The following is a 72,089-nucleotide window of genomic DNA, read 5'->3' on the forward strand; positions in this document are numbered from 1 at the left end:
TGGTTGGTTTCTGTCACTGTGAAGCATACTTTAAGGCTGTAAGGGGAAAGACTTAATTTTCTTGTACTAAAAGACCTGTGTTTTATATACCTGCTGTCTCATAGTTAATGGAGCTAGGCAGACTTCAAATTTATCTCAATACTCCAAAGAAGATTTGACTAATGAGCTTGAAGGTCTTTCAAATACCTTCCCTGTTTGGAGGCAGTCAGTCAATGCTGTTCTCCAGAACCCTGATGGGCACTGATGTGTTGAGAAACACCATGCTGAAAAACAATCAGTGCCCCTCAAAACCAGAGCTGACCTCCATGGACAACCTGGAAGCAAAAAAACCCCTTTTATAGTCTTAGTCTTATTAGTTTCACTAGTCTTTTTGGTCTCATTATTCTTTTAAAGAGCTACAATCCAATATCCACTATTAGAGTTAGGGACTTTAAACAGAGAGCCATTGCTCTTTTAACATAGAAAAGGGACAGTCTTATGAGCGAGACTCAGTAGGCAACCTTATTCATGCTCAGGTAGGTGAATCCAGCTCATTCTTTTACATGTGTATTGGTTTGGGAAAATGAGTTTCATTTTTGGCAGTACCGATGAACACTTTTGTCAGCACACAGAATTAAATCTGGCAGAAATCCTTTATGTCGTCAAGAGCCATAGAGAGAATATTTTACAGTGGCATCTTTCACACCACCAGTGGGAAAAAATAACTTGGTTCTAGCACACAGTGCGTCATACAGAGTGCATCTACATTTCGCAGACAAGGGCTGATAAACACCCACATGAGCTAACTTTAAACCAACTGTTCGAGCGCAATAGCCAAGGCAGCATAAAGCTTTGTGGGGGTTAACACCAAAGTATATTTTTTAATTTCCTACGCCAGCAGGTAGGCTTCCCAGCCGAGCTCACCGTTACCATGGCTACGTTGCCAGCCATCCCCAAATCAGCTAGTTTAAAGCTAATTTGGATAAGCCTGCATTAGCTGCAGACATTTTAGTGACTGCAGTGTAGACATAGCAGTGAGGGTTTTCAGAAAGATTTCAAAATAGCCATGTAATTTTTGTAAAATGTCTGCTGACTCTATTACCACTGATGGAATGAGGACAGGTGCTGGGAGGTAGAGGGGCGGGCGCCTTTCCTAAGTAAGTCAAAATGCAAGGGAGTGCTGGAAGCAGCCCAGGTAGTTTTTGATTTATTTGATACAATGGTATAGAAAAAAAGCACATCAATGCAAAATTTATGTCTTTAAACTGCATTTTGTTTTCTTTACGTTCCGCTGTTCATTCAAGTGTAGAGCTTCCTATGAAAATAACTAGTTTCTGTATCTTTCTGGCACCACAGATGAGCTTAAGTTTTCTTTTTTTTTAGTAATTCTATATATTTATATAAAAAGAAGGTAACTGTTATAGCATGTTATGACTATACAGAGCAATTAAACTTAGACACAATTAAATTGAATTGTAGACACAAACAAGACTATTATTCAATCTCTCTGTATTTGAGTTTCTTTTTCTTTTCACACTATCTTCCCTAATCCCAGAATCAGTATACCAAAGCATCAGGTACAGTGTCCTATCATTCCCCCATCTGCTATACACTGCACTTCTACTCATTTCTGCACTAAGCTATCTCTATAGCCTGAGAAATCACTTGACGTTGCATATATTCAGGTTTCACTGCCTTGGAAATAAATAATTTATTGTTACCTATTCTATAAATATCCTCAGCACAAGCCATCCAATAACCACAACTGCAGTAAGCTGCTTTAACTGAAGAAGAAACCAATGGTCTCAGCTGTATTATAACGCCTCTTGATAGATTACCATAACAGCTATGACAGACTGCTTAAGTAAGCTATTGTCTCTCTTCAGAGTGAAATATTTTCAAATAAAGATTACTTGTCAGTGCTTTTCCTTCAAAATGATTATATGGCCAGATGAATCTCTGTGGGTCATGCTCACTGAAACTACCCCAAAAGGCAGTGTTACTGCTTTCTCTTTAATGGGCAATAGAGCACTGAAGACGCTCTCTCTTTACCCACACATTTCCTGTTACCAAGTCCAAATTAATTTGAAGACTTTGAAGAACGAAAGCTGCTCGGCAATGTTTCCAAGTGGTCAATCTTCTGTACGCTGCACTTACTTAGAGAAATAAACTCCCTTCCTCCTTCAAAAGACAGACTAATCACATACACCATCTCAGCTAGAATTAAGGTGAGACTGAAAAAAAGAAGTGTCAAAACCCACTACAGAGCCGCTCCTGAAACTGGGTGTCAAACATGAGTACAACCTGCAAGGGAAAGTAAGGTGTGGATTACTCCACATAGCACATTTCACTCATCCTAACAGGGAATAGCAGCTCATATACTTTTCAAGTCACATCCTTACTTATTGTATAGCTTAAATTTGTGGCTGCAGCTAAGCAGTGAATTAATTCATCTCCATGGAAATTCCTGAGGCAGTGTCTGAATGTGTTCTAAAATCCTGAAACAGAAAGATTATCTAAAGGGCCGTATCACTTTGAAAGAAAGGAATGAACTATTTGGATACTACCCTTTGATGCTTAAGAGCTGAGAAAATACTGAGGTTTATGTTAAGGGCAGAACAAAAATTTGTTACTCTCCTACAAGTAAGCTGGAGAACTTGAAATAAATGTCAGCTCAAACACAGATGGTCTCTCCCTCAGAACAGATTTTGCTCTCATGCAGTTTGTTCAGACATCATGACCAGTTAATCTAGTTACTAATGTGTACTTTGTGAGCCTCACCTTTGCTACTACTTGAGTGTCTTAATTTCTACATTTTTAAATTCATACTGAATGGAAAGTTTCTACAGCTGTCCGTTTTTTTACGTCCATTTATTTTTGATTTATTTTTTTACTTTCATATATGACTATTAAGCAACATCCTATAGTCCCCATAGAGCTTTATATTTGCACCTCACTTGGGAAATAAGTTAACAGGCAGAATTTTACAACTAGAGGGTGCTGGAGGACTATAATGTGATACGGTATGCAAAACTCTCAATGACCTTTAGTGGAAAGAAGAAAAATAAAATAAATCAATTATTACTGCTCAGTAGGACAAGTTAATATATTCCGAGGTAATACAAATACTGCAATATTATCTAGTGCAAGTAAAAAGAAAATTAATACTTCATAGCTGATACTTTTTTATTTTAAATTTTGGTTCAAATTTCCTGTTAAACTTTGCTTCTGTCCTTAGTTTTTGTGCTGTAATGAACAAAAACCCTTTATCTTAACAATACACATTCCTTTTGCTTCCTTTTGTGTGAGTTGGAAAGCAATTACAATGTATTATTGATTAAATGTTTTATGATAAAACACAAAAGCCATCAAGTAAGCAGGAAAGCAAGAAAGAACAAAGATTAATTTAACAATAAAATCTATAATTGAGATTATACAGATAGAATGTGGACATTAATTACAGATAAATCATTTAATAAGAGTTCTAACAAGAAAATTATCTTCCAAAATTCATATAATTTCCAACACAGGGTAATTATTTTCTTGCCTTCCAGTAATGTAAGAAAAAATACAAATATGAGAATAAATAATGTCTATAAATATAGCACTCTGATTGTATGTAGAAAAATTACCCCTCCCTTCCTTCCTCTCTTTGAAATATCCTTATTGCTTCTCAGTCTCTGACAATTCTGTAAATACCTTCAACAGACAAAAATATTGAAACTTTGAACTGGACCTTAAAGATATCATTATTTTTTTTTCCTCTGGTTCAACACGGTTCAGTAACATTTGGGATTTCCCTTCCATTTCCTCTGATTGGAAAGAGATCCAAAGGACAAACTGTGGCCGCCTGGTAAAGTGGCTCCCTGAAATCTCCACGAGAAAGCGGCCAGGAAGCTGGTGGAAAGCGCAGGAGCATATTCTGAAGAGCAGAACTCCTCAACCCAAATACCAACCATTGAAACTGGGCTGTTGATCACAAAGTGGCAGTGGTCAGAAAAACCCCTGGGCACCTGCAGATCTGCCAGAGGCCCGGTGAAGCCAGCATGGCGTGCTCTGCTCTTTCTATACTCCCATTTTTGACCTTCTGGTTGTGCAGGCTTGCCGCATGTAGACAACATTCACGTGGTGGGCAATACCCAAGCGATCCAACAGTCCACTTGTGGCCTGCACTGGCTCAGCACCTCCTGGGTGAGCTGGAAATGTAGCAACAACAAGTGTAATTGTGTCTGTTTCCTCACTATAGAAGGTTTCAGGTCTTTAATTCAGTTCCTTCCCCACCTATGAGGAGCCAATAGTCCGTATTTCCTTTTATGAATTGCCAGGTTAGTGAGAACTGTCTTATTTTAATATTTCAACTGACTGTGGTGCCCCAGCTTTCCAAGAGGAGACATGTTTCCCTATGGCTCACTCACAAGGGCTGAGGCACAGTCCCTGTTCCGGGGACACACGCTACTCAGATGCCTACATACAAGCAGCTTTCTTTCGGCTGCATTTCACCTCATGCCTTGCTTTTATGAAGGAGTGAGCCCTGGCACCCTCGGGAGACCACAGGTCCTGCCCTACGCACCATGGGGAGACCATGTTTCTGTAGTCTCTCACCGGGTTTCCTTTGGAAAATGGAGACCAATCTCCTATCACGGCAGATTCACACATAGGGCCTTATTCTCCAAAAAGTAACAGCCAAATCAATGAGTTGGCGAGGGCAGCTGCTAATTAACACATAGGCACAAAGCCACATGATATATTTAAGAGTCTCAGCCCCTCAGACATTTTGACACTTCTTCACTTCTACTGGCGGCTAGGCGTTAGCTTTGGTCACCTGTGCTACAACAGGCAAACAAAAAAAAAGTATAACTAGTGGTGAAAATGGGATTTCATCTTGACAACAACTGGTTTGTTTAAATGGAAAGCTTTCAAGGGGATAAACAAAACAAATCAACTAAGATTTATCTGATGCAACAACAAAAAAATTGTGACTTATATACTGCAGGCTTGCCAGACGCTACAGAAGATGAGCCAGAGGACAGAGTAATGTAAAACAAGTATAATATAACCTGATACTGAACTGCATGATGTTTCTACAAAACTCCTGATACCTTTAGTCTAGGAAGTGGCCTGTTTGTTTATGACATATTGTATCTAGTTTATGCCTAAGGAAACAGCAGGCAAAATTTGGCCCAATGTTTTATTGTCAGCATATTCTCACACACTTATGTGTGCCTGCTTGATGGTTACAATTGTTGGGTTTCTGTCTAAATGAGCTGATTTTACAAAATTAGTAATTCTCTGATCTTTATTTTTCCACATAGACAAGATCAGCTTATTCAATGCTGCCTTTGCTTACAAAGTCTAAATAATATGGATTACAGCTTAGCTTTTTCTTCAACAGTTCCATCTAAAATTATACAAGAACAAGATATTTGGGTTTGTTTTTTTTTTTTCCTCTGGAAGTCAGCAGAAAAGCTGTTAAATACTACATATACTCGAATACTGATTTTAATAATACTCAACGTGCACATCAGTTTCATTATCAGAAACACTTTAAATCTCTGTATGTTACTAATAACTGAAGAGAGTTATTTCAGCTTTATAATGTAGTACACATTGTCCTTCATATATATTCCTAAAGCAGGATGTATGCTGTACATGTATATACAACGTTGGTCGGAGCACAGACATTGCGGTGTCATGCTTTCATTCAAATTTCAGATGCCATATGTTCAGTACAATCGCATGGCATCAAAATGCAACATATTGCTTTGCAAATGCAAATAATTTCACACAGTGGCCTTCATGACTGGGAAGGGGTAATGAAATGGCATATATTTTACACATATGAAAAAAATAAATAAAAGATTTATCATAAATATATGGACCAGTATATGACGTTGAAGAACAAGAAGCAAAAAGGGAACAGTGCTCTTGCATAAAGATCGATTCTCTTTGCGGCTGATGGAATGACAGGCTTGGGAGGAGGAGGCTTCTTGTTGTTCTTGGCTTGAGATTTCCCAAGCCCATTGTTGACTTCAATGGGCTTCCCATAACAGTCATAATTCGATAATTCAAAATCCCTTGGCAAGCTTCCAACGATGCTGAAATCATTGGATCTCAGATCAGATTTCGAAGTGCAAACTTTTTTGCATCTGGTCTCACCAACCTATGAAATAAAGAGTGAGGGGAATCACGATCTACTCACCACATCTCATTAACAAACTTAAAGCAGCTGCTAGAGAACACCGCAAACAAACATATAGGAAATTACTTGTTGATAGGGATACATTACATCAGCCTAATTTGCGGAATGGTTGCATTATAAAGTACTTAAGGATGATCAGTCAATCATATAAACTAATCTAAACATTCATAATTGTGTAATTTTTCATGCACAAGGTGCCTCATGCTGTGCAATCTGCTATAGTTAGACTCCTTCATTTTAAGATGATAGAAGGGGAGAGAATATTTCTGTAGAGAGTATTTTTGGAAATCAGTTCTGTGCTGATGAACCTGCAGGACAGATTCTATTCAATACTTATATTTTTCCGAGGCCTGGAAGACACAGTCAGAATTAACCCTAAAATTCAGTGTTTGATGCAACAATTAAACTCTATTCTCGTTCTACGTAGTAGCCAGCTCAAGATCCTATATCCCATCCTAGGGCGACCACCTTGAATGGCTAGAAAGCACCTTCTTTGTACCTGCAGTCCTTGGTGCCTCACTAAAGAGAGGTAACAAAGATGCGACACCGTTCTCAGCGCTTCCCATCGGTACACTGGAGAACTGTGTAACTGGGAAATCTAAATCCAGCAACCAAATACCTGTCTTTCCTACAGCTCCGTCAGCATTCTTGGGTATCAAGCGCTACTGTGCTATGGGGAAACCCCAGGTGAACGATTCTCTTTTACAGACCAAACAATCGTACTGGAACATACAATGAATGTTTAAAAGAAAAAAACGTATTTGGTGCCCTTCAAAGTGATGTGGTTTTTTTGAAAAAAAAAAAAAAAAAAAGAAAAAAAAGAAAAAAGCATTCCTACATTTGCTTCCTTGGATTTTGTAAAGTTTATACTTCAGGTACAACAAATCTCTAAGAGGACCCACACACACAGTTCAGGGAGCTTGAGGAGACTACTTGCAAGGTACTGTGCTTTGTGACTTGGGCAAAGCTCTCCCAAAGTTTCATTTCAATTGGACTACACAGTAAAGCAAGGGGAAAAAAGCTAAAAAAAAATACAGGTTATGAAACTTAACTGCATTATTAATAATGCCATTTATTCACATATGGGAGTTAGTTGGAAAAAATGCTGCTTCACAAATGAGGTTATACACATGGGCAACTGACATTAACATAAGTTTCACTAGGGCTTCCTGGAGCCACAGATACACTAAAACCTGGTTCTTCCAAAAGCGACTTGTCCCTCCTTCCCAGCAGCCTGTCTCTCCTCCACAAAGCCTTCAGGCATTTTACTCTCAGCTCCCTCCACCTCTGAGTTTTCTGCAATCTTAGGCTGATGGTTCAGGATATTTGCATCACCACATTTTGTACCTAATAACAGTGAAATACAGTATCAGATGTACAGATGAATAAAAAACATTCTGAAGAACATTATTAGCTTCTCTATGACAACTGTCAAGGTATCCTGGATGAAAAGAGCTGTGGCAGTCAGGAAGAGACCTAAACGTCATCTGGGGCTTTTAGTCCCCACTACTGACAAGGCTGATTCTGGTGCAAGGTGGATGAGAAGAATGGCACAATGTCCTCAGCAAAGAAAGGATACGCCTCCCCAGATTTGCCAGTTTCATATTTCTCGGGAAAACAGTTAAATTTTGAAACCAATGCACTAAAACTGATGTGCAGATTACCCAAAAAATCAAGATTAAGGGTTATAAAAGAGAAAAACAAGATAGGTGTTCCATGATGGTTAGGCAAAACTATACATACAACTTTCCTGCAACTGTTTCCCAGTCATGAAAGAGCTGACAGCCTGGGATGGTGTTCAGTATTGGAGTAGTAGGGGCAAACTGTCTAGTAAGTGGTGACTGAGACTTGTATGAACACAATTATATGACCCTGGGTGACATGGGGGCTGTCAGTGATCCGAGAGGTTCCTTCCAGTCAGATCATACCCAATGATATGGGTTATAAAGACATAAAGCAGACCCTTGTGCAATAAAAGGGTAACTTGCAGGATTAGGGTGCATGTTAACCGAAGAGTCACAGGAACATTACATTTTTTCCACGGCCAAAGCTACTAAGATTTAGTAAGGCCACTGCAAGAAATAGAATCACGTATGAAATTATAAGCCTCCTTTTGAATTTGCAAACTTGTAGTCCATTCCTCATACTACCAGCGACATATTGTAAAACTCGGTGACACTAATTGTAGCCTAAGCGCTCTCATTTACAATACAGAATATTCCTGTTCCAACTGTGGTATCTAGAGAGTGCTCCTCTAAAGGCTGTTACAAGTCAGTTCTCGTTCACTCGTGGGACAGAGAACTGGGGGAATGGCTTCTAGGTCACCTCTGCCTTACGAGCAGAGGACTGTTCGCAGCATGTTCACACAGAGCTCTGCTTAGTTTAGAGACAGCTGGAGTGCTGATTTATCAGGGTGACACAATTTCCCTTGTAAGAGCAACCTGGCCCAAATTTTTCTTTAGTAAGTGTATGTTACTTTTAAAAATAATTTCTTTCATTTCCCTGGCTTTACGAATCTAATGTCCTTCTACATTCAGTTGTTGCCTAGATATATTTTTAAATTTCTTCTCATACGTCTCTTCAACTCTCAGATATTTCTGTTGTTTTAATCTAAATTCGCTTCAGTTGACCTACAGCTTTCCCTAAGCAAAGTGAGATAATATATATCTAAGTGAAGTGAGATAATACATATTAAAAGTAGTTTATCTGCTTTTAATTCATCCTGGCTTGGCTTGTGCTAGAAGCATAACAATATTCCTGACACTTACCAGAGGCTATAGGAACCATTTCTGTGGAAAAATGATACCATGGGACTTGATTTTAGAGTACTACACTGAAGACTCGTGAAGTAAAGCATTGTTAAATGTTACATCCTTTCGACTTCATCCTGGCACAGAACTTGGCCCTGGAAAATATTTGATATCACTTGCCTTATCCTGACACGGCCTCATGACCCATGGGCCAGACCCCAGCCCGCAGGGGATGGGGAGCAGCTGGTGGGGAAGGGAAGGGAATAGTTCAGGGCCTCCCTATGTCCCTGACGGAGCCAGGCAGCTGCTCCTTGTCCCTCCAGCAGGGAGACAGGAGGGCTGAGGAGAGCACGGGAAGGTGACATGGCTCTGGGGGCTTGGCCCAAAACACAGACCTAGTTCCTGTTTCTCCCAGGACTGGGCCACCTTGTCTAGGTTTGGTGTGTTGGGCAGGACACCTGCCTTTTGATGAACAGTTCAGAAATACCTAAAAATGGCTCCTAGAAGTCAGAAGGCCCCTTTTGATGATCCTTTCTCACCTTTTACAAAATTCATGCTGGCCAGTGCTTGCTGCCGTCTCAGCATTGGCTGCTGCTGCTGCTCCAGAGCTGCGGCGTGCGTGCCACCGCAGTGGGGCCGTGCCCGGTGCAGAAAGCCTTTGTTTGCAGAGTTAGGGCAATAATGTGATAAGAAAGTGTGGAAAGAGAAGAAGAAACAAGTGCTGCCTGGGCATACAGACTGACAGGGAGGGGGAACTAACTCCCCATCACTGCCTCTGCTGCGTCTGGTGCTCCTCATCACCCTCCACGTTTACTGCCCAAACTAGTTACACCAGATTTTCCTTTAAAAACATCCAGGATGGAGAATTTTTTCCATGACCTTGTTCCCCCAAACATATGTACCTTATTTGTAACCTGATTTGGCTTCAATTTTCAATCACGAGGCATGACTATAGTTAGTCTGATTAACTGCTGGTACTTACAGATGGTAACAAATCTAACCTTGATTTTGCATAATTCAGATGATGTAACCAAGCCACATATGAAGCCAAGTCAAATGTTCTTCAGAGTTTCTTACCTCCGCATCATTACCTCTGTCAACGTAATTGATAATCTTTAAAAAAATTATATTCAGTTTGATTAAATCAATAAACACACAGATCAGCTTTAATTTCACTGACCCATTTAAATTTATTAGCTAACATGGGGCTGAATTATGAATAATATTAATGACAATTAATACTTATGAATAATAATTATCAGTCAGCCCCCTGTTAGCTATGCAATATTTTCCACTGATTGATGTCAGGCTTATAATTATTCATGTATGCCACTTAGCCTTTAAAAGTACTGGCACAAAGTCAGCTTCTTGCTGTCTTTTGGAACCCTCCCAGTTTTAAAGGATTTATTAAAAAATCAACATTCATGTTCCACAGCACTCATGGACCAGCTCTTTAAAAAATCCTAGATGCAACTTAAGCTGAAATCTCAACTGAAAAATGTCTAACTTTAATAGCTACTGTTTAACATCCTCATTAGCTCCTGTCAATGAAAGCTATTTCATCATCTGATTGAATATATCTGGCTTTTCCCCAAACAGAGTGCAGATTATTTGTTCAACACTTTTGCCTTTTCTGCTAATTCTTAATACATACAGCATCTCTATCTAGTATTGGACCAACACTCTTGTTACTGTTTTTTGTATTCTTGCTACGCATGCAAAGTGACTTCCTACTGCCCTCAATTATACTAACCATATATCCTTTTTGTTACTTGTATCTGTTATCTACACCTGTTTTACAGATTTCAAGTTATATTAATTGCTATCAAATTTTCCACTGGCCAATGAGAAGAAAAATGAAACGCTTGAAGCTGAGTTAGTTTTCAGTCTTTGGGGAGTTTGTTTTCAATTGTGCTGTTCATTGGTTTTTGGTTTTGGGTTTTTTTTTTAATTAGTATAGCTTCCCTTCTGGTCTGTTAGCTGTTTTGAACATTGTTAGAGAGCTCACCAGCATCATTCATATTTTTTGTTTAAATTCTTCCTTCCAGATGAATAAAAAGTTTTTAAATTTGTGAAATCTGTCCTTTCACAGAATCAAACATACCAGGACTTGACTAAATTTGTTTTGTGCAAATAGAATAAAGATCCTTTTCAATTGCCTGTTCATCCTGTGATCAAGTCCTCTTTATCCATCAGGATGAAGTGTAATATAAAATGCCATCATTTTGGATTCAAGAATTTCTGAGAGCAGAAATGTATTGTTCATAATTTCCAGCAAAGCCTTCAAACACGCTACAGCACAGGCAGCCTCTCAAGCTCAGCACGCTTCCCTCAGGCTGAAGTGCCTCCCGACTGTAACGCAGCCCTCTCTGCCCTACACAGCACCTCTTCTCTACCACAAAACCACCTCTTCTGTTGCACCCGACCTCTTTTTGGCATACAGATCTGTCACTAGTACTGCCAGATGTGTAAGAGTCTTCCTTACAAGATGAAGGAGGGGTTTTCTAACAGACTCTGTCATTAATCTTTCTTGCACTTGTTTTGTGCTCTTCTCTTGCTCTTGCCATGATGATAGATGTAGATCATCAATAAAGTAAGGATTCTTTAGCATTAGAGTGTATTCAGACTGAGTATATTTTTCTGGTGCGGCTCAGCAGGATTTTGCTATCACATTCCAAATATTCCTTGCAAAGTATGGCACAAAAAATATTTATACATAAAATATCACAGAATCACAGCATAGCTGAGGTTGGCACGGACCTCTGGAGATCACCTAGTCCAACCCCCTGCTCAAAGCAGATTGCTCGGGGCCTTTTTACAGTCATGTTCTGAATTATCTCCAAGGATGGATACACGAGTCACTAGAGCAGAAAGTACCTACTCTGTACCTGAAATGCTGTCAGGAATCATTAAACTACACTGCAGCCTGTGGTTTTGTGCACAAGGTAAAATGTAAACTGGGTTTCTGGTGGTTCTGCAAGAAAAATCTGAGTCTGGAGTGCCACTTGCACTCCAGACAATATGGGAAGATCGTGTCACCACAGGTCACCACCAGTAGTCAGGTATATTATAAATCAGTAGAGATGAACATAACCTATATCAGGTTTCAGAGCCTAGATGTGGCTCTGACAAGATAAGGCAAGCAACAGCACTACTGCTTTTTAAAAATAACTGGGTTTAGAGCTATTACCACCACTTGCACAGCACTATTCATCATCCGCCAGAGCCATTCATTTAGCAAATGTTCTCTCTAGTCATCAGCACATTATCTGTGGGGGACAGCTTCTATAAATGGGATTGATGAAAATGTGACTTTTCAAATTGAGGAGTGTTGTTACAGTTAACAGTGCAATCTCTCCCTCTAATCGCACCACCAGCGAAAGCAAAAAGAAACTGATTCATCTTCAAAACATTTCCCTTTTTGCTTGTTTTTCTCACTGTATGATGTTGCATTGCTAGGAAACACACGCAAACTCCTACTGAGGATCCCCAATAAAAAGCCAGTGCCAGCAGTTACCACCAGGTTGCATAATTTTCTCCTCTGCTTAGAACAGCATCTACTTGCAGCCATTATGAGCTAAGGGAGCCAAAGTGTATTTTCTCATGGCTTCTTTCCTGTAAATGCATAGCCATTGCCGCTCCTAGAAAAACAGATCACCAGTCCTTACATTGAATTGTCTCTTTTTTTCTACAGATTCAGGGTGATCTTGCCAGATGGACCACTTGACTTTAATCAGACAGTCATATCGATAAACCTCTGGGCTTAAAATGGCACTGACATTTCAGGGTTTTTGTTGGAGGGGGTATGAGTCATAAAGTGTGTACTCGGGGGTTTGGCGTATGCTGGCAACACACAGCTTTTACGTCAGCCAGTACCCAGGATTTGGTGGAGAGAAGAAGTAGTTATGCATCCATGGAAGCCTTTCTCCATCTTTGGGTGACTGCCAAATTGCAAGCATTGTTTTCGTCCTGCCATCTTCACTGTCACTGTTGGTGACTGTTGGTCATGATCACTGACTCTACTGACACAGTACCAGAAGTGCTTTCTGCTGAAAACTTCATGAAGTTCAACCAGGCCAAGTGGAAGGTCCTGCACCTGGGTCACAGCAATCCCAAACACCAACACAGGCTGGGTGGAGAATGGTTTGAGAACAGCCCTGTTGGTGGATTAGAAGCTCAACATGAGCCAGCAATGCGCACTTGCAGCCCAGAAAGCCAACTGCATCCTGGGCTGCATCAAAAGAAACATGGCCAGCAGGTCAAGAGAGATGATTCTGCGCCTCTACTCCGTTCTTGTGAGACCCCACCTGGAGTACTGCATCCAACTTTGGAGTCATCAGCACAAGAAGGACATGGACCTGTTGGAGCAGGTCCAGAGGAGGGCCACAGAGATGACCAGAGGGCTGAAGCACCTCCCCTATGAGGTGGAAGGTAGACATAGCTGAGAGAGTTGGGGTTGTTTAGCCAAAGAAGGGAAGGCTCCAGGGAGACCTTATAGCCCCTTCCAGTACCTAAAGGGGGCCTACAGGAAAGACGGGGAGGAACTCAGGGATTGCAGTGATAGGACAAGGGGTAACGGTTTTAAGCTGAAGGAGGGTAGATTTAGATTAGATATTAGGAAGAAATTTTTCACTGTGAGAGTGGTGAGGCACTGGAACGCGTTTCCTAGGGAAGTTGTAGATGCCTCATCCCTGGAAGTGTTCAAGACCAGGCTTTGAGCAACCTGGTGTAGTGAGAGGTGTCCCTGCCCATGGCAGGGGGGTTAGAACTAGATGATCTTTTAAGGTGCCTTCCAACCTAAACCATTCTATGATTCTATGATTCTAGGTGGACCCTTACAGGTTCTGTTACAGGAGATCCCTTCTCCTCACTTCAATTATGAACGGCACAAAGCTTTTAATGTTTAGGATATACACAAAAGTTTATCCCTTTACCCAATTTCCTGTCATAAAGAAGAAACAATAGCTGCTTGTACTTTTAAGTATGATCAGGTGTTTTTGTTATGGCTTGTTTTTTAATAATATCAAACATGCCAAGTCTCCAGACCAGATGCCACTTTTCTCTTTCACAAATGGAGCAAGCACATGAAAACAAGTTGTTCTACAAAGGCTGGAACCAGGGACGCCTGACCGCCCCACTTCCCTCCCTGCACTCCCTCTGATCCTTCCTACACCTGGGATTTTCCCACACCAGCAACCCCCCTGTACCTTACACACCAGCCCCTTCCCCAAATCTCCTGCAGAGACATCACTGCTGCCACACTGCATGGCTGCAAGAGGCATCAAGAATGCAACTTGTGGCTTGGGGAACACTGCCAAACCAGCCTGGCATTGGGATCAGGGGCATTTTAAAGTAAAATAAAGTAATTTCTCTTTTTAAACATGATTCGCCTCTAATAACTTACAGATATTTATCAGCACCATTCAGTCAATGTCTCAAAATAAATAAGTGCTTCATTTAAGCTGGAGAAACACTTATGAATGCAATTATCCATGCCCCCTTGGATTTTTCTGCTTCCAGCTCTTTCCTGTTGGCTTTACCTTTGAGTCCTGTTTGGTCTATCCACTGTTTCAAGCCTAGCTATGGTGAGATTTCCAGCTACAGCCACTTCTGCCTTAGTATCACCTCCTATGTGGAAAGAGAACATCCTCGACCATTTCTGCTGGATGCAGTTCTAAGTTGTCCTTTTCTCCTAAAGCTACATCTTTGCAGATGTTTAGCACAGTATTTTCTCTCTCCTCACACACAATCCTACATGACCCTGATGAGAAACAGCTCCTGAAGTTCTGGGACAACACTCTGGCCTCTTTTTGTTTCATATTCTTTATGCCTTTCAACATACCGTTTTTTTCCATTACCTGTTTCTTTAATGTTTCCCTCTCTCGCATATTTGCCATATGACAAATGCAATCTCTACTCAATCATTACTAGGTCTGTATGGGAGCAATCCAAATTTTGTGAGGCAGGCCTAGTTTTGGATTAGGAGTCAGTGCTACTGAAAGATTTAGATCTGTTCTGTTTCAGGAGTTCAGTACAGGCTTCTCCAGGGCTGAGAACTTTCAAAGTACTCCTACGCAGTAGCTGGTTCTGAGAGGGAGTTTTCAGCTAGCCAGATTTATAGCATTTGAATATATAAAATCTAGCATCACTGTCCTGCCACGTCCTGACATCAAATGATTCATCAGTCTGGGACCTTCTTCTGTCTCAGCCTGGTGATCTTCACAGAAATTACCAGCCCAGGACACCCTTCATGAGGTAGGCTATATTTCAAAGCAGGTGGCTGGATACAAGCTGGATCACCAGCCATCAGGGGAGGAGATCACTCAGCCACATGACCAGCTTTTACAGCAATGAATATGTATTTTCAATATGTCTCAGTAAACAAATGTTTCATAACTCTCTGTACAAAGATCATCAGAAGCTACGCATGTCCAGGACTCCATATAAATCCAACACAGATTATTATTGCAGACATTATAGATATTGGAATGTTTAAGGCCTCTGCTAACAAATTGGGAAGACCCTGAAAAGTGCAGGTCAAACATGAGATACTGGAGCTGACATTGCAAGATCATGGAGGGCAGACACTGCAAGACCTTGGAGGGCAGACTGAGGTCTGAATCCTAAAAACTTTCAGACTACTGCTAGGAACTATACATGGGAATGTTGCTTAATTTTTGTGGACAATGACTCCCCTTCCTCTAAGCCTTAAAATGTGCTGTAGACCCAAACTTGCCTTCTTGTAAAAAATTATGAAAAGATAGCATAGGTGATGAAAGTTATCATTTTATTCTCCGTATGGCTATGACAATGGCAAGCACCTTAAAGGGTGTACACACTGACAAGAGCCAGTAATTTAGCAATTTGGTTTTGTTCACGCTACTGAAAAACTGTAGTTTTTTGTTAACTGTGTCATTGATCAAGTTGAACACTTACACTTGTTAAATACTTGAAATAGAAATAAATAGGTTTTATGCTCCTCCTCTGGACTGTTGCAACTATTTTGTCACAACAAAAAGCTGAATTTGGGACCTGCAAATTGCTGAACACAAAAAAACCACATTCAGTTCAGGGGAAGCAAAACTGTAGCAGAGACATCTTTCTTTCTACTCATTTCCCACGTTGCCTGGACTTGGGGAACTATTTGTGACATAAGTCAACGCAGACATTGGGTTGCTCTAAGCTGAGCCTGGTTGCCTGCCAAAACAGGTCCCAGGAGACTCTTGTACCAGATGAGAATTATGGTAGCCAAGTGCACTAGTCTGCGATATCTGCAGCTCCTCTGGACTGGGGGTAATTAGTTATGGGGCAATGCCAGCTTGATACTAGGACGGCGTTTCCATCTTTCTCGCATAAACCACTCCCTCCTTAAAGAAATGTTAAAGCCACATTTTACTTGACACTACCAATATTATCACTTGGATCTGGCCTCATAGCTTTTTTTAATACATCAAAATTGCCAAGTCATTGAAAACGATAAGATAAATTCATATTCCACATATCGTATCATAATGTATTATCTTCTGTAGAATAAATGTCAATTCAGTATCACTTAGGACTGAGGACAGCTGGCCTGGAATGTCTGATAACTCTTGGAACACAAACGGGGAGTTTTGCAACACCAGGAACTTAGCAACATGCAAAGATGTACATCCCATCTTTACCCATATTATGAGATCTGATCGATTTACCCATAAACTCTATCCGGCAACACAAAAAATGCAGGAACTGTTTGACAGACAAACAGACCTGTCTTTTGTTTACAAATGCCAAGACTTCTGGATCCCTGGCTTCAGAGATGCTTGACATGCAATGCGGTGCAGCTGTGGCCGTCCCCGGGAAAGCAATGAGACGGGTGCTATTTGAGTACGCTCTCAGCAAATACTGACTGAGAGTCCTGTCCCCTGAATAGTTACAGCTTGACAGCTGCTATTTATTATGAGAAAAATAGCAACTGTAAAGCTGCTTGCTATTTTATTTACCTGAAGCTCAGCAGCAACCATGGCGCTAGGATATTAAAAGACAAATTTTTCACTTAGTACATTTGACCCGAAATCACTAGGGACCAATTTGTCAGATGGCTAGCCATTAATTACCAGCATGTTTTTAATGTCTTGGCCACTTCTAAGATTAAGCACTATCCAAAACTATTACGACAGTATATTCCTGGACTTGTGTTATCAGAGGATAATGCTGATTTTGCGTACGCAGCTTCGCAGCTCCTACCTGTAAAGTGCTGATGTGGACGGGAGTCCCTGTGCCATTCACAGTGTTCTTCTTGGCAGCGTTTCCACCCTTCCCTTCCGCTTGTTCCGCCTTGGCAATCTTTGCTTTTTCGGCTTCAATTCTCTTTGGATTGTTTAGCATTACCTGAACCACTGCATACTCCACCAGGGATGCAAACCCAAAGAGAAGGCAAACAATCAGCCAGACATCTAAGGCCTTCACGTAAGACACTTTGGGAAGTTCAGCGGCAAGAGTGGTACATTCAGACGCCAAGCTGAGCACTGAGAAAATGCCTACAAAAAGAAAAACAATGTATTGATTAAAGAAAACTTACCCTTATTGACACTGGCTGTGCTTTTCCTCTGAAACAGACAACACTGAATGATGTCTTGTAACAGTGAATGGGACTTCACAATGCGGTCGGTGCAGCAGGTATACAAAGTGCGCGTGCTTTCAGCTAATGAACAAGTTAAACTGAATACTTAGGTAGGATACTGCAGTTAATGAACTATTGATAATGAGTACGTTCGTTTTATAAACAGAGAAACAAATAAACAAACCACAGCAAAACTGGTTGCTGTGGTTTTCCTGCCCCATCACACATCACACAGTTGGGATATGGGCTTTCCAAAGACTTATCTTATAATGTGCATCTAAGTCTGGGAAGATTGAAGAGAAAGATGTGGTACTTAAACCAAAAGACTCCAAGTCCTTTAAATTAGACTACTATTGTCCCAGAAATCTGAACTGTGCTACAGCAAGAGCAATTCTCTGACTGACCTGTCCACAAGTGTGATGCGCAAACCTTAGGTGAAAGGGAAGTTTTTGCTGAAGGGCAAAGCTGTACCAGCACATTAAAAAGTCTGTGTTCCTGACTCATTGTGAAGATGAAAACACTGAAGTGACTGAGGGTCTACGATCATTGCCCATTTGAGCTTCCAGGATCTAGAGGAAGCTTGCTAGATAAAGGGCATTTCAGGAAGCCCTTACCATGAAAAAAAACCCCACATCTGCAAAGGCTGTTGAAAGGTCACACGCATCGCCAAACTGGGTTTCAACAAGCATTTCTCCTAACAAGGCTTCCAAATGTCACCATCAACACAGGGCTCACATCACAAGAGACAAAATACAAGCCCAGTCTCAAAGAAAGACTTCCCGCCGGCTCCTACAAAATGGAAATAGTAGCATGAACAGTCACATTTGGAAAAAGCTAACTTTAGAAATGGCTGTTACATGGGGAAAACTCGGTCCAACCTCCCAGTTCGGAATGTCTCATTTGTTTTTGTGAACACTAATGATAAAAACCTTTAGTTACGAGTGGACGGCTTCATGAAATGTAATAGATGTCTATAGGAAATGTTTGCCAAAAGGAGACACTCAGCTAGTCTCAACTACGCTTCTTAGATTGGTCACATGTGGTATCCAAAGCATGAAAAATTTTGTAATTCACAGAGATAATTTTCTTGTGCGGATGTGAAACTGTTAATAAAACTGAAAGTGTCTGTATTGGCCTATGAAAGTATTCAATTCTAGTTGATCATAAATAACACATCATTCCTTTGTTACTGCTCCCATTTGGATTTTAACAGGATTGATATGATCTTTTATTTGGTATTAATCTCAAATGGGCAATTTACTAGCTGCTAAAACACTGAAGAGAAAGTATAAAGAAATTATTATAGTCATGCGATTTTAAAATACAAAATTTTCTGATGTTTTATTTAGAAATGTGTAATACCAACATATCATCGCAAAGCTGGATTTTTTTGTCCATTGGGATAATACAGAATGGCAAGATGTGCTATCTCAGATCAGAACGATACGGCAAATACTGAACAAACAGCCCTCGGTGTCCACTCTGGCTTCTTTTCCATCTACTGTATCTGAAGCACTCAAGTACAAACATTCCCATAAGGATGGCAAGTGAGCATAGAAAAGCATAAAAAAAATTATTTCCACTGACTAACGCCAACTGTCTGGGGATGAACACTAATTATGGATCGTAAGGAACTGCAATAACAAGTACAAATAAGGCTGTAGCGCCTCTTAATATATATAGGAGACCTCTGCCTATGCCCAGCTTGCTGTTCGCTCTCTAACAGTCTACTGTACCAAGAACCATGCACGCCTATGCTAGACTTCTGAAAGGCAGCCTCTATCCTCACGCTGAATAACGAAATTAGCCAATGATATGGACTGGCTCAACATCTTGCATATTGCATTTTTTTCCTACTAACTTTAAAAGTGTTTACTATCTTAATATGCGAGTATTGTTATCATGCTTAGTGCTGGAAACATTTGTACGTTTCCAAACTTTGTAGAGCTTAGAATACTAGATCTTACAATCTCGGATTTAATTATACAAAACTAACTTACAAATTGTACCAGATGAAAAACTTTTAGTGGAGCTTTCATCAATTTGTTCAGTACAGCAGTTGAGGTCATGGTGGCCAGCTGCTAATTTCCATTTTTCTGGTTTCCTAGGATGAAAAGTTCATTCTCAAAGTCTGAGAAACTTCTAGGGTTTCAAGGTAACAATCAAGTGAGAACAGAAATATTCTATTAAGCAATCATTTTCTGCCAGATCAGAGTTGGCATGGCTTCAGAGAGCTTAGTACCAGAGCTGTAAGTCACACCTCTGGCACCAGCTGCAGTAGGTACCTACCTAATACAGTGCAAAGCTCAAACGTGAGTGCAGAGAATGGACAAATAAATGGCAAAATTACTTATTAAAAAAAAAAAGGAAAAAAAATAATTCCCCTTTTCTTCTCAAGGAGCACTAAAGAGAAGGGACAGAGCTCCTTCCTCCACACTTGCAAAGTAAAGGGAAAGTTCACCTTTCCAGGAAATACCTCCACATTTTTGCCCCTAGTGTGGCATCCCTCTTGATGGCAAAGTTTAGCTTATCAGTAAGGTTAGTTAGCTCCCAGCCTAAAGCATGATTGTATAGAGCTACTATTTTAAAAATACTACCTAAGGTTACATGTGGATAATATCTGAAAGTGCCAGTCCAGCAAAGCACTTCAGCGCATGCTGCCAGATAAATAAATCTCCCTTTTTTGAATCCATCAAACTTTCTGGCCTCAGCACTATCTCTTGGCACTAAATTCCACAGGTTATTTATGTGCTGCCTAAAATAGTATTTTCTGGTTTATATTACTGCTTTAAAAATGTCTGGCTTCATCTCACTAATGTTATTAAAAAGGTAATATTCTGTCTTGCCTTCCTTATAATTTGATATCTTTAATACATTCTCTTTTCTCATTAAAATTTCCAAACTAAAAGACATAATCGTGCCAATCCTTCTTCATACTAAAGTTTTATCATATATCTTTATGTGTCTCCTTTGAGACCCTGCATTTGTTACAATTTTGTAAAATGAAATGACTAGAACTAAGACAGATCTGAGGACAGGAGTGAGAGGGAGGGCACACCTGGCTGCAGACCTAGCTGTCCTTTGGACATGGGGAATATATCACTGATCACTATGCCAAGCTTTCAGTTGCCCTGTTGTACTCCGCACTCTGGACTAATGCTCCACGCCATCAGGCTGCTGTGGGTGGACAGAATCTGACATCCCTCAGATCCCTATAGCTCCAGGGAAGATCTTACTCCCTTCGGGGATCACACAACGGTGAAGGAAAGAAAGGAATTTTTTAAACAGATGCTGGCATGCTTCCTGCTTGTAAAGAACAGAGTCCTCTATCGGGCTCATTAAAAAGTGAAACACCAGCATCTAATTAGACAGAAGCTTTCAGTGATATCAGCCTTTACATTGCTTAGCCACAGCTGTCCAGACACCAGTCCTTTGTGGATTTCCCTACCACCAGATGACCTAGTTGGGTGAAATGACACAGGTTTAAACAGGGCTTGCAACTTACTTGGTTCCTACATGGACACAGGATTTTTCTTCAAATAAACATACATCCTTTTCCCAGAACATTGATCAGTCTACAAAAACATATTCTGCTTACTGGCTTGCAAAGTGTCTTGTATTCCTAAATCACCTGGAAACTTCTGAGCTGCCTTGCCATGGGGAACAGTAGCCCACTGTACTTAATGCTAGGGGTGACTGTTTTAAGGTATTCATAAGTAAATCCGAAGTAGTTTCTCATCTGATGAGATCTGTATCTAGCCATTGGGAGTGTAGCAGGCATTGGTAACACCTTCTTGGGATTAGGTATCATTCACTCAACACATTAATGTTAATCTTGTTAGATTTCAAGCTCTGCTATCTTCAAGCTAGAAGAGTTAGTTTGTTGCCCTCCTACAAACTGAAGAAACATAAGTTTTACCCCAGTAACAGTGTTAACAACTTCCATTACTGAATACTGACTCATGACTACGGGATGGTCAGATTTAGAGGTTTTTTTGCTTCTCCGGGGATTCAGGAAAAGTCACATAACCAGGGCAATTGTTAGTATCTTTGAAAATGCATTATTTCAGAAATGCGAATACATAAAAGAAGCCAATAAACACTTAAAATAAATGAAACAAATAAATAATAAATAAGCATGCATGTTTAGTCACAAAGACATCCATGCTACATAAATCAGCACTATGCCTCTAATAAATCTAATATGTAATTAATAAGCCTATCTGGTTGGCTATTTGAAGTGCAGGATTATAAAAGCGGAAATACAGCTCAGGTTTTGATCGCATTGGAGCTCAGTATGTGAAAAATATTTCCAGATCTTGTCCCTATCTTTTAAATTTAATGCCTGTGACATTTTCCCCACATTTTTTTTTCTTAAAATGTCTTATGTTTCGCATTATGAAATGCATCTTTGCTACTTTTCAAGGTAAGAGATTATACTTGTTACTTGCTATCAAACTAATACAGATTGTGAGTCCTCCAGAAGTAACTATTAATATTTTTAAAGGTCAAAAGAATAAAAGCTGATTTGTATTCTGAAATAGACCTCTAAAAAAAAAAAGATACAATAAATGTAATGAAATAGCAGTTTTGTTACATTTAATTAGAGCAATGTAGCCAACTGTGGCTCACAAGCCAAAAGTAGCACTCCAGTCACGGTTCTCCAGATTTTAGAACAGAATAAGCTATTTTTAGTTGGAAGTGACCTACAACGATCATTTAGTCCAACTGCCTCATCAATTCAGGGTTGACCAAAAGTTAAAGCATGCTGTTAAGGGCATTGTCCAAATGCCTCTTAAACACTGACAGGCTTGGGGCATTGACCACCTCTCTAGGAAGCCTGTTCCAGTGTTTGACCACGCTCTCGGTAAAGAAATGTTTACTAATGTCCAATCTAAACCTCCCCTAGCCCAGCTTTGAATCATGAAGAGCTCAGCACCTCCCTCTGCACTTCACCTCCTCAGAAAACTGTAGAGAGCAATGAGGTCTCCCCTCAGCCTCCTTTTCTCCAAACTAGCCAAGCCCAAAGTCCTTAGCTGTTCCTCACAGTTCATTTCTTCCAGCCTTCTCACCAACTTTGTTGCCTTTCTCTGGATGCATTCAAGGACCTGAACACCCTTCTTAAATTGTGGGGGTTTTGTGGGTCTTAATGTCACACCACTGGAGAAGAAAGAGGAATGGTAGATGACCAGAGATGGGAGCAATGGGGCTCAGGCCAGGAGGTAAGTGGACGTTCTTCCACCTAACAAAACTCAGCACCGCTCCTGCTCCAGCTGACTCAACACAGGGATTTCAGGTACCCACTGCTGTAAGACTCTGCAGATTATCTACACAGGCTGGTAAAGTGATGTGGCAGGTCCTGACTCCAAGCGTCTCCAGTGCTTATCAACACATGTTCATGCACGTGGGGGTGTGGAGGTTCAAGAGTGGCTGAGAGGTTTCTGAGGAAGGCAAGCAGATGGAGGGATTCCGCAACTGCACCTCTGGGGTCTTGATAACAGGTGCACTGAATCTCCTGGGATGTGGAAAAAAATTGGAAAGTATGGACTTGGGGAGGTGGGAGTGCCGGGGAAAAGGGGAGCATGGGGATGCCAGATCACGGGGAAGGAAAAGTCATGGCATGGGGAAGGGAATCCAAATAGGCAGAGTGTCAGGATGCAAAAGCCTGGCTCTGCAGTTTATTGAGCTCTTGGGGTCAGCAGGTTTGGCCAGCCCAGAGCTGCAGTCACATATACAATCCAATTAGTCAAGATAATATTGTTTTGATTAACTCCGTGTCCTACTACTTCATAATAAATGACGGGCCTGCCTACTACGTTGTGCTGAGCAGCATGAATGCACCAGCCTGAAGTACTCTCATGAACTGAATCTCTAATGAAATAAAGCCAATCAGGTAACAAGGGTGCTAATTCTCTTCCAGACCTCATTCTGTTTTTATTAATCTTCAGAAAAACTGCTCCAAGAGGTAGCTTTTTAGAGCCTTACTCATCATCCTGCTTTCTTACTGATTATTCAAAAGTTCAAATTCCTAGAAACTGCATATTCCCACAGTGTCTGCAGCATCACCCATACATGGATAAGATCAGATTTGTCCAGGTTGAGACGAGCACAGACAGCGTGGTTATCACACAAACACCGGAACCTTTATCAAGCGAAGTCTTAATGTGGACGTGGATTTTACAGGACTAGGAATGAGGAGGTTTCAGTGAAAATGATGAGTGGACAATGGAGGTGAAGTTGCTTTCCGTGTCCAGTGTCGTGTTGTCAAAGCAACTGAGAATGGCTCAATGGCGTTAAAGTGGATTGTGACGGTATGTGTAAACGCAGGTTACCCAGTGGGACTCTTGCAGCACTTGCATCAGGATTGATCCAAAATGACAGCCAGGACAGAACAACAATTAGCAGTGTAGGAGCATAAACACCCATCATGTAAAATCCAACTTGTCTTCTTAAAGTGAAGATTACTTCTACACAAGTGTAATAACCTTTAAAGAAATAAATGCATTAACGTTTAATGTGCTTTGCAGGTCAACCTCTTCAGATCTGTGTCTTCCAGGCCTTTTTCTATTTAAGTTAAGAGCAAAAGTTCAATCATTTGATTTTCTTTATAAAGGCAAAGAGTTCAATTTGGAAAAAAAAATGTTTGAAAACCAGTTCTATATAACCACCAAGTGTGGTCAGGCATGCGGTACTCCCTGTGCTCTATAAGGTACCCTCCCTCTTTTCGCAGCACATCAGTAACAGGCAGATAAAGCGACTCTCATCTTGATGCTGGCTTCAAGATGCAGTCCAGATAAAACCAATGGGGTCTAGCAGTCATACTAGCTTAAGTTCATCTGAAAATCCTACTTAGCATTAATTCGTGCAAAAGATAGAATTAAGAAATATTGCTGTAGAAAGTTTAGAATGGAAAAGGGGTGATCTAAACGTGACTCTAAGCAGAGATTCCCCCAGTACTGAAAGCTGGTACAGTTGACTTCTAAAGTTGGTGCAGACTTTTTAAAAAAGGCTCTAAAACACTGTAAGTTTTGAATTTGAACACGGAATACTGCCTCAAATCTTTTAAAATGAGGATCTAAAGCACATAAACATTTCAGAGGATATCCATTAAGATGAATTCAATAAAAAAGCCAAAGCTGTAGATACTAGAGGTTTTGCTGGAGATAACAGATGGATCAGGAAGTCTGACAACCAGAAAAAAAAATCTGTTTGTATTTTCACTCAATTAGCAGAACTGGCATTTTTATGTTAATATTAGCACAATAGTGTTGTAAAAACAACTTCATGAACTATTCTTTCACAAGGAAAAGGCATTCTTATGTTATATTACAACAATTTCACAATTCAGATCAGTCTATACCTATAAAGTTGGTGCAAAGCCGATTTAGAAGATAGAATCTGTCAAAAATACATCCATTTATCTTCTATATTTTATCAATTAAGTGCTGTAGAATGATAAATCATCTTAAAGGTGCTGCTCGTGCATACAATAACTAAAGCAACAAAACAATAAAACATTAAGGAAACATTGCCTTGTGTAGAAGACACTATATGGTATTTTATAGTTCATTTTATCCTCGTCAATGATCTGTTGTCTGACAAGTTTCCCCTTTATAATGTCTGAATAGTTTCCAGTCACTTTTAGATTTTGTTTTCAAATGAGGGATGACCTTCAAGGTCATTATTTGTTGTCTTTATGCCAGAAATGCATTCTGTATGGCTTTGTATCATCTTTCATCAGGCAGAGAATAGTATCCATTGCTCTCACCATTCAGCTCATGAGGACCTACTTGGATCTACCATACATTTGCAATTTGCCAATTTAAATATTCAATTTATTGCCACAAAAAGTCACCCCAAATTTGTTGACTGTCTTTCTACTCAGGTGGGTATGATAAAATGTCAGTTGATGTAAATAGGCAGTAAAGATTAAATTCTTTGCAATTGGCAAGAATCTCCTACATAAGCCATAATTTTGAAAATTTGCTTGTACATGCAACACTGCCTCTTGATTACCTGACAAAATCCTTCACTGAATTAATTTTAACTATGTTTGCAAAATCTGCTTTTTGAAAGACCTTCAATATAAGAATTTAATGTAAATCAAACAACTACTGATTACTGATTACACCCTCTAAAAATATTTCAGAGTACTAAAATGTTCCATTCACATTGGTGAAGTATTAATTCCAGTCAATTATGAGATTAACATGGATGTTCTTAATTTCTAAACAAAAAAGGATTTGCAAAACAAGAATTATGAAAACTTTTTAAAATATCATGTTGTCACTCTACCCACTCTGACAGTTCACTAATGCTCTTTCTTTAACGTTCAAATCTCACACGCACATGAAAGTTCTTCAAGGAGTTAGTCAATTGGACTCCCTGGGAAACTGCCCTCAGGGACAAGGGAGCAGAACAGAGCTGGCAGATCTTTAAGGATGCTTTCCATAGAGCGCAAAAGCTCTCAATCCTCAGGTGTAAGAAATCAGGAAAGGAAGGCAAGAGGCCGGCATGGATGAGTCAAGACCTGCTGGTCAAACTAAAGGGCAAGAAGGAAATGCCCAAGGCAGTGGAAGCCAGGGCAGGTATCCTGGGAAGAGTACAGGGATGCTTCCCAGTTGTGTAGGGGTGGGGTCAGGAAGACCAAAGCACAGATGGAGCTGAACTTGGCAAAGGACACAAAGCATAAAAAGAGGCTTCTACAGGTATGGCAGCCAGAAAAGGAAGGCCAAAGAAAGCATATGCCCCTGATGAGCAAGACAGGCAAACTGGTAACAACGGATGAGGAGAAGGCTGATGTGCTCAACAACTTTTTTGCCTCAGTCTTTACTGGCAACCTCTCTCCCCACGCCTCTTGAGCAAGACGGGGACTGGAGCAAAGTCCCTTCCACTGTAAGTGAAGATCAGGTTCATCACCACCAGAGGAACCTGAACATACAGAGGTCTACTGGACCTAATGAGATGCATCCCTCAGTCCTGAGGGAATTGGCTGGTGTAGTTGCCAAGCCACTCTCCATGATATTTGAAAAGTCATAACAGTCAGGTGAAGTCCCCAGTGACTGGAAAAAGGGAAACATTGCGCCCATTTTTTAAAGGGTAGAAAAGAGGATCCTAGGAACTACTGACCTGTCAGCGTCATGTCTTGTGCCTGGGAAGATCATGGAACAGATCCTCCTAGAAGCTACACTAAAGCACATCGAGGACAGATCACAGGAGGTGATTCAAGACAGCCCGCATGGCTTCATCAAGGGGAAGTCCTGCCTGACTAACATAATCACTTTCTATGATGGAGTGACTACATCAGAGGACAAAGGGAGAGCTACAGATGTCATCTACGTGGACTTCTGTAAGGCCTTTGACACAGTCCCCCACAACATCCTGCTCTCTGAATTGGAGAAAAATGGATTTGATGGGTGGACTGTTCAGTGGATGAGGAATTGGTTGGATGGTGGCATCCAGAGGGTAGTCATCAATGTCCAGATGGAGATTGGTGACAAGTGGTGTCCCTCAGGGGTCCATATTGGGACCGAAATTGTTTAATATCTTCATCAATGACATAGACAGTGGGATCAAGTGCACCCTCAGAAAGCTTGCAGAGGACACCAAGCTGAATGGTGTGGTCAACATACCTGAGGGATGGCATGCCATCCAGAGAGACCTGGACAAGCTCAAGAAGTGGGCCCGTGTGAACCTCATGAGGTTCAACAAGGCCAAGTGCAAGATCCTGTAGCTGGGTCAGGGCAACCCCTGGTACCAATACAGGTTGGGGGATGAAGGGATTGACAGTAGCCATGCTGAGAAGGACTTGGGAGTACTGGTGGATGAAAAGCTGGACATGAGCCAGCAATGTGTGCTCACAGCTGAGAAAGCCAACCACATCCTGGGCTGCATCAAAAGAAACATGGCCAGTAGGGCGAGAGAGGGGATTCTCCTGCTCTGTTCTGCTCTGGTGAGACCCCACTTGGTGGTCATCTCTGGAACCCTCAGCACAAGAAGGACACAGACCTGTCGGAGTGGGTCCAGAGGAGGGCCACGAAGATGATCAGAGGGCTGGAACACCTCTCCTATGAGGACAGGCTGAGAGAGTTGGGGTTGTTCAGCCTGAAGAAGAGAAGGCTCTGGGGAGACCTTATTGCAGCCTTTCAGTACTTAAAGGGGGCTTATAAGAAAGATGAGGACAAACTTTTTAGCACGGTCTGTTGCAATATGACAAGGGGTAATGGTTTTAAACTAAAAGAGGGTAAGCTAAGACTAGATATCAGGAAGAAATTTTTTACAATGAGGGTGGTGAAACACTGGCACAGGTTGCCCAGAGAGGTTGTAGACACCCCATCCCTGGAAACATTCAAGATCAGGTTGGATGGGGCTCTGAGAGACCCGATCTAGTTGAAGATGTCCCTGATCATTGCAGAGGGGTTGGACTAGATGACCTTTAAAGGTCCCGTCCAACCCAAACTGTTCTACAATTCTACGAAAATGTGACCATTTCACTGAGCACTTTGCACAGCATCATTTTAATTTGTGGTCACAAGGTGCTGAAACTTGAAGGAACACTACTGATTTTTTTTTCCTGTATAATGGTAAAGTGTACAACACTTAGATTTTTCTTTAAGGTTCCTAAAAATGCCTAAAATATCTAATGATTTTTTAGATGTTTAATTTTAGATATAGGGCAAAACCCAATATGATCATGATAAGTTCAATAACAAGATAGCAATCTTGAGTAAGTATTTCCTTTTTCCCTGAAATAGAATGTAAGTTTTCCAATATTTCCATTTGTATAAATTTCATTTTGGAATTGCAAGATCCATCCCTTTAATTTTTCACTAATTTATATCCTATTTTTTTCAGTAAATTCATTGTTTATTTAAGAATAAAATATTTTTCTCACTGCTAAGTAAGCTTCTACCATACCCCAACTTAGATTTGAATGCAGTCACTACCATTTGTTGGCTGTGCTTTCCCAAATGCAGAATTTTCCTGAGGAGAGCTAATTTCATAATATTTACAAATGGTAAACCATCTGAGATGCTGAGTTATGTAGTTAGGCTAAGAACACACTCATTTTTCAGTTAAAAAACAAACCCCATTTCAATTTTCATTATCTTTTTCAAGTTAAATTCCTGAACTCTAAGACCTCGTAAGGTTACTTGAGATCTCGTCAGACTTCAGTTCTAGCTCAGGAGCAACTGCAAGTAACAGACCCTCGACTTCAGCTGAATAGTCAATAAGAATCTTGCAGAGGATCCTCAGAAGCTACAGAGCCACAGCCATCCTCGGTGAGTTTTAATGGGAGATTTACTCATATGATGCAAGAGCACTCACTAAAATATACCCTGCTGACTTCTGCTGTTGCAGAAAGTCTTGCGGTTGCACAGCAGTTTGGATATAATTATAGGCAGGAATCAATCAAGGTAGAAAAGATAAATCATTAGAAGCCAGAGTACAGAAAGCATTGAATAAATTTGTGCCCACACTCAGAAAATAATCATAGGATTGAATAAATACAGGACTGAGGACTGTAAGCAGCTTTCTATAATGACAGACTTTCCAGAACACTCAGAGAAAGGAAGAACCTACAGGGAGAAGCATTTGAAATTACACTTTAATACGATCCACAGAAGTCAAACCAGAAAACCAAAATTATCCTACTTTGCTGCAACGGGCATAATTCTACGTGAACAACCTATCGGAAAAGTTAGGCATTTACAAGTATAAAAAGCTATTAGGACTATAGAAAAGAAAATGGTGATGGTAAGATTGGAAAACATGTGAGCAAACCCATTTAATCTCATCTTCAACCTAGATGTTTCTGTATCTGAATAAGTTTGCAGTAAGCATATGGGGTAGTTACTACTATATAAACTAGTGGTTTGTTAAAAGTAATATATTTTTTCCCATAGAATGTAAGACATGAACCTTAAACAGTAACTGAAGGAAGTTTAAATTTTTTACCAAGAAAATCACTTATATTACCTACCTGTGCCTTTATAATACTTCGTACAGTTACCATATTCGATATCCTCCTTTTTAATATCAAACTGAGGCAGAGCGATTTTCTCCAGCTGTACAGGATCTCCGGACTGCCAGATAAACCGTAAGTCATCAGTTGTGTAACCAACTACAAGAACAAAATAATAATAATCACTTAAAGAACCATGTCAATCAGAGTGAATTCTGCAAGAAAATCTAGTATATATGTATCATATTGCTTTCATTTTTTTGTTTCTTTCATTATTTATCTTTCTATTTCCTGTTCAAAGAATTAACTTAAAAAATGAAATAATCCACAACTGAATTTTTATGTAGGCCTGAATTAGGACCAGGTGGGTAGAACATTACATTATCAGTGATAATGCTACAGTACTTACTGTTTAAACAAAGAAAGCAAAACCTCATATTCATTCATACTCCAGCAAAGTATGAAAAATATACTGAACTTTAACAGCGCTCACAAGTCCTACTAACTTCAAAAGAATTTAGCAACTCAATTACTGTGATGAATCTTAGCTTTTGTGTAAAACAGCCTTTATGCTTAGTGGTTCAGATTAAAGGCCCTGATTCGTGAAAGTGTTAGTATTCAGGAAATTCTTGTCCAGGAATTTAAGTAGACGTGTAGTCCTACTGCAATCGATTCAGTGCCTCCATGATCTCCTGAGTATGGACAGATTCCAGAATACATCTGAGTGTCTAAGTCATGGTATATACACCACCACCAAGGGAGAGGCAGGGAAAGTTAGGCTCACAATATTCAAGCATAAAGCAGTATTGATTAAATATGCATAATCTTAATCATGATTTTACATGCCATTTTCCTGCTACCTTCTGTTTATTAAGGATTAACTTAATTCAAACAGAGATAATGTATGTTAAATGAAAACAGAGATGGGGAAACATAAAAAAGACGGAGTTGAAATGCAGCGTTTTGCAATTCAAAGCCTCTGAAAAATGTTTAAAGAACCATTCTTTTTCTGGAGGCATTAGGCAGATTATTTTTTTATCTTTGAAAAATAGCTGTGATTATAGAAGGTAAACTTTTTCATAAACTAAGTTCTTTAGGATTCAGAACAACTTAATAAAAATCACAATGTCTCAGAGCTCCATGATGGAAAATAATACAAAAAAAATTTAGTTGTTTTAATGCTTCGTTCATAAAATCAGTCTCATCCCCTTACAACATACAGCAAATCACAAAACTGCCAAGATCCTTTATGATAACAATTACTGGATATTGAACATTTTGTCTATAGGGAATGTGTAGAACTAGGGATCATAACTGTAGAAACAAGAACAACTTAGTAAAAACTGGTGGCCTTTTTTGTTTTGGAAATCTAGCAACTAGAAAAAAAATATTGTTTTGAAACTAACTTAAGTACAAAAAACCTGCCAATGGCTAACAGGGAAAGCAAGCCCACTGTTGGAACTGGAGGTACAGACAGGAGGTCATGGGTACCAGTCTAACTTTTGACAACTGAATTAACAGGTAGAAGAAAGTTTAGTGCACACTGTCTTTCCAAAGGAGCAAACCCCTCCTGAATTTGAATATATCAATTTAGGATGGAGAAAGAAAATAAGATTAAATAAAGTTATTGATAATTTTTTTATGAATAGTTCTTCCTTGAATAATCATACCTTGCAATGCTTGTAAAGCAACCCAGACTGAGAAAGCTTGAGAAAAATTCCATTAATGTTACTGTCTAACTCCAGTTTAACCCCAAACTGATTTGGGTTTACCGTAAGAGTTTACTTCAGCCAGTGCATATACATATTAGTGATGGGCGAAACTACTATGGACATACTACAATTCTAAAGAGAAATGCTGGAAATCAAAAACTAAATTGTAAAACTCTGATAGTGTTATTATTACCCTTGTCCCCACTGGGATGCCCTGCTCAGCTTTGAATAACCTTGCTCTCTCTTTGCTTTTGTTTTCCCTTCCCTAACGTCACCTTCCCCACCAGACCTGGTGGAGTAACAACGGAAGAAATTTTCTGTATAATAGCAGGAATGGGCTGGAGCAAGCCACCTTCCTTCTCTCTGCTTCACACTTGTCCTTACTCAGGAAAACTAAGTTACCATGAAAGAGGGATCACCAGGGATCGGAGTCTTGGCAAAAGGCTGTACTTGAGTAGGCACCCTTGTACTTGGGGAGCAGGGAAGAAGGTGGGTTTCAGAAACATTTTGTCTGCAACTTCCAGCATGGCATGAAGACCTTCAGAGATGAGACCTGTCTGTCCCTTCATAAGATCAAATCACCTACACACCAGGGAAGGATTGGTAAGGGACAGATGCCTGACTACATCCACAGCACATCTGGAAACTACTTTCAAAAGGTTTCATACTAAACGCTCTCAATGTATTGGCATCAAACACTTTCCCTTTGGAACTGTATCAAAAGAGTTTCAAACAATACCATGCCTCATCAATGCAAGGGGATAAACTGGACCCCAACAACCTACAAGGCAGCACAGGTTGTCAAAGTTAAAACTACCTGGGGAAATCGTGGATTCTTTTTTTCCAATTAATATGTGTTTCCATTTTAGTAAGTTCATTGCAAATGCTTTTATAAAACTCCTCAGTTGTCATTTTGTTAGATATCAAAAGCTATAAACAGAGTGCATGGTGCCATAACCATAAGATACATTTTTGATAGGGAAATGTACGTTGGTAGAAACCAGTGAATATTCCTTTCAAGATTCATTAAAAATGTTGACACGAACAATACAGAACTGATCATTTTTTGGTTGATTCTCAGGCATGCCTAGAAGGCAACTGTTTTTATGCCCAGACTGTTTTACATACAGCTTTCCAATTGCATCTTGCAGCGCTGTGTATCCATAGGAAACAAGGTCAAGTCCAAAGGGCACGACAGAGTAATAGACAATCTGCAAATACAGAAATGGAATTTAAAACCAATGTGAGCTGCCATGTAAACAGTAGACAGCAATAAGAAAAAAAAAAATCACAGGTATTTGATTTTCAGCTTCTAAAAAATCAGAAAAACTCAATTAAAGTTATAGTAAGTAACAGTTTGAAACTGAGCCATCTCTGCTAGTCCAAGAATAAATTTTATAGAGAGTTTTAAACATACAGTAGTTCACAAATTAGAGACCTACTACTACATGAAAAAATGCATCTAAGTCATAAGAATAACCAAATCAAAGGTCCACACAGAACAGCGTTCTGTCTTCCAGCAGTGGCCAATGGCAGATTCCTTAACAAGAATATGAGGCTACAACAATCAGGAAACGATATTTCGGCAGATACCCATCAGTGTCCCAAAAGCTGCACCTCAAGGACCTCCTAAACCAGAAGGGATGCTTCAGCATTTAAGGGACCTCGACAGATTTTTTTACCTTCAAGAAGCTGCTTTGCTTCCAGTTGCTTTCTGGAATCCATGTAAACTCTAATCATGCACAGCATCCTGCAGCACAAAATGCCATTGCTAAGCTGCACACACTCTAATCATCTCTTTTTATCTATCTTGATCTTGTCTCATAGTCCTTTTACAGGAAAAGAAGGTGAAAAATCAATGCCCATCCATTGTCGCTGTGTCATTCATGATTTAGAGACCTCTATGCCACCACCTCAATTATCTTGTGGGTTTTTTTCAGTGTGAAAAGTTCTGCCTTGCTTAGCTGTTCTTTATGAAGGATGCTGTTCTGTACAGTTGACCATCCTTGCCTCCCTTCTTGCAGTGAGAAGACCAGAACTGCACCTTGCATTTCAGATGCAAGTATAGCATGAATTTATATGGTGGCATAATGTTCTCTTTGATCTCTAACACTTCCTAGAATTCAATTCACTTTCTCAACCAGTACTGAGCTGTTAGCTAACATTTTCGAGAACTAGCCCTTATTACCCCCAAAGGTCGTTTTCCTAGCTGTTAATAGCCACCTCAAAACCAATCAGTTTTTATGTGAAGTTAAAATAATTCTTTCCCACATGCATAATTTTCAGTTATTTACATTGAATTTCATCTCACACTTTGTTGCCTAGTCACTAAATTAATTTGTAATTCTCACTGCTGTCTCTTATCTTTACTGTTCTGAATATTTTGGCATCATCAAAAGCATCCACCAAGTCAGTTTTCCAGATGATTTGTGCTGAACAGCACAGGATTCAGAAGATATTTTTCTGTGGGTCTCTACTGCGTACTTCCCCTTATGTGAGCACTGGCTGTTTATTCCTACATTCGGTTTCCTAATTCTTAACTATTTATGCAGGCAAGAGCTTTCTCTCACATGCATTTTGTCATTCAAGTATTTTGATAACTGGAGATTCATTCATTTATATGTGATAATATCTCTGTAAACTAAAAATACAAGACATAGTAATTATATATTTTAAAAAATGAAAATGTTAGTAGCATGTAATCAAACCACAGTGCCTCAAAAAATTAATCTTAGCTGCATATGTATCATTTATGAGCATGGTGTCTTATTAAAGTCAACAGAATATTTTTAGAGGACAACTTTAATTTCAAACTTTATTGAATTTGGCTATTTGGAAGATTTTAGAGAAGAATTTTTCCATCAGAAACATTTTTATGAGTGTTCACTCAATATTCATTATTCATTAACCTAACCTATTGACTGAAATAAGCTCATTTATGAACAGCTGCAACCTGGAAAAATAATTGAAAAAAGTTTCAATGTTTCATTTAACACTTGTTATTTCAAATAGGAAGTTTCTTTTATAGCTGAAATTGATTTTCTATTTTGAAATATTAATTTCTATAGACTTCGAAACCTGCTGCAGAAACAACGGAAAACAGAACCAGGACCTTCAGAGTGAGACAAATGAAATGCTTTGATTGCCCAATATATTTTCTTTTCTGATCACTGTCAGCAAATGTCTTGAGACTGAGTTTTCTCATCCTGATTTGGAATGGGCAAAAAAAGAACCCAGTCCCTCCCATCCTCTGTCTTTTATCCAGCCAATTCTACTCCAGGAAGAGATAGCTCATGTGATCATAATTTCAGAAATGGTTTCCTCTTAATGGTAAAGTTACAGTATATTAGGGTAATCATTTCTTTCCTCTATCAGGGTAATATGTTTCAGTTCACATCAGAAGAAAATCTACAAATCATTGTGTCTATAAACTCTCCAGATGTGTAATTCACTTTGAGATCCTTTTTAATCAACCAATTTGCTATTTTCAGTGGATGATTATTTTTATGGCACGGTGTATAGCTTTGATAAACCAAGTCAAACCACAAAAAAGTATGTGTTGATTGCAATGATATTAAGCAATATTTTTGTGTCTTCTGAAAAAATCTATGTCCAGTAAGGCACGGAACTTAAGCAGGGATTATGTCGCAGTATTTTTACAAAACATTTATATTCACAAATTTTGTAATTTCTGCATTTCCTTATATCATTAGTAAGCAATAATCATTTTCTTTAGTTGATGTAGAAATTTAAGTGCTGTGCAAATTACATTGTTTTACTGAAAGCTTTACTTCAGATATCTTATCCATTTCATTATGCTTCCAGGAATCTAAGCAATTATCAAAAGGTTTCAAAATTTGTTTCCATAAATACTAGTTTACTTAATGCGTTAGCTTAACATGAGATATAAACGTACATACGCTTCAAACTTCTAGTACCTGCTGCTCTATCCACTGACATGCTTTAAAACACCTTCATTTGATTTCTCTACAATTTAATTTATTATAGTATTGTTTACAAACTGTCATATAAATTTAAATATTAGTCATAAACTGTACTACGTTACTAAGTCTAACACAGCATATATATTTCATATCAAGTCATTTAAAAAAAAAGAGTAGAAATGTATCAACAAAATACCTCATGCTGACTAGGACATCTCCATCACGAAATATAAAAAGAAGGATATTTTCTTGTGTGACATCATGGAAGTTAGCATTTTTTTCATTTGCAAAGAATAAGTCCGGCTTCCAAAGACATTTAAACATAGTTGGGTCCACTGTCAGCGTATCTGAACCTCTCCAATCATTGGGCAGTTTGAGTCTGGGGTCATTCCACTTCTGTCTTAGAAAGATGTTGACTCTATAATCCTGATGGGAAGAATACATAAATTAGACTAGCCAAAATCTAGCCAAAAACACACGGAGAAAGAAAACCATTCTACCAGACTCTGAAGAGAAAACTAATTTATGCCCTGATTTTTCTGTCACAAAGATAGTAATCACTATTCAAATAACATTAATAAGCGTTAAGTTTAGTAGACTTTACTACAAATAGGTAGATTATGTCTCACTCATGTTTTGAATATAGTAACTTTCTTTAAAAAAAGGCCCAAATTGTCCCCCCAGATTCTTTTTTTGCATTCCCTCAATAGTAGCCCCCTGTTACCTAGGCACAGAGAAAAGCATGCAGCAGGACAGAGGGATGCCATAGCTTGGCTACACTAAATTGCTGCAGGCAACAGGCACGATATCACTTCTATCAGGATATCCTGTGAGTGTAAATTCCAGCTTATTCTCCATTTGCTTAAGTGGCACACTGATGGCAAAATATCACACTATAAAAGCAGAAAACAGACCAGGTAGATAATAGATTTTGCATTACACACCCAGAATACAGCCTCAGACTTTGTAACAGTGATTTGGGACTATTTTGGTAACTGAGGAAAACGGATTCCAGCTTGCAACACAAGTACTGAGGTAGCATGTATGAAGGCAGAAACGGAACAGGTCTCGAAGAGACAAAATCAAGGTTTTACACAGAGGAAACTTCCTTCTGGATTCAGCAGGACGCTTGCTCAAGGATGGAGGGTAGTAGAGCCATGCTCAATGAGAACCTAATTTTGCCTTTGGGAATTGGAGTAGCATGTGTCTCAGGGCAAAACGATACCCGCACGCGTTCTGTCCTTAGTGAAAGCTGTGTGCATCCAAAGGAAAAATCTGACCCAGTATGTCAGTTATGATTTTTCAGTCTTACTGCTAAGTCTTTTTGCTTTTTACATTTACATTTAAGCCAGTGTTTCTTTTTTATGTGTATGTAAACTAGGCAGATCACATACAGAAAAATAATATAAAGGTATTGTTGAAATAAAGTAAAAAAAAACACAACCAACAAGAAAATTCTAAAATTTACCTCCAGTCTTCCTAGTCATCTTCTATTGTGTGTTTTGTTTTTTCATAATTATCTATTAGATACAAAGCATCCTGAGATAAGGTCTGTGCCTTTTAAAGCAGCGAAAACAATGCTAGAAATCTGTGAGTGAAGGTTCTCAACATATTTTTGGTTTGTCACTGTATTCCGCATAACGAACTAATTTTATAAAATTGTTTATTTTACATGTTAATGCCCTCTTACACATTTTTCTGCTGATGCAATGGGAGTTCTTTTCTGTTGTACTTACTATAAGGTATACATTTACAGTCCAAAGCAAGTGCCACGTTGAGACAGTCATGCTAACTCCAGCTGGAAGCAGTTCACTTGGCTAAGACCTCATGCAGAATAATTTACCCTGTTAATTGTAATACAGTGCCCACTTTCCCATGTCCAGTCCACCAGTCAAATCAGCGCAGGTATTTATTTATTACACTATACTGCGCAATTTTTTTCCTTACTGCATTGTAAGGAAAAGCAAAACATCAAAACTAAGAAGAAAGAACTGAGGCAATATTTATTAATATGCATAGTTCTGAGAGATATCTTAGTTGTTGGCAGTCTGTTTTTGAAAAAATGTATGTAGTCTGACTCTTCTTTATACAAAGACCTATGTTATCTTGTCACAGTAAAGAAGGAGTATAAAATAATAGTTAATATGAAGTGACTTTGTACTGGAAGGCTCACATAGAGAGCTTCAGAACAGAAGGGAAATCAGGTTGTTATCTCAGAAAGCATCTTTTCAATTATATGTATATAATTGAAAAGTTACTTTATTTGCTTCTTGCTGAAGTTCCCATTCCATATGCACTCCTTGTCTCAGTGAAAACAATTACTTTAAACCAAATGAGATAAATACTGCATACCATTCATGCTCACAAGCATTACACTGTTCATTACACCAAAATTAATTTCCCCATAAACAAGTGCATTACCCTAATTTTAACAAAAGAAAATGCCTTCTCAAAGCCATAGGCAAATGATAAGCAGTGTCCAACACTTGCCTTCAGCTTACCCATTCAGAAGAAGGAGATGTTTACATCACTGAAAAGCAGAATGCACTGGCAAAATAAGAATTGGAAGTAAGATCAGGTGGAAGCTATTTTATTTCCTTCCTTGCTCTATGACAAATGAACTTAAATATACCAAACAACCAGATGTTGTGACATTTTAAGACTTGATTTTGTTCCCATTTAAGTCAATGTTAAGTTCAGACCTACCTAAATGACTAGAAACCTGTGACAGGGTGTACTTGGAGAAGAAGGCCACCAACACACTTGAGGCAATATAGAAAACGTAGAAGGAAGCAAAGAAATGTCAAACTACAAAACTGGCTAGACAGACAATGATGTGCAGAAGGGCTTCTTTCTAGAAGAACATGAACATCTGGCAGCGGTATACACTATGATCTGGTATAAATCTATTCTGAAAGAAGTCTGAAATCAGTTCTTTCAAATCCGGGCAATGAATTTTAAGATTCAGTATGTGCACTACGATTAGGCTCAGCAGGGGCTGAAGAAGTGGTCTGTGTGAAGTACGTGGTCTTCCTCCTACACATTTTACAAGCATTTGTTGAATATTGCAGAATGATCAGCATTTTATAATAACGGCGAGTCAAACAGCAATTAAAAAGCCTGAAACTAGAGGGAGGAGAGTCGGGTGGAAGAGAGATTCATCATCCTTAGAGCTAAGAGGACCTGGTAGGTAAAAAGAATCACGGAAGTATTCTACAGGGCTTTGTTTTCCCATGAAACTCCAACAGAAGGCAACTTGTTTTCAGAAAGGTTGAAAGGGGAGGCATTCTAGGAAATATTTCAAATGCAACCTACTGAACAGTGGGCATGTGGCCAGAAAACCTCCTCAGGCCAGAAACCAGGCATAACCAATACATCTTTCTCTGCAAACTGCAGCACATAGAAGATCATGAAAAGCTTTTTCTACATGAACTGCACTCATACGAAGAAAAGAAGCGTAATAGCACTGTTTTTTAAAAAAGTAGAAAACGGCATTTTTATTATTAAAATAAGGAAACTGAATTTTCCTTCATACACAGAAATATTAAAAAGAACTTTCTGCAAGGTTTTAAAGTAAAGGAGAAAGAGGAAGTGGTGTTTTGCCATTGGAGTCAGTGAAGAAAGGTTACACTGCAAGTAAAAACCTTGAATATAGATTCTGTAGACAGAGGGTCAGATCATCAGCACAGCTAAAGTATTATAGCCTTATGGGCATTTATACCAGAAAGGACCTGTCCCTAGGAATCCTTGACTGGTCATCCAGTCTATAACATTTTCTAAATGTGACATAATCACATATTATCCCACAAATCTGCAGTCTAAAAACACATCTGCAAAATCAGAAGCAGAGTTAGCATGGGGATCCTAGACAAGTAGTCTTATGAGCTAGAAGGAAACAAGTTACAGGATTCAAGATGAAGGGAGCTTACTAGAAGGAGGTAGCTCTGGTATAAGCTCTTAGCTGTTTTAGCTGTACAAATTCTAATTCACTCTGTAGTTAACTAATTTTTTGTTTAGTTTTTCCGGGTAACTTTTTTGATACTTGTGTGAAAACGCCGCAAACCTCTTGAGTACTCAACAAAACAAGATGACCACTACCCTTTCTAGACACAGAGCAAACATTTGCCCTTCAGTTTCTTCACAAGGGCTTGATTAAAGCAATACAGGCTTCTGGGCATAGGATCCACACCATAGGTCCTATCTTGTTCAAACCAGTATTACTTCAAACCTGTTGATGCTATTCTATAAAGAAATTCTCTTCTCTCTTAAAACTACGTAAACTCTACCTCAGTGGGAGGTAATCTCTACTCTTTTCTTTTGAGGACAAGACAACTGCATAGCTAAGAATGCAATTGTCATGGGACCAGAAGCACAACAAGCAAAAATTACTTGAAAATAATTTTGTGGGATTCTTGAAATATATGAGGAACCATCAGAACCAGCCACATGATGTCAAGGTGAGGGACACTGTGGGAGCCTGTTGACTAGTTAGAAGTCCCAGACATTAAGCCCAGAGCTGGCTATTTCAGAGAAGGGTCTAAGAGGGGGATACAGGACATCTTGTTCAAGTTATTTCCTTCTGCATCTCTTTTAACATCCTTCTGAATTAAAGGAGATCAGCATACCAAATCACCTATTCTCTCTATGGGACTCTACTCATTTGTTTGTCAAGCCTTCTTACCACCACCTCACTTCCAGACACCTGGCACTCATGGTTATTTTTCTCCAGCCCTCCATCACCCAAAAGAAGGAATCTTCCATTTAGCATTGCTAAGAGAGGATGCTTTACCCCCCAACAGATTTTGTGAAAACCTACGAATTCAGCTATTACAGCCAGAAGTGGCTACAGTGCCAAGAATCATCATGATACTTCATCCACTGAAACACTTAGAAATATATTGTTTCATAGATTTGGGTATCAGCAATGGTATCACTCCAACCAGTTTAGTACTTCTGGTAACACTAGAGATAGTCAAGAAATCAATATTCCTCATGATTTACACCAGAACCTGAGACAGTAGAGATGCAGACAGCCACTCTCTTCTCCAACACTGAGGGATCTTCTTCAGCAGTTCTGTTACTGCCTGCAAATGTCTCTCCTTTCTGGATGCAAAAGGCCCCTCTGGTCCCCTCGGCTCCAGGAAACACTTTTCCTGTGATTCTGGAGGTACAATTTTTTTCCTAGTCTAAGAGACTTGCTTCTACTGTCTAGTGCAATACCCAGACTATCTGAAGACAAATACCAGGCTATCCCCATGAAAGCAGTGGTTCCTGAATGTCCACAGGACCCAACACCCGCTGCAGCAGGAAGAGTTTCCCAAGTGATATATGGAAGAACAGATTGAGCGTTTCTTTCCTCCGTGCTTCCTGTGACACATTAAGGCAACCAAGAAGTAACCCAAACTTCACATAAACGTGCTTAGCTATCATGGTAATCAGCTGGAGGTGGAAATCTAAATAAAAGCATAAATTAAAGTAAGGATGGTGTCTGAAGTTCTGAAATATGGAGGAGAGCATGACTTATTTTACAGAACATCTTAGTAAATTTGTGAGTGTCCATATCAGGAATTCACAGACAGTCATACATGCATTGCTGTAGAGAGCATACATAACTTGGGGGGGTGGTGGGTGTAGCACACCCCTTACATTCATACTTTGTTACTATTTGGATCTGGGTAAATTGTAAAAAAGCCTCTGTAAAAGTCACTTTTTAAAACACGCAATAAATTTCAGAAACTTGAAAGGGCCATCTGGCCTAATATACCTGCCATCTTAGACACTTATCTCACTCCTACTTCCCTGCTCTTCCTCCCTGCCGCTCTTTAAACTTCAGTCCCCTTTATGTTTTCAGGAAATAAATCTTGAGGTATCTTTGGCATACTTACATTCTTTGTTTTAATATCACTTCCCACTAAGGCTGTTAGTTGACTTACTATAATTTGCAATCAAATCTAAATCTTTATTCACTCCCAGTTAAAGAAACATAAATTTCTGGCCAAGCTGTTCAAAAGCTGTTTCAGCCACCATATGTTTAACTTTGAGTGGCTCTGTGGTCCTACTGAAATGTCATTAGGGTATCATGTGAGCTGGTTCTGAATTTTAAGTGGGTACTTACTTCCACCGACAACAAAAGGTGTTTTATTATTTATTAGCTTTGTTATGGTTTATTGCTTCTGTGCTGTTATGAGTAGGAATGCTGCTCTAGTCACAGCTTAAAAAGAGCAGCCTGGTTTTGGGAACTGCCTCAGTGCTTTGGATGCCAAATGGAATCACCAGCGTTATTCCTAAATGGGATTCTCAGGGAGCACCTCAGAACTCCCACACTAGTGCATGCCTTGGCTGTGGCTTCCCAGGTCCTGGCAAGACATGGTGTGCTCCTCTGTTTTTTACATAAAAGAAAACCCTGATCAGGTCAGAACATCTTCAACAATTAAATGTAATTTTTTTTCAATACTTTTGACAGCATTCATCAGAAATGCCATTGCAAAAAAGATCTTCAAGTCCCTAAATGTTTGGAACAGCTTTGCTGAAATTACTTTTTATTTTGAAATTGATTCCTACAGAAACAAAAAAGCCAAATTTCTAATGAGGATTATTTGTTGCTGTTATTGACGTTGAAATTTTCTGACTGACTTGGAAACATTTTTAGAAACTTCACTCCGCAGTTTATCTCACACAGTAAATAATAAATAGGAGTAAGAGTAGGGTCAGTGATGATCTCCTTTAATCCTTCTCCTTCTATTCCTCCACTTCATCCACCATTTACTCCTTTCCTCAGAACTATATAAAACAGAGAACCTGTATGCTTCAGCCTTATGCATGTATGTTTTTCTTTCATATAAAGTTCTAGTATTTTCTTCAGTAATACACAAACCAACCTATAGATTAACTCTGAGGAAAATTACTTAATTCCTCTGAACTAAACTTAGGGAAATAAGTGTACTTTCTGGATCTTAGAAACGATGAATTTCTTTTCATGTACATCAAATTTTAAACTCTATGACAATGTGTGGACAAATACAGAGTGAAACAGATTAATAGGTTCATGACATAAAGCACAGTCAGTCTATCACTAACTCCATTAACTCAGTTCTCAGTGTCTACAATCGTAACAACTATTTCTACTTTATAGTTCATAATCCTCAGCCTGAAATTTAATTTAATAAGAAAATTTTCATGTGCGCGGTATGAATTTCATTCCAGTCTTACCATAGTTGTCTCTTGAATTGACCCAAAGCTGTTAATGAAGATGTTGACTGCAACATCGACTGGAATTCCTTAAAAAAAAAAAAAAAGATTTCTAGTGAACTGCACAATCCAGTAAAGGTATGTTATCTTTCATTTAAAGTTCCTTTACACCAATATCACAATGTGAAATGTTTTTTTACAGGGTCAAACAACTTTATCTTTTCAAGTTAATATATACAGTTTTCAAAAGCTGTGGTTTAATCTATTTCCATTGAAAGCCAACAGAAATCACAAAACCTCTTTTCAACCTAGTGATAAGAAAACAGAAAAAAAAATCCTTAGCCTAGAGTGCTAAGCTTAAAGCATTTCACAGATCATAAATTTGTATAATTTTCAAATTCCATGATGTTCTGTTACCACAGAATGCACAACCCAGTATTTCTTTTGCACACAGTGTAATGGATAGAAGCAATTCACATTTCTAGCAGCGGACACTTCTAACTGTCAAGGTCATAATGATGATCTACCATCCCAAATTATCATGGAATCATACAATCATAGAATGGTTCGGGTTGGAAGGGACCTTGAAGATCCTCTAGTTTCAACCCCCTGCCATGGGCACGGACACCTCCCACTAGACCAGGCTGCTCAAAGCCCCATCCAGCCTGGCCCTGAACACTTCAAATTACATGCTTACGATTTATGATGACACATTTACTTATGTTGCAAGAGGATACTTCTTTGTGCAAGTCAAGCACGTAATTGTGAAGCATGACTACGGGCAGATAAAAACTGTTGCGTGCAGCTTTCACAGCTACCCAGCCTTGGTGCAAGAGAAAGCTGCTCTGTTTTACGGGGGTTACCAATTTGCCAAGAAAAATTTCTAGAAGCAGCAGCTGTGAAGATATTAAGACGGACTGGATTTTTTCCTCTTTTCCACAGCCAGGATTCCTGTAGTTGAAGAGGGACGGTGCGACAGCTGCTACATCTGCCCTCTGTCACCCTGCGGGAACTGATTGGCAGTCATTTAATCTGGTGTTAACAGAGAGTTATCACGAAGCAGGGAGAAGTGGACTGATGTTTGTGAGAACTAATTATGGTCCACTGGTTTTATTTAGCACCTCTATGTTGAGAGTGTCAGTGTGTACACAAGATGCTTGTTTCTGGTCTCCTTTAAACTGTTACAAGTACTTAATTCAGTGGAATTCTTCCTTTTTCATTATTTCAGTGGAATTCTTCTTTTCAGCAATAAGAGACATAACAACATATAAAGACTATTTTGACAAAGTAAGCAAACAGAAAGTAATATATGCCTCACCTAATTGTTTGCTTGTCTGCATACAATACTCCAGTGTACATTTAATGCAGAAATTCAGACTCATTCTCTTGGTTCCCCAGGAAATTACCAAGATAAAATTTCACTTTTTTCAGTTGAACAAGTTTTTTGTTTGGTTTTTTGGTTTGTTTGTTTGTTTGTTTTTGGTTTTTTATCAGACCAGTTAAACGTGGTGCTTTTGGTTATGCAATAAGCATAATACTTTGTTTAGCACCTGACGCGTGTGACAGAGCACCCAGCACACCACTAGTAGCCAAGAGTGCACTATCTCTTCCAGATTTGAATAGGAAGTGCCATCCAAGAAAATCACTCATGTGTGAGGAACGTTTTAACATGGGCAAACCACTTGTCAGAAAATGTTCTTTTTCTTCCACTTCCCTACGAGTTAACATTGCATGTCCTCCCTTTTCCTTCCATCTTGATTCTTACCAGACTGCCAGCAGGGTTATAAAAATATAAAGAAATCTGCAATATGCTTGCTGATTTATCGTGCTGAAGAACAGGTAGAAGGGAGGCTGGACATTTATTCTTTGTGAAAAGGCTTAGTGCTGAAAACATTTAAATAACAATCTACAGAGAATAAGAAAAAAGCAGGGCACTTGCTGAGAACTGAGTTAAATACATTTATAAAATTTACTTAAATCTGAAAAACATCTGAAAATGGTCTCTTCAAAAATATGATAAAGAGTATAGATTTTCAAATTTATCATCCTATTGATATGCATGTTAAAATCTCTCTTAATCTCTCATCATCAAAAAAAAGTTTTAAAAAGAACTGACTTATGTAAACTGCAGTGTCTGTAACGTAATAAAATTGCCTATGTCTTTTTCCAGCAGGGAAGTAATCTAATTCCTAGAAAGTGAAACATACATCTGTATGCGTTAGAGGTTTTGCAGAGAATATGTATTCCAACGTTTTCTGCCTATGTAAGGAAATCACATTTGCCGACATGGAATATTCCTACAACATCTGACTGTCAGGGAGATGTTTTAAAGTCAGAGAATGCATTTAAATCCATTACCCATTTGAAATCCCAAAGTGTGTAAACTGTATTACTAACATATCTTTAAAGGGTTTCCAAATCGTGATGCTGCTGATCTCAAGTTCTACAAAGTCATCTTAAAGGATCTCTATAGTGAATTTTGGTGTTTAAAATACTGTAAAGGGGAGATTCTACTAAAGTCTAACTGAAATGTAGGGATAAAAAGACATTTTAAAAACTTGTCCTATAAAATCTAATTCTGCTTTTAAAAAAAACTTTTATAAAATAAAAACAATAATAATGATAATAACAATCATCGTAATAATAATAAAGCATCACATACTATTATGATCATTAAATCCTAACATATTACCTGTCAGCTCAAAAGGATAAATATCTTCTGCAGTTTCACACTATCTAGGGAAATTTCCATTTAAAAACAAAACAAAACAAAACAAAACAAAAAACTAGGTTGTGAGTATTATCTCTATATAAATTTTCTATGTGTGAAAAGAGCAAAAGTAAAATTCCAAAGATTAAAAAAAAAGGCTGAAATATCTAACAAACCTTTGAAATTAGGCCTTATCCTGGGATCATAACTGAGCAATAGCCTATTCAAGATATTGCTGGTAGAATTAGCGGGTACTCTTGCAAGGTCTTCAGCTGATTGCTGGCTGTAAAGAAAAGGTGCACTTGTTACTATTAAGACAGAAACAACTGTGTGCTTAAACTTAAGTCCTTTTAGATGCATGTCATAAATGTCATTTCACAAGCAAAATATGTTCAGTATTTTCAGGTTCGACACTCTGTAGTCTTCCTTTCCTTGTGATGCTTCAGTATTTTTCAAGAAACTGTAACAAACATGAAAGCTCTCCTACATACTCTTAGACTGTAAACTTGTCAGTAAATACACCCCAATTCACTAATTGTTCCCTTGCCTCCTAATACAAATATCCAGAGGGACATGACTTCTTCCTTAGTAAAAAGCAGCCACCTGAGCTATTTTTAGGGACTGTCAGATTAGGAACAAAAGTAAACTGACAGGCACTTCGAAGGTGCCAAAGCCTGCAGAGGCTTTTGGCAGTCTCCTGCTCTCACATGCCAGTGCCAGCTATTCCAGGGAGAGCCGGAGCCATTGCATAATCTCATTGTCAAGTGCTAATAAAAGCTTTGTTACAGAAAACGAGGCCTCAGACTCTCCTCTGGTTTTGCAGGGGGGATTTAAACATCTCCATTTACCTTGTCGTTATTGCGCTGGGTGTTAAATTAAAACCATTGCTAAAATTAAAAAGAACCTGTGACAGGTAAATGTAGCTACGAGAGTAACATGATAATTGAGTGTAATAAAAAGCAATAAGGGTGCATCGCTCCCCACCCCATGTACTTTAAGCACTTAGCAGGCTGATAATGTCATGTAAATGAATTTATATGTTGCCTGTAGAACCTGTCCAGTGATGTTTTCCAGTTTTGAATCCTGTCTTGTAATCACTTTTCCATCCATTTTATGATGACTACTCTGCTGACTTTCTGTCTTTATAATTTAGTAACTGAGATGCCATGCAAAAGACAAACACCCTACAGAGGCATAACTCATATGCATCGAGACTACTAACTCTAGCAAACAATTGTATGAACATATTTTAAGAAATGATCCAATTTATTTCCTACATGTTTTCAATAATCAGTATCAGCTGCCCTGCTTGATTTCTTTTTTTCATTATTCTTTCCCATGTCAAAGTCAGCTTGACAGACCTATGGGCTATTCTTTATAACATCTCTGTTCGCTGCTACTTTTCTTCTCATCCGTCAGTTTCCTTCATGTCCTCTGGGACTTCTGCGTTATTCAAACATTTATTGAAGAAAATATTAACTCTCCAAAAGGCTTTTGGCCAGTTTAAAAAAAAAAAAAATTTGTATGAATACATCAGACCTCCTGATTTCAAGACATTCAATTATAGTGGCTCCTGTTCAGCATCTTCCTTATTGACTACTGGGAAATTAATTAATTAATAAACAACTGTCACCATTGTATGATATCGCTATTTGATTGAAAACTGGAGATGAGAGCAGAAAAAGCTTGCAAAAGCTTTTATGAATAGCCCCACCTTTAAAATCAACTGTTTTAACTCAAACCATAGGGGAAACAACAGGAGCAACTGAACAAGATCTGCTGACTTGGTAGCACTTATTACGCCTTCACAATGAGATTTCATCTCTTCAGTTAACATTTCACAGCTAAAATGCTTATAAATAAAGCTAAGAAGCAGTCCCCTATTATTAACAACATGTCAACCATTTATGATAACATAACTGCATTTTAGTCCATCATAGTCTCCTTGATACCCTTTGAGCATTTTATCCGTCAGAAACAAAATAATCAGATTTCTGTTTTCCCTGTTGTATTCAGGATGTTTCTGAAACCTGAAGCTGGATATCTATTTAACCATTTGCTTGTATTTGTTTGACTTTATACACGAGGGAGAAAAGTCTGTCTAAACTCAGTTACGGCAGCAGATAACCATTCAGCCCTCCTTGAAATCTCATACTATTCACCAGTCATTATCAGGATTAGTATGAATTCTGAAGGCTACCCAAAGATGTAGCTACCAAAAAAAAGGGTGTACCAATGACTATAGCTTAATCTATAACATACAGGATGAGAAAAAATTGTGAAGCAGCTACAGTATATAATTCCCCACCCATCTCTTGCAAAACACACTAAAACCTCTGCGACATTTAGCAACTGCATAGGTGAACTACTTGTTCTATTAGACCTTATATAGAGATAAATGGTCCACTAATAAAACAAGGAATTTTTTACTTTTAGTAACATGTAGTCTGTCCTTATTCTGTGTAAATTCTGTGTAAATGTAAAAATCTATTCCTAGTATGTCCTGTGTAGGACATACTGTAATATAAACTCCTACTATTTTAATCTTAAAGCGATTAAATAGGTGTTCCTTCCAGTAATTGGTAAATTCACCTTCAAACAATTCTCCCAGGGTTGTGTTTAGAGCTTTTATATTTGACTTGGATTTGGATCATTATGCAAAAGAACTAATTCATTTCTGTAATTCTGAGATTTGTGTTTAGTTTTCAGTGACGACCTTTACCAGTGAACAGGTTGCTACAGAAATATCATAAACTGGCTTTGTATGCTTTTTTGCAGTTACCCCTAATTGGACAATTGGAACACATAAAGTTAAATGTTAAGACTATTTTCCGTTTTGTAGCAGGAACAAGACAGGAAAGAATGTTCATTTAACTATTAAAAAGGCAGAAAAACACTCTGTACACTGTACTATATCTGATACAAAAAGGTTCGTGGCATTGCTTCCTTGCAAGTCGCACATCTTAACATGTAAAACATCTAGATCAGATGCCTACAGAAATTATATTTATAAAAGGAGGGTTGCCTTAACACAACCATTAGGGTTTCTTTCCAAATCACATATGCCCAGAATTAATGAAAAACCAAAACAAAACCAAACAATAACCGATGAGCAAGTTTAAATCCTATTTTTTAAAAAAATTTCTGCTATGGATTATACAAAGAAGTTCATTAAATAGTGATGATGGTAATCTGAACCACACAGGATAACATGGACACATACACATAATGCTTGTAAAACACAATGAGGAAAAGAGGAAAAAAGTCTGAGAAATTAAATGAGTGAACGTCAAACAGCAAAAAAAAGCCAAATACAGCTGCCGGGTTGATTTGTTTCTTCAAGTAGGAGGAATCTGAGCTGCACTGCAGGAGTATGTTAATACAAATTATATCTGTTTGGGCTGTTTGTTCAGAAGTCATCCACAAATTCAGCAAAGGAGGTTCACTGCACGGGGAAGACAGTGATGGGATGAAGAAGCGGGGGCAGCATTGCCTTCTGGTAAAGAACATCACAATCACATCTTCTATAAGTTGTTGGGTAGTCTTCTGAACCTATACAAGTGTCATGCACACACATTTATCCTCATTTACATAAAATCCAAGGGAAATACAACAGCATTGGCTGTTTTGAGTTGGGAGAAGAAGCACAAAGATTCAGTAATTGCTATTTTTTAAAGATGACTTTGAAGGAAATGATTGGAATAGCTACTGGAAAAAAAAGCTCTGCTGAGTAACAGTTGTATTTTCACTGTGGTCTTTTACAGCATGCTGTCATCGAACTACCAACACTGAACTGAATAGCACTCATGGGACTAAACATTGTCACAAGGACTGGATTTCCTTCAGAAAGCTTTGCTGATCAAAATACCTAAACATCACTTGCAAATCAATAAATCATATGTGTAGCTTTTGGTGAGTTAAGAGGTTACGCCACTTTCAGAGTGACAGCTGAGCAGAATGACTTAACACAACAGTGAACGGGATGGGTTAAGAGCTTGGAGAAACAGCCTGGGACTATTGATGCCATGAAGATATTTACCTAAAGCCACTACCACCCCTGCATAATTGGCCATTCTGGAATGAATTAATGATAGGCCATTGTGCAGACTCCATAAGACAAAAAGAATTTGAGCTGAGATCTCCCTTCCTAAAAGAAGCAGCACTTCAATTTGCTAACGGCTGTCTGATTCCTGTATAAGAACACTCACACCAATCGAGAAGTTACTTACCACTTTTTCTTATTCAACCTATAATTTTCACATTTGTGAAAAGCTATCCCTAGCCTGAGATTTCCCTGAGATTTCCACCAGTTGCAGCATGCATTGTAATTTTAATACATTTATTTCAACTTGCATTGCATGTATCCAGAGCTGCTGGAAAGCATTAAGAAACGAAAATGCAGTAGCATTCTTCACAGTAATTGATGAGTTCTAACAAAGATATGGTGAATACCAAAGGATAAAGCCACCGAAGTCTCACAGTTGCTATAAAGAGAATTTAAAAGCAAGTAATAGTAAAGCTAGGAATTACCTTAACAGCAATTTTGCCTAAATAACAATTTTGAAAAAAAAAAAAACAACACAAAAAACCCAAACCCAAAGTTTTTCTGAAAAGAAAAAAAAGAGAAAACAAACAGTATTCTCAAAAGCGTTCTCACTTCTACGAACAGTGCTCTCAAAAGCTAGAAAGAAAACAAAGTACAGTTAGTCTTTCAGCATGACATTTCTGTGGGATATGTCTGGCCTCTCTGGTCTTTGGGAGGTGACTTCTCACATCACTGATGAATAAAAGCATGACTTTAAGCACCGTATTTCACAAGATATGCAGTATGGTGTCCATCTCCTCTTCCACTGCAGCTGTACACATTTTATCATGGCCTTTGAAGAATGTGGTTAACATTTTAAATTGATGGCAAAATATAATTATTTTCATAATTTGTTAATCAAAATCCAGAAGTGTAGATAAGCAGATATGCATGGCAAAAGGAAGCATATATTGCACTTGGTTTAAAATTTGTACAGCTTCCTTACATTTGTGTTAAGCAAATGTGTCAGAAGACATTATATCACTTTCTGGGTTATCATGACATTTAGTCTCTCAGTGTTCATTGAAGTTACAAGGAGTCCTTATCACAGGCAGCGCTACACGAGGATGACTGGGGAAAGGAATATAAACCACATTCACTGCCAGTGCGAAGGGAAAACTTTTCTGTTGTTTTAATTCACCTACTCCCCAGATCCCTATTCTTCATATCCCATTATTCTGAAGTATCTCTTGTTTTAGAAGTGAACATGAATATTTTTTTTACTGATGGCATGACAATCAGGAAAACAAAAAAAAAAGCATGTCACAGGGAAGTTAATTCAAACGCCATCTTATAGTACACTGCAGTGCAGACAGTCACGCAGCACGCATATTCTGTTGTTGGTGTTTGTTTAGAGCTTGTAGCTTGGATAATCTAGCATCAAGCTTTGCCTTTGCATAGTTCTAGGTCACTGTCTGACAGATAAAAACATATATTCCAACTCCCACTGTTCAGTTATCTCCAACGAAAATTCCTATATAATGCTGAAACAACAGATTTTAGTGCAGTTTATCTAATCTATGTGATGGGAACTGACATTTTTTGTCATATAACATGGCAGTATATATCTGAGAATGATAAAAGTAAATTTTGGGAAACACAATTATCTGTCATCTCACCGTATATTGTAAGTAATATTTCCCTGATATAAACAATCAGTGTTCTGATTTGCAGGCATTTGGTTTTCCGAGTGCAATAAATCAAAGCATAAAAACAAGTTAACACAAATCAAAGAGATACTATATAATTCTTCTGAGTTCTCTCTGTGATCTCTAGTATGCTTAATAGCTACATTTCCAAACTGTACCAGGTGGCATCTCTATTATCAGGGAGAATAATTACGATGCCTCCAATGCAAAGTGATACCACTCCAATTACATGAAAACTATGGAACTCTGAATAACTGTTTATGTGCCCTCAGAAATGCAGTTGACAGCTAAACATCTAAAATTAGATGTAACTTTGGTAGCTAAATTCGGAGGTAATCCAGCATGGTGAACAGACGGAAAGTTTCCTTCATAGTGCAATTTGAAACAGAAAGCCAGACTGGGCACCTCGAATTGTGAACCCTGAATTGTGGAGGTGAAATAACCCATCTTTCATTTCCTATTGAATTTAGTCCTATGGTTTTCTTTGCACTTAGGTTTAGGGGGCATAATTTAACCAGCAGTTCCAAGTATTTTCTCAGTCTGGAGGTTGTATATGAAATACAAAGTCCGTAGCTACCGCACAATTGCAGCATCTCATCACTACAGTGTTCAGAAAGGAGTAGACACTGCTCACTGAGAGGGAGAATTACTGAACAAAAACCAACCTACCACACTTAATTGCTGTTTTACAAGAGAACTTAGGTTTTGCTTATATAGCTTTATCTTTTACTCCCCAGCACATTTATCCACTCTGAAAAAAATTCCCAAACCTCCCAGAACGTGGCCCTGTCTGTTTGGGATCACGGCTTTCCATGGGACTTGCATACTAAAGAATAATTAAACCGTTGACCAACTGCTGTCACTATAGGGCAACAGAATTTTTACAGGAACCAGATCTGGGCTCTGCAATGTACTTATCTTCAGAATGACTGTGAGACATAACTGCCTCCACAGCCAAATTCAGACTTTTCTTTCGACTTCATTCCACCTTCACTCACAAACTGTATCAACTCTCCCGTCATACCTACAAATGTTCACAAACTATCAACAGGGTCTTCTACAAGATGGGAATCAAGACAGAGATGATTGCGCTTTCCCACCATTTACACTTTGGGGATGATCACATACTACAGATAGAGAGGCCATGTATACCCAAATGCTTGATATAATTAAAAAAAGTCCTTGTCCATGGGAAGGTGGAGAGGATACAAGATAAAAGAACCACTTTGAACTTCTACTTTATGGGAAGAGTGTGTCATAAACTGACAGTTAACCAAGAGAACTTTTAGGACAGGGTCTCATACAACTCCATGTTTTAAACACATCAAAGGCTTTTTTCCCTAGTTCCACTGTCTTTTGTTGTTATTTTTTAAAATAAACTGTTTATTGAACCTTGGCATCTGTGACCTTTCTAAGCTTCTGCCCTGGCAGATGGCACAAGCCATGTTTTCTGGAGGGTTTAGAGGGTCTTTTCACAGTTTCTGAAGTAGCTGATATGCTTTATTGAATTCAAGCCAAAATATGATTTGTACTCCTGCTTTGTGGGTAAAAAAAGTCTCTATAGATATCATACCGTATTTAGTTAATCATCTACATGGATATAAATCTCCACGTGGAAAAATGCATAAAGGTGTGGAGAGATGCTATTTTAAGGACACAGTCTTGATATCCAGACAAAAGAATGAGATTTAGGGATTGAAGTTACACTCTTAGCATTGCTGTAGCATTAGAGACACTGAGAGATCTTCAGAAATGAACATTGTGCAAGTGAACAGCTGAGCCATACTAAAACTATAATTAACAGGGATAGTTGTGATTATGAGCACGGTCATTACTGATTTTGTTAGCTGCTATTTGACACTCTTATATCTCTGTGCCTCCTATAACACTGTCATAACCAAACTTCCCTTCCCTTATAATTTCATTTATCTAGAGGCCTTGCAAGTAGTTTTTAGTAGAGACCTTCCGGGCTACTAAGGATTGTGGGGATAACCGCAGCAGCTCACACATCATAAAGTAACTGAAGTATTTATTATGACATAACAAAAGGAAAAACATTTTTCATCAGTGCTCAGAAAAAGTCACAGCTAAATATGTCCAACATATTTATCAGAAACAGGTATTATGCGAAATTATGAAGAAGTTAATAAGAAGTAAGTAACAGACGCAATACGGCTGATAGGTAGTCTATGATCAAGAAAGAGATCAAGTGACTAAATCCATCAGTAGCTATATCGAAATCATCCGTATTCAGTATAGCAAACTTCAAAATAAGATTTTTAAACAGAAGACTGTAATCCACAAAATCCTTATTTTTTTCTTGAAGACATGGACCTGTTTTGTTTTGAGGTTTTTTTCCAATATTTTCCATGGAGACAAAAGGCAAATGGTTTATTACACTGAAGCTTTGTATTTTATTGCATTTCTGGAAGATAGCTTCTTAGATTTATGCTGCAATATTCCCTGTTATAGGATTTTAGGCCTAATATATCAATTTCTTTGTTAATCAACGAACATTCAGGAGTCAGACAAAAGTATAATTAGTCTCTCTTTCATTTGAAAAGCCTGAGGTAAGAAGGAAAATGATCTAAATGTAAGATGTGAAACCTTACATCTGTTCTGAGCAAGCATTAAGTAAGAAGCAAGTGATCAAGCACCAGCTTCATTAAACCCCTCGATAAAAAAGCTGGGAAACACAGTTTCAGAAATAAATGAAAACAAGATGGCCAATCAAGCCACTATCACACAATGTACTGAGAAGTACAGCTTTATGAATAATCGCAAGTAAGAGGTTTCGCTCTAAGATACAAAATAGAATTTTCCTAATTGAAGGAAGCAAATATCTGTTTATGAGACAATAATGAACTTTTTATGGGGTTTCTAATCAGCTTGTTTTCACTTTATCCTAATAGTAGTTAATTTAATGCCAGAGGGGCACATTTGGCGAAAGGCTTGTATTCTGGAGAGCCATAAAAGGAAACATTCAAGTACACTCAGTTTTCATGCTAATCTCAAATTCATGCTAAAGTCTCAAACGAGTCTTACAACCATCCATTTCTTAACATCAAACTAAGGAACTGAAGCAGTAACATCAGATTCAGCATAACTCTCTCCTGTAAAATTATTTGCATACACTTGAATTTCATTATAAAGTTTGTGGAGAAGGCTATTCCTTATATAATTACTAGTGTGGTTTTTTTGTTCTCTTGAGGAGGTAAAACTTAGCTTTTCACATGTTGTAAGGAAACAAAAGGCAATAATTTGTTACAGTTAAGCTTTACATACTATTGCACCAGTAACCAATGCAAACTAAAGGTAGATTAAGATTTTAACTTACAAATGCATGTTTTCATTAGGACTTTGTACCATTCAATTTTATAAATTATGCAAAATCATATTTATTTTCTTTAAAAAAGATACAATGCATTCCTCTAAAAGATTTCTCTTGTGCTTACTAGTAAATTTTTCATTCAACCACTTCCTTTGAGACTATTTTTGGTCAACCCTTATGGTGTCACTTAATTCCCACTCCACTCCATTGTGTTTTGGTTTGTTTCCGAGGAAAGATTCCTGACATTGTTTTTTTTCCCCACAGGAAAAGAATTATTAAGAGTAGACAGCCTTTTTTATAATGCAGAGTATACTCAAGTAAAGAAGTTTTGTAAAAGATTATAAAAAACATGCTGATGATTGAAAGTTTGTCATCAGTAGCCTGAGTTAAGAGAGCATTAGGTAATTTCTCTGCAAGACAGAACTGACTTTCTTTGCTTATTCACATGAGAGATCTTCTAGGTAGCAGCCACAAAAACAGAGTTCCTGCCACCTCGCTATTACAAGCGGTTGCCTCTCAAGCTGTGAACTTCAGTCAAGTAAGATACAGACAACGTGGTCATTATTCAGAAAATCCAAGAGGGCTTAGTGCTACAGCAATTAATTCTAGCTAGCAACACCGCACACGTGATACATCAGACTAATACTGGATTCTGCTAGTATTTTCACAGAAAGGTTCAGCTGGCTGGAATGTAAAAGTATCACTTCTAAAATTATATGATTTTTTCAATGCTTTTCAAGTATATTGCTGACAAATGGCATCATATTTAATGGTTGTAATATCAACCGGTATCAAGAAGAAGACGGTACCAGGAAATACTGTGCTTAAGAGAAAAACAAACAAAAGCCCCGCTTATCTTGATAAAATTACATCAACGCTTTGAATTCTAATCAAGATCAAGTCAAGAACAGGGGGAAAATGCTGTCTGCTTTGCTGAGACCGCGGAAGATGTGGATTTAGTTCCCAGCTGTGTAAGTCACTTTCTGAGGACTTCAGTACTTAACGCTTGTCCTGGGAACTATGACATTTCACTCCTTGCTACAAATCCTCGCGGTAGCTCACACCAAAAGCTCCATACAGAGCTCGACTTAACTATTCAAAGGGGATAGAATGGGTAGGGGGAATTTCAGATCAGTCATGATCACATCTGAGACTTGTATCTTAATGTGTTCAAATCCAAAATACATCTAATTTTTTAGGTTTGATATAAAAAAAGGACAAAACCACTCACCACATGTAGAAACTTTCTAAAAATGTTGAGTTACAAATAACCATCACTGTTAATACTTAAGAAGAGTGTGAACTTTCAAAAGAATTAATCATACATTGCTTCTCTCTGGTTATTCTACTTATTTTTTTCTTTTCTTTGGAAAAAAATCTACTGATATTAAATAGCCAGTCTCACCTTCCAGTCTTCTTCTTTTATGGTCAAAGAAGAAAGGTGTTTTAAATTTGCCCAAGTAATTTTATCATTTCAGGCATAGTGCTTTTCTGCGCTTTTTGGCAACTTATTATATTCCATCAATCTTTTCCTCAGATATTTACACCATGACACCAAAAAGATGAGCAAGACTGGCCAAGAAAATGGAAAAAAAAAGGCCCTCACAAATGAAACTTCTGCATTGTCCTTTGGATCACAACTTAAAACATGGTAGGCATTAGAAAGAGAGAGTACTTTTAACACCAAGTAATCACAGGTGTCCAGAATACGTTTATTCAGCTGGGCAATCACAGATGTTAATTTCTGTATTTTTACAGAGAGATTGTTTGATAAGGGCATGCTTTATAGCAACAATCAATCCACCTCCATAAAAGTTATAGTACTCTAAATCATTGATGGAAGATGCTGAAGACCTTAGTTCTACTCAACACGCAGTAAGAATATGTGCACAACAAGCCTTCTCTTACAGAACTAAGCTAACCAGAAACTAAATTTCAGTTTCAGTTTTGCATCCTCCTTGCTTTTCTCAGTACACCTGCAGCACATGACACTAGACAGCATTGCACTACGGGACTACATTACTATGTCCCCATAAATAGCAAGGTTGGAATCCCTCACGAAGAAAGAAATTATTTGCTATCACTTAGATTTTTCACTTCATTAAAACAGTGGACCTGCTGCAGAAGAAACACATGCATTTACAGAACTTAGCTACAATGCTGGTCAAACCCTCTTCCTCCCATTCCCACCCCAAACCCTGTTCTTTCAGCAGAAAGCATCACCTTCTACTTCAATTGCCATGTATTTTCCACTGTTAAAATATGGCAGGATCGCCGTCATATAAAAGCATAAAAGAAACAAGGAACATACGATGGACACAGATATTGCTTCTTTTTCCCCTTCCCTTTCTTTGAAGACTTCTCTTTGGAATAGGCTTCTTCAACCCATATGGAGAACAAGATGAAAAAGAAAACCACTAGTAAGAACTTCATCTTGAAGATTAAGCTTCAGGGAAACCTTTGGTCTGCAGCAAAAGAAAAGAAAGAGGTTTATGTTAGTAGGGTTAGATATGGCAAATGGGCACACATACCTACAAACAGTAAACAAACACTTTTGGCTTTTAAAAAAAAAAGTTTGATCTTCATTGCCTTGGGAGAGAGAGTCTGCGGAGGGGTACCTCTGACATGGAACCAACGTAGGCAATTTTCTGAGACTCAAGTAGCTTCCCATAGTTAAGAGTATGACAGTGAGGAATAAGTCCAAGTTTGCTCCAGTGTGCTTAAGAAAAAAACATGATGACCTTCAAAGGCCACCTAACTCAAAATCCTCAGAAACTTGGAAACAGAATTCCTCACTAAAGATGTCAGGTATCAACTGCATTAAATACGATTAAATGTGACCAACCAGTCACCTAGCAAGGCAGAGAACTGCAAGCCCTCTGTGACCTTGCACAGATAAACCAGCAATCATTTCAAGGCTAGTTAAGAGAAAACCTTGCCAATTTAATTTTACCCACAGAATTTAGACATAAATCACTATTTTGCACAAAGTATTCTCACTGTGAAGCCAGCACCAAAAGGGCCTTGTGAAGATGACTAAACACAATCCGTACTACCATGCTTTATTACAGCATGTTCAGTTTAATATTTTAACTTCTCACGGGCACGAGCGCGTACCCACAGGCCGGGAGCCCAGCCCGCGCTCGGCTGGAGACAACCCCCCCTGCCCCTGCACGACACCCTGGGCATCTTCCATTTGCCTCCCATCCCACAGACACTTCTGGAGGCCAGCGCGAACCTCGGCACCAGCTGTTCTTCCCATTTTTTTATCTGATTTATTTATTTTTAATTCTTTTCAGGGAGAAGCTGCTGCCTCTCCCTCCCTCCCTCCCTCCAACCGCCCCGTCACCTCCCGATGCTTCAGCCCCTCCCGGGAGCTGCGCCCCCCGCCACTCTTTCCTCAAACCCACCGGGGCCGGTAACGCCGGCAGAGCTGCCCCCACCGCCCCCTACCCCTCTCCCGCTCCTCCACGTCTCCCTCCGCCCGGCCCGCCCTCCCGCCGGCCCCAGCACCGGGGAGAGAGCGGCCTCCGTGCTGCCGAGGGCACCGGGGCGGGGGGAAGAGCGGGATGAGGGGACGGACGAGGGGATGAGGAGGGGATGAGGGGAGCCCCCCGCCCGCCACCGCCCCCGCCGCAACGGGCCGCTCCCCTCAGGGGCTCCCCTCAGCCCCCGCCGCCGCCCGCCCCGGCCCCGCCGCCACCGGCGCTGGCCGAGGTGCTGACGGGGACCGGGATGTCGCCGACAGGGCGGGGGATGTCGCCGACAAGACGGAAACGGGGGTCTCGGCGTCCGGACCCTTCCTCCTCGGCGGCCCCCGCACACGCAGCCCCGTCACCGCCACGGCCCTCACCGCGCTCACGGCCAGTCGCTCCGCCGCGGCCTCCCTCCCCACACCCCCCTTCTCCCCTCGTGATTATCGCCATATCGCCACCCGGCTGGCGGGAGAAAGCGCGGTTCCCCAATCCCCCCCCCGCGCCGGCGACGGAGCCATCCCCCTACCTCCGACGGTGCCCTCCGCCCTCAGTGAGCATGTGCGGTAACCGCGGCGCGGCGCGGCGACCGCCCAGTGAGCATGTCCCGGCCGCTCGCCCGCACATGGGCACTGGGCGAGCGGCGTCGCCAGGGGCGGGAGGACCGGGGAGGGGGGAAGCGGGGGGGGTTCCGCTTCGGACCCCCCCCTGCTTCCCCCCTCCCCGGTCCTCCCGCCACCCTGTTGATGCGGCGTCCCCCTCGGCGGAAGAGAAACTGCATTTCTAGAAGACTCTACTATCCGAATTTGTGAAAATATTTACTTTCTAGCCAGCTGTGATACCCAGATTTCAATTTCATGGTGTTTTCGTGCTCACCAGATGCAGGAATGAGGAGAAACGAGGCCCAGGCACTCGACCCAAACTGGCCAACGGGATTATTTCATACCATGAACGTCACATTCAATGTAAACCAGGAAGTTTGCCGAGAAGTTCTCTCTCTTCCTCGATAGCTGTGATCCAGAGAACATCTTGCCCCAGCGCTGGGCCCCTGTGGCTTCCCTTCCTCCCAAAGCCATAGTGCTCATAGTGTCTGACATTTGCTGTCCACTGCTGGGAGTGCACAGCTTCCTGCTGATAGAATTGTCTGAGGATAATCCTCATATATTTTATATTATTATTGGGATCAGTATTGGTTCTTTAGTACTATTGATGTTAATTATTTAGCCTTACTCTATGAAATCTGTTTATATTTCAGCCCTTGGGTTTCCTTGTTTTTTTCCAATTCCCTTTCCCACCTGGGTGATTCGTCATCAGGTGATAGAATGATTGCCCAAACGACAATAAATTGTCGTGGGTTCTTCAGACCATAACAGCAGGAAGTAGGGAATATTTGTAGAGAGGGTCTGAGTAGGATGGGAGGAAGGTGAAGGCATAGATTTTGGGTATATATACACACATTTAGTCAATGGTTACCATCGCTTCATTTAAACCAGCAGGCTTTCACTGTGAAAAAGCAAGGTTTGTTTTTGGGGATAAGTATGTGTCCTTGTTGCAAAGGATGTTGGTCTTCCAATTGCTGTAGACTTTAACTGCATTATAAATAGAGGGATGGAAATTTCATACATAAAATTCTTTCTGGAGCTCCTTGTACCTCACAGTTATAGAAATACAGGTACATGTTGAACTTCTTGCTTATATCAGCTATTTGGGCTAAATTTTGGAAATGGACAGACATAATTATACCGCCAAATTGTCTTAGGTTAGCAAATTCTCACCCTCTCACTATAGTCCATAGTCTCACATTTGTCTCACATTCTTTTTGCCACCAAGTCACTGAAAATCATGACCCTTCCCAAGTCTTCTTGATCTTACAGCCTTATTTCTTATCACTTGTAATATACACTGCCAGATCTTCAGTCTGCAGCATGATAAAATAGCAGCAGCACCTGAAGAATGCTTTTTATTTTTCAGATGGATCCAATGATTAAATGCAATACACCAATGGATGCTTTCTGCAAAGTCCTGTAATCCTTATCATCTTCTTTGTGAAGTTCTGTTGGGGTTTGGACTATAATACAATGACATAAAGAGTGAGGAAAGTCACCTGTTTGGCAAATGAGAAGTAAGTGGGCACACGACCTGGTGAGCACATCATGGCAGGGAGCAAGCAGTGTGTAGACTCTGTAATACCCGAATGTCAGGTACCCTCAGCTCCACTTTCTGAGCAACGTTCCCATCCTAACTGAATTATAGACACAATCTGAAAATAATTTCATGCCCTTCAGAATTTGCTGCCATATGGTGTACCTATACTGCCATATACATACATATGTATGTAAACATACATGCGTGCAGATGCAAAAATCTGCTGCCGTGGATCAGTTTAAGGCCACAGGTCTCTCAAGACACAGTTTTCCAGCTCAAACACAGGAACTTGCAAAATTCATCAAAGTGAAGTTGTTTCCTGAAACAAAAAGCAAAGCCCAGAGGCTTCCCATAATACTGTCTACATGCGGAAAAAAAATATAAGCTTATTTTTTTAAAACCCTTCTGAACTTTATCTCAGGAATAGAAAGCAAGGTGCTGTAGTTGTCCTAGAAGGATTGGCATAAACATATTTGAGTCCAAGTAGCCACTGATTGCTATTTGCATTTTTCTGCATTTTTGTTATATTACTGAGGATAGGGGCATGAAAAATAAGACAGCAATATGCTTAAGACCTGAAGGCAGATTTTTAAGGAAGCCTTAACACAGTAGAGCAGAACAACCATCTACAACATGCCGAAGTAGCGGCAGCAGAGGAACAAATGACTGTCAGGACCAGCAGCCAGAGCTACTGCAGACACAGCAGGCACCGCGTTCTGCGCGCTGCTTCCTGCAGCTCCGGAGCCTGGCCGCTTGTTACCTCCTCTTGTAGGCAAAGCCCCCACTTGCCTCCTTGGGCAAATCTACTGGTATTTGCAAGTGCTTCCTCATGCAGCTATGGCTGTAGACACTTAAGGATGGGTGAATATTTGTGGTAACTCAACAGGACGAAGCATAGAATAGAAATGAATACCATCCATCCCTCAGGTGCATATAAAATAAAAACATATAGCTAATATTTTTATATGGCTAATGAAACTGGGATGTATGTGACAAAGACAAGAAAAGGGAGCTGCTTCAGTAAGATATCTATGTAGTATCTTTAGGTGCCTTACACTTCATAAATAATATCAAGTATTACAAGAAATATTTCACCGACGCTTGATTTTTTTTTAATACACTTAAATGGAATAGGTATTGGCACTCAAGCAAGTGCCAGCAGTGAAGGGTCTGTGGGCAAAGGCCTCTTCTCCCTCCTCCCCCCATATAAAAGCTGGCCAAGGTCACAGACAGCTGCTTTCTTAACTGGCAGCACCTTCTTGGCAGGCCCACAGGGAGGGAATAATCACGCTGCTCACGCCAGCCCCTTGTTCGGCACTTGCCAGAAGAAGCCAGCGCTGTCACACCTGCAGGACTTCGAAGGACAGCCCACATGCCATTCAGATGTCCTGTTGACATAGCAATGCCCAAATGGGAAGTGCTGTGGAAAAAGGTCTCCTATAAAAGCTTTTTACCAGCAAGCTCGTTGATCATGAGAAATGGGCCAGGTTCTGCTGATTGGTTTTGGTGTTGTTTTGAATTTCAGAGATCCCCTTACTACTAAATGAACATATAAGGGCAGAACCACCTCTGCCTCAGCATACATTGTATTTCAGAGTGCAGGGGTGGACTTAGCCATCTTCCCTCTACTTGCACCTGCTGCTGTGTTCGCTGTTGTGAATATCTAACCATGTTCATTTCTTTGATTCGGGAGTAATTCCCAGGAATTCCTGATCTTACGCATTATCCTGACTGCTAGAAAATAGTTGTGTAAACCATAGGCAAAATATAACAAGACCTTTCCTAATGATCAGCCAAGGGACATTAGTCCTTTCTTTAGTTTGCAGTAGGGGAACATGGAGATCTGAAGATGCAGCACTGCTGTTCAATCACACAAAATATACTTCATAGCTGTGTATGATAAAATTTCTTTGGGTTTATTGCTCTTTTTAGCCTACTTTCTTAAGGCAATGAGTTTTGGGTTATAACACTCTGTATGTGTGGATGTTTCAAACAGCTTGTTGCAAACTTTTGATTTTTTCCAACTGATTGATACCATATTAATAAAAAACAAACAAAAAAAAAGCAAAAAAGCATGGAGCTCAGAGATATTAAGTCCTGTGTGTTTTGTAAAGACAGCTGGCTGGGAAGACAGATCGAGCTAATGTTCCTGCAGAAGAAAAAGGAAGAGAGAAAGAAATCAGACTGGCATGAGCGATTACTAGACATCAGAAAATCCACCTGGGAGAAAACTGTTACAAATTCTCTAAATACAAACATATTTAATTCATAAAGCATCTGCTTTACTAGAGGAGCAATTACGACTGAAAAACAGATCTTCAAATGTCAAATAGCTGACAAAATTTTATTAAAGCTTTTACCAAGCTTTTTTTTTTACAGGAAATTAAATAATGTATTTTTAAATTTCTAGTAACAGAAGAACCCATGGCTTTGCGTTCAGATTAATTCAGTTAAAAAGCCAGGCAGCCACAAAACCCACATTGACTGGAAATCAGATTTCATTAGTTTCAATGCTCACCAAACTATTTTTTTCTTATAACACAATTAGAAAACATAATTTTAAAAAGGATTTAATGATCTGCAACCTTTTTAATTACAGATAGTTTTGATTTCAATCACCTGTCACATCTTGATTGCTTTGGTGATCACCCAGAAGGTGTAGAGGTTTACAGGGCTCCTAAGAAAGACCAGTTTCTAAAGGACGTTGGAAGGTCTTAATTCATCTTTCCTTTTTTACAATTGTATAGACGTATATATCCTTAGGTCATTGTATGAGGTAGGAAATAGGTACAAAATAGGGTTTTGGTAGAAAAGGTTTCTTCCCTTCTGGTAGCAATGAGCAGAACTGTTGAAGGTACCTGATTTCCTTCCTTCTGAAAAGACTAGTGATTTTCATTCCATTTTGAAATACATAAAGTAGCAGCAGCAAAATGCAGCAAACAAAATAACAAACAGGTGAGCAATCAGATGGAGAAATTTACAGCCTGTCCTCCTTAATGTTCCAGTTCCCTCATCTTTCTCTCCTTTACAGATACTGAGTGTGACAGGTGACCCTTACAGGGTTGATCTGAGTGCTGGCAAATTCAGACTATCATGCTTTGGTGGAGGCCCTAAAACAAAGACTTTTAAGAAAGCTGCGTGCACAATGAAATGTCTCATTTATTAAAGTTAAATAAGAAAGCGATTAGAAATGTGTGCCCCTTTAAGCATGGTATCACTAGTAAGTATAATAATCCTGGGCTATATTAGGCTTTATGTATCTGATAGATAAATAGCTTGTCAAAACAGCTACAGCGTATATTGATCATAACGGACATAATCATATTAATAATGCCTGTACTTCAGGGGAAGCAGCCACATGTCTTATTGCTGTCATGAATATACACAAAATTGGGATTGTACAAGATGTCTAAAACATATGTTCCTTTCAGGCTTCTTGTCATGGTTTAACCCCAGCCAGCAAATAAGCACCACGCAGACACTCGCGCACTCCCCTGGTGGGATGGGGTAGAGAACTGGAAGAGTAAAAGTGAGAAAATTTGTGGGTTGAGATAAAAACGATTTAATAGATAAAGCAAAAGCCACGTGCGCAAGCAAAGGGAAACAAGGAATTCATTCACTGCTTCCCATCGGCAGGCAGAAGTTCAGCCATCTCCAGGAAAACAGGGCTCCATCACATGTAACGGTTACTTGGGAGGACAAACACCATTGCTCCGAACGCTGCCCCCTTCCTTCTTCTTCCTCAAGTTTTATATGCTGAGCATGATGTCATAGGGTATGGAATAGCCCTTTGGTCAGTTGGGGTCACCTGTCCCAGCTGTATGCCCTCCTAAATTCCTGTGCACCACGAGCCCACTCGCAAGTTGCATAGTGTGAGAAGCAGAAAAGGCCTTCAGTCTGTAAGCACTGCTCAGCAATAACCAAAACATCCCCATATTATCGACACTGTTCTGGGCACAAATCCAAAAAATAGCCCCATACTAGCTACTGTGAAGAAAAATAACTCTATCCCAGCCAAAACCAGCACATTCTGCATTTTATTACTTGCATTTCCTATGTAGCTATGCCTTTGCTGACAGATCTCCACATGCAAAGCGTTGTTGAGCTGTGTATATGACCTCAAGACTTTTTTCCCCTGCTTTCTTATTGCTAAAATGAATGTATTGTAGCAATGACCCCAAGGCTGAAAAAGAATAACAGAGCAGAGTACATGCCCTGTAATCCCTGAAAGGTTTAATCGATATGGAAAGCAGAATTGAATTAGGATACAGATATCCGTGGGTCATATGGGAAGACCAATGAGGGAAGTGTACATGAATAGTAGTTGATTTTACTGTTCTCTAATATCATTGTCGAACAGATTGAAGTTTAATCCCGGGTCATTAAAGCCAGTAAAATTTGCATTGCTGATATCAATGTGTGAAAAACTCTTATAGAAGTTTCAGCCTTAAAAAATTTGATTAAATTCATAGTTCTTGTTGTTATGCAAATAAGCCTAGTACCTAGCATTAACAATATTGCTATGTCAAGTTCTGCGTGTTCCTAAAAGACAGCTTAATCAGCCTGAGAAGTGTATTAACTGTCAAAAAAAAGTGTTCTCTCATCTGAAAAACCTCTTCTTGTGTTGGAGTATTTTACTAGTGACACTGAAGTAACTTTACTCTCTTTGCACCTTAAAACATCCACGGTCAGCGTAGTACCTTAAAAAAATTTTTGCACACAATCATATACTTATAATAGTGTTAAAAAAGCAAGTAAACCTCCCTTTAAAATTACTCAGGCTCATTTTCTACCTATAAGATAATCTTTTGGACAGTTCAGAAAGGTTGTCACGCCCTTTTTGAGGAAAAAAAAAATTAAAACAAAAGATGCCTATTTGCATGCATCCACATTTAACCGTATGCTCACAATTAACCCCTATGTTTCAAAGAAACTGTATGACTCTGTAATTAATTGGCTGAACACATTTAGTGCCAGCATAATTTCTTTTGTGGATTATACTGTCATTTAAGAATTGAGACACAAGTCAGTGGTGAAAAGGATTAGCCTGTCAGCTTTAAAGTTCTTGGAGGCAGTGTTTTTTCATGCATAACTGGTAGACGTAATTGGTAATTGTTATCAACATGCTACAGGCATGAACTGCATGCCTCATGAATAACTATACCGCAGCTATAGCTATCTATCCAAATCAATAAAGAATATAGCCCTATGTTGAAAAGAACCAGGAAGACAGTTAGTATAGCTATGTCATTCAACAGCACATTCTATACTTTTTGCAACATAAACACTTTCTAAAGGCACTTATTGCATGCAAAGTGCTACACGGGATTAAGTACCTGTCTTTATTTGCTCCACTTACATAATAAAAAGAAAGGAAGAGGCAGATGCCGTGTTGTGCAAGTCAAGGCAATTCCAGCTAATAAGACTTTTAAGTATGATTCAGGATTTCTCCTGGCTGACTGTGCTGGAAGGATACCTAGATGTTCCCAAGAACAGAAGTGAGGACATCCTGCAATGTCACATTCAGATTTCCTTTTTGCCCACTGTGGTGCAGGCATTCTGCCTAAATCCCACTGCTGATGTGCTTTACTGTAGTAGCTGCTCTTTACTTAAATTCTTCTTGATTTGCACTCAGTCTGAACAGCTGTCAGCTACCTGCTAGACATATGGTGCCAAAAGCCTGCAGGGCAAATTTCTTACAACCCACAAAATATACTCAGTTGCAGTCTTTGGAATGCTTCTAGCACACTGTCATGGTGTTATAAGGAATTGTATCTATCCCAGGCTCCAACCCCAAACTGGACATGAGCCCCCAAATTCATTTTATGCCTGCTACCTAAAGAAAACAGATCCTTTTTTGCCTTTCAGGCAGCTATTTCAGCAGAATCTCAGTATGAGGGCTTAGTTTGCTTCTTAGTCTGAAAAAATGGTATTGTCTACATTTGTGCTATATTCAGTCATAACTTTAGGATCTGTTTTCTCATCCGGATTTAGCAATTCAGAAAAGGGACATCATAGTAAATGCAGTTTCCAGGAGAACGTCTGGGTTTTCAGACATAACACCAGCGTGAAGGATCCACGCAGGGTAAAGGATCTGCCTTAGAAGGTCCTAAAGGGCACTATTACATTTACCCTGAAATTAAAGTTCTTCTACTTTTCTTTCATAAAACCCAAAGAACTGGTGATGCCTGACTGCTGATTTTTTTGGGTAAGGAGTGAAGGGAAGACTGTAAAATGTAGAAGAACACATTATCTATAGAGCAGTGGAAGTCCTGCAGAATGAAAGCACTCAGCAAGAAGAACAGGTGCCTGAGGCACAAACGCAGGTATGTGACACACTATTTACGGAGATATTTTTCAAGAGTGTGGAATGTTGGAGAAAATTAGGGGTTGGAGCAATCACTGTTACGTGAGTCCTCTTGACTAAACATACTTCTGAGAGGTTTGAATACAATTAAGCATGCAAGAAAGGCCACGTCCTCCTGGTTTGAAAAACACACTTCAGTGTAATCATAATTATATACTTGGTACCTCGCTATTACACTACATGGTTTCTCAGAAATTATAATAGCGATTAATAATTTCCAAAATGGAAAATTCCAAAAATACATTACCCAGAAATCCCTGTAGAGACCCCATTCATCCTACAATGTCAGCTTTTTATGGAAACAAGTATTTTACACATTATGCCTGAAATGTACAGTCTGAATAACATACCTTACATCAACATTAAAAATAAATCTAGCACTGAAAGTTCAAGAAGCTGTGTTGAAAGCTCTTGTGTTGCTAATTCTCTTGCATTTGTGGTCATTTGGTGTTAAAGAACATACTGACCTTTTGCTGCATCCTTAGCATAATTTTCTCTCCTCTAAGACATTACCCTTCCTGTCTTGAACTAGAAGAGACTTATACATACTAATGGATCTGATGTCAGTGCTGCTAGAGAGAGCTATGTTTATGCTGGAAACAGCCTGGTTGTTGAAAAAATACATTCTCCTTTTCAGGGCATATCTGATTATTGTTATATTTTTGTCTTTACATAGGTTAACTAGGTTATCAACTTAAGCCAGTCAGCAGAGCCATTGCCTCTAGTAGAACTATTCACGTCCTTAAGTGTGATTTGAAATGCTTTGTTTGGTTGAAGATCTGTATTTTAGGCTAGTGCTTATCTTGAATAAAATCATAGATCCTGCAGTCACTCTGACTGTAGAACTCAATGGAAATATTCCATTTTGAACATCTAAAGGACTAGGACTGGCGTTTGCTTGCCCAAACTTATATATTGTATCAAAGTACCATCCTGTTATTCTGTATGCAATATAACTGCAGTACTGTTTATATGAAGACCATGCAGCCATTAAATACTTGATGAAGATTGTCAAATGACTGCAAAAAGCAGCCATGCTACCATGCTACTTCAGTGCACAGGACCCCACAGCCCAACATTCTGTTTGCAGCAGAGGCCACAGGCCGATGCCTGGGGAAGAGTATGAACAGAACCAGCAGATGTTATTCTTTACCCAAATCCCTTTCCAAACTCCAACCATTTTCAGCTCAGGGCATTTCTTAATACTGTTGCGAAAGTACATAGACCTCAGTATATTAGAACAAGGCACATGTCAAGGGCTCTGCTGCCCTGCCCCTCCAAGATTAGAAAAATAGGAATATGGGGCAGCCTGTGTGCAAGAGGAACTGTCAGGCTGCAGAGAAATAGTCTGAGACTGGCTGTCACATCCGTCAAGTCTAGCATGATGGCTCAGCTCCGAGGACCAAATTCCTGCTGCTGTAGGGCAGAAGAACTGGATAAATAAGATCCAGAAACCCCAGGCTCTTATATCATTGTTTTCCTTTGGCTAGATGTACACATGCATAGGTATTTGCCCCGGTGTGCACAGGAACACAGTGTTTCCTGATTTTCCCTGTTTTCCTTCTTTCATAAATCCAAAAAATCACTCAGGCTTGCAAGAAGCGATTTTCCAATCTTTATTGGAATCCTGCCCTGCTTAGTGCCTGCTCTGCCCAATAACAGCCTGCGAAGAAAGGCCTTAGGTTAGCGTGCCACTGTCTGGATCCAAACAGACAGGCTTCCAGTGAAGAAGATCTGTCTGAAGACAGACTGAACAACGACTATTTCTGGTTTCCAGTCCAACATCTAGGGGACCATGACCGCGAAGATGCCTTGAGTACCTCTCAGAGACCAGCCTCCAGAAACTGTTTTCTGTCTCATCAGACGCCCTTGCTGCTGGAAGCGCAGCTGAGCAGGGAAAGGCCCCAGAGGCTGCTGAGACGACACCTACAAAGGGACCTGGCCAATCTCTTTATGGCTGGCGTGTGAACCGGAAGCTGAGACCAAGGCATGGTAGTGTATACTGACATAAGGGACTGGGTAAAGATGTCAGCACACTCTACAGTGACAATAGGGACAGACATTATATTTTTTATATAAGTCCGCTGGCAGCAATGATGGCAGGAGTCTATCTGTCTATCTCTAATGGGCTTTATAGCACTTATAAGTCACATCAACTTTCCCTGATATCCTGGGAGGCTCCTTTTCTGTTGGCTCATTTGATCTAGCTCCTTACTGTCCGTGACAATCTGTAGGCTCTGAAATACTGACATCATTTACTGGCCGCTTAATGGGCTAGATGCTGAGGGTGTTGTTTCCTGCTGGAGAATTGGCAGCGTAAATAAAATGCATTGGAGACGCATTGGTCTCAAAATCACACAAGGAATACATAGTGTCAGTTCCGCGGTTACACTCCTCAATTTTTTTGTCAGCAGCAGAACTCAGGAAGGCAGATTGTGGGCAACATTTGCTGCCATTCAGCCTCCCCTCATATGTTTTGCCATGGTTCTTCTCTGCAGCAGCATGCCATAGTATGGTGAGATGCGAACACAGCAGCTTGCTGTGCAGAGCCGTTTCCAGCCTTTAGCTGCTTCTACATCTCCGTGTCTCAGGCATACATTGTTCCTCCCCACTCCCGGCTAGACCTTGGTCTGTCTGACCCCAGATCGCCTGCACCTTGTCTACTACACAAACTGTCCTTACTTTAATCTCTGCTTTAGTCACTATGGTCTCACTATATTCCTCACTCAATTCCTGTTATGGAGTTTCCCAGTCCAGGCTCTCAGCACTCACTCTAATCTAACTTTAACAACTACTGTCAGCCAGTCTAATCCCACTCTCCAATTCTTGCATGAGGGCCTGGACACTAACGCAGAGCATGTGGGAGATATCAGGGCTCTCTCACCCATTGCCAGCACGGGGAATTCGGTTCCAAACTGCCTGGGTGGGCTCATCAGTGAAGTCTCAGTTGGAATTAAGGACCTCTAGATAAAAGAGTTTCAGCCAACTGGCATCAAGAAGATGAGTAACACCACTTAGGTTAGATGTTTAGGCTGGCAGTCACAAGTTAGAGACCTTCTCAGTTGAATGGTGACTGAAGTGCACTGGGGATCAGGAATGCTGCTTAAGAAAGAGGGAACAAATTGTGGTGTTATGTTGAGCTAGGAGCTGATGATAAGGAGGTTAAATTAGCACCAATAAGGTTCAAACTAGACCACATTTCCTTGTTTGCTTATGCTGAGATAGATAATAAAGTCCAGCCTTACTAAAGTGAAATTATTTCACACCTACTTTATTCACTTACAGAGTAGTCTGGCTGCACTGTCAAAGAATGGTTGCCTTGGTGTGTTTTGACAAGCCCATATTGTACGCTTCTTAGCACCTCATCTTTTAGGTGTATACAATTTGATGAAACAAATATGTTATGCCCTTTCCCTTTCTAGAATTTCACATTCCTCCTTTCCTCTCTTTTCATGATAGTTTAATAAAATTCAACTGACATCGGGTTCACATTTCCAGCATTGTATTTAGACCTCTTCTCTCCTTTCCTTTCTCTACATTTGTGGCTAACTACCGCAAATATTAATAATTAGGAGATTCTCTGAATTTTCAGATCAGTGACTTCCTGATGGAGTAACTTTCTTTTTTTACAGTCTTCTTAAATCCACTCCAGGTACTGGGTCTTTTGCATAAAATGGATTTAAGACCACTGTAACAATGCTTAACTCTGCTGTTTATTTTATAAAAGACAATAAAATTAACTGAACATTTCCCTTAAATAAGGACCTTGGCTTGGAACTTTAAGGAGATACAAATCACCGCAAAACATAGAAATCTTGAGATGTTCATTGTGATTTACTAAGAATGAAAAAGCCACGTATAACTGATATTTCTTTATGTGACATTACCATTATCTCTGACATGCTCCAGTGAACTTTCCTAACAAACCGAACAAAAAAAGAGACCTGCTGACTGGTTCAAAAGCATGGACGGTCCTTGCTCAGTCACAGTTAATGAAAAAAAATCCCTTTTAGTTCATGTGAACCAGAATTTTGAGCTCTAGTTATAGAATATCATTGGCAGAATAGATTAAAGAATTTTTTTTATTGTTGTTTTTCTTGTCTTTCAAAACAACTTTGTTGCTAGTCAAGTATTCAGAACACAAGTACGGAGCAGCAGTTTTGTTATTAAAGTGGTGGAAAATGAACGAATGCAAACACAGAAGTGTAAAGAAGTATAGTCAAAACCTTTTATTAGGCCACATAAAAGATCTTTATTTTAAAAATGTATTTCTTTCTGTAAAACTAGCCACTGATGTTTACAGATGATTCACTCCAAATATGAGCTACATTCGAACTTTGGTTGACAAAACACCCAAACCTGGCCCACACCTTGGCCTGTTCTGATTACATGGCAATTGCGTGGAAGGAGATACAGCCATCCAAAGCAGCTCCAGGTCTTTCCACCCAGGCATCTCCCATCCAGATCTGCTGGGAGACAGTGCTGCTGGACACTGATTTATAGCAAGAGATGATTCCTAGCTCTGAAAGCACTGCTTCCTTCCTCTGGCCCAGGGGAAGCCACGCAAAGCTAAGCTGTTTGACTTTGCCTCGGGACAGAGTTGCAATGCTCATATATCCCAGCAGTGAATTCAGCTCAGAAGTGAGGTCAGGTTTTGTCATCTCCTGAATGAACTTGAACCTGGCTGGGATCTAGTTTAGATAGTAAAGAAAGAAGAGGAAAAAGAATAACAATAAAAAAAAACCCAACCAAAAAGAAATTACAGTGGGAAAAAAGCATATTAAAAAAAAAAAAAGAGAAAAAAGGAAAAGAAAGAGAAAAAGAGAAAGGAAAGAAAAGGAAAAGAAAAAAACCAGTCTTCCCTGAAAGGACCCTGGAATATAAATGGACACCCTATACTTGCCCTTCTTCCCTTTGACTTGACAGCTGTGGCTATCCACGTCAATGGGGAGAGAGGATCAGGCCCCTGCCAAGCCTGTTTGTGTTTGGTTTTTTTCTGAGAAGAGCTAGTAGTGAAGTTACTGTTAGCATTTTCTCTACCAAAATCTCCCCAGCACTGCCATGAGACTCACCTTCTTTTCTCTGCCTCAGTAAGCACAAATTCTTCAAAAGCTATTATACTCAGTGTGTCATAAGAACATTGTGTTAAATCTTTCCTTTCCTGTAATATATCTGCCATAGACTCTTGCTCTCTTTAAGGAACTTATTTCCTTAAATCTGGCCAAGTACATATCTCCATTCATGGGCATGGACTACGCTGAGATTTGGTCTTCACTGTTAAGTTGATGCAAACTGTAAACATTCTTTGGACATGTTGCGCTCTGGTGGCTGAAGATCCAACCCTATTTTAAGGGCCACTAGGATTGCACTGACATTAATTACTAAGTGGTGCAGAGCAAAACAGAAGGAACAAGTGTTTGATGTGTTGTAATTCTGTATGGTCTTAGGTGGTGCACATGGTATATGCACGTGGTGTCTTTCCCAAAAATCGTACTTGTGCAAATACCTGACCGTCGGCACGCACCACACACGCGTGAAGAGGTAATGTTGCAAGTGGGATGAGTCAGGAGCACTCACTCTGGTGAGTGACCCCAACCTTGGTTCCACCAGGAGGGAAACCATTTCCCAGCACAGCAGTCATACACGCTGGTACATCCTGCAAGACTCCAACTTTAAGTGAAAGGCAAATTCAACCCCTCTGGTATGCTAAATCAGAAACGTGCAGCCATTCTTCCCCCAGAGCATGACAGTCATTTTGAGTTAACTTCACATGAGCCACTTAATGTCAGCAAAATTATCTGTTTCTCCCTAGATTGTGGGATAGGAGTAATCTATTAGAAGTCTACCACAGCTAATGGTTTTCTCTTTCAAGTTAGTGCATCCGCAGTGACCAAAATGTTTGGAATATGATCCCAGCCTTTGTGAATACATTTCTTTGCCTCTTGATGGATAACCAAGAAACACATGATACACCTCCAGCAGTGTTGCTCA

The 72,089-nt window shown here is 39.5% G+C and overlaps 1 protein-coding gene across 2 annotated transcripts; it reads right to left on the reverse strand.

The window, feature by feature from the left end:
• Positions 1 to 3,274: 3,274 nt before the first annotated feature.
• On the reverse strand, positions 3,275 to 58,206 carry GLRB (glycine receptor beta). 2 transcript variants are annotated; one of them, XM_054202897.1, is made up of 10 exons: positions 58,116 to 58,206; positions 56,425 to 56,578; positions 45,226 to 45,332; positions 42,361 to 42,428; positions 35,348 to 35,577; positions 32,336 to 32,418; positions 29,514 to 29,654; positions 23,863 to 24,015; positions 17,155 to 17,447; positions 3,275 to 6,139 (listed from the first exon to the last, which is right to left on the reverse strand). In XM_054202897.1, the coding sequence occupies exons 2-10, from the start codon at positions 56,544 to 56,546 to the stop codon at positions 5,843 to 5,845; spliced, it is 1,494 nt and encodes a 497-aa protein (XP_054058872.1). In that variant the 5' UTR covers positions 56,547 to 56,578; positions 58,116 to 58,206; the 3' UTR covers positions 3,275 to 5,842. The 2 variants fall into 2 exon arrangements, with proteins under 2 accessions (XP_054058872.1, XP_054058873.1); XM_054202898.1 differs by lacking the exon at positions 23,863 to 24,015.
• Between the last annotated feature and the right edge of the window lie 13,883 nt (positions 58,207 to 72,089).

Source organism: Rissa tridactyla, chromosome 5 (genome assembly GCF_028500815.1).
Source record: "Rissa tridactyla isolate bRisTri1 chromosome 5, bRisTri1.patW.cur.20221130, whole genome shotgun sequence".
NCBI lineage: Eukaryota > Metazoa > Chordata > Aves > Charadriiformes > Laridae > Rissa > Rissa tridactyla.

What these genes read in the sequence shown, in the direction of transcription:
- GLRB (XM_054202897.1), bottom strand. Translation starts at nt 56,546, where the DNA reads ATGAAGTTCTTACTAGTGGTTTTCTTTTTCATCTTGTTCTCCATATGG. An exon ending in GATAAGGCCTAATTTCAAAG is followed by an intron (nt 42,429 to 45,225) that starts GTTTGTTAGATA and finishes TTTTTTTTTAAG; the next exon opens with GAATTCCAGTCGATGTTGCA. An exon ending in CAATTCAAGAGACAACTATG is followed by an intron (nt 35,578 to 42,360) that starts GTAAGACTGGAA and finishes TCTTCCCATCAG; the next exon opens with GATTATAGAGTCAACATCTT.